This window comes from Petromyzon marinus, chromosome 11, assembly GCF_048934315.1.
Source record: "Petromyzon marinus isolate PM22_M1 ecotype Great Lakes invasive population chromosome 11, UKy_Petmar_22M1.pri1.0, whole genome shotgun sequence".
NCBI lineage: Eukaryota > Metazoa > Chordata > Hyperoartia > Petromyzontiformes > Petromyzontidae > Petromyzon > Petromyzon marinus.
In genome coordinates this window covers 18,899-90,987 of record NC_133677.1, presented here as the reverse complement: position 1 = coordinate 90,987, position 72,089 = coordinate 18,899, and the positions used below count along the sequence as shown (strand labels likewise).

General features: G+C 48.6%; 1 protein-coding gene across 1 annotated transcript; it reads left to right on the top strand.

Annotated features, from left to right (window-relative positions):
* The first annotated feature begins 34,929 nt into the window (after positions 1-34,929).
* LOC103091793 (homeobox protein MSX-2) lies at positions 34,930-67,271 on the top strand. Its single transcript, XM_032952550.2, has 3 exons — positions 34,930-35,723; positions 63,028-63,206; positions 63,876-67,271. The coding sequence occupies exons 1-3, from the start codon at positions 35,465-35,467 to the stop codon at positions 64,140-64,142; spliced, it is 705 nt and encodes a 234-aa protein (XP_032808441.1). The 5' UTR covers positions 34,930-35,464; the 3' UTR covers positions 64,143-67,271.
* The last annotated feature ends 4,818 nt before the right edge of the window (positions 67,272-72,089 follow it).

The window sequence follows — 72,089 nt, the reverse complement described above, 5'->3', positions numbered from 1 at the left end:
CACGCACAGAGGCACACAGACACCTACACGCACAGAGGCACACAGACACCCACACGCACAGAGGCACACAGATACCCACACGCACAGAGGCACACCGACACTCACACGCACAGAGGCACACAGATACCCACACGCACAGAGGCACACAGACACCTACACGCACAGAGGCACACAGACACCCACACGCACAGAGGCACACCGACACCCACACGCACAGAGGCACACAGACACCCACACGCACAGAGGCACACAGACACCCACACGCACAGAGGCACACAGACACCCACACGCACAGAGGCACACAGACACCCACACGCATAGAGACACACAGACACCCACACGCACAAAGACAAAGACACTCACACGCACAGAGGCACATAGACACCCACACGCACAGAGGCACACACACTCACACGCACAGAGGCACACAGACACCCACACGCGCAAAGACACTCACACGCACAGAGGCACATAGACACACGCACAGAGGCACACAGACACCAACACGCACAGAGGCACATAGACACTCACACGCACAAAGACAAAGTCACAAATAGAGGTAGAAACAGATCCAGAGAGAGTGGGAATGGTCGTGGGTAACGCACTGCGCTGCGAACCCGGCGACCAGAGTTCGATCCCTATTCACGGTCAATATCAGTGGTGATTATCTGAATCAGTACAATGCTTCCTCTAGGTCGACTCAGCCTCAAATGAGTGACTGATACGATGTGTGCATATCGCCTCTCGGGAGACAAAGGCAGGCAGGGCACGGTGCTTGCCATTTACTGTGTCGGCATTCATAAGTTACTCTCTAACAGACTTTCTCCACAAGTCGGTTAAGACTATACAGTGGACCTTTGATGGAGTTTTGCCTCTGAATTTGTGTCTATAGAAAGGTGTCTGTCTCCGTAACAGTGTCTGTGTATGTTTGTGCTTAAAAGTGTTGGTGTTTGTCTATGTTGCGTTTCTGTGTGTATGTGTGTGTGGCAAGGCGGATGAGTCAGATGCCTTCTATGACTTATTGTCCCAGATGCTGGCTAAAGTGGCCCCTGAGGATAGAGTCATCTTGTTGAGTGACTTAAATGTCCCAGTCGGTCATGACGCATGCACCTGGGCCAGAGTGATTGGAAGGCATGGGCCAGATCAGCTCAATAACAATGATAGAAAGCTGTGGAGCCCATGGGCTTGTATTCGCCAACATGCTGTTCTGGAATCGGTGCATCCACACAATTTTATGGATGCACACCAGGTCCAAGAAAGAACATCTGCTGGACTATATAGACGAAATCGTGACAGAACAGCGAATGTGAGCCCATGCCCATGACACCAGGATCTACCGCCGAGATGATCTGCCCACTGATCATCAGCTGTAACATGCGCCTGCCATTCCACTGCAGGATTGGGTGTCCACCTCGGACCCAATTCAAACTAATAATTGCCTGGTCTTGGCTGATGAAGCTTACAAGCGAGAATTTCATCATTGCATGCAGCTGGGGTTGCCATCGTCCCCCCTCCTGATGCCGAAGGGAAATTGGTGAGGCGAAGGCTGCATTGGGTACGCACTCCAGACCCCGCCAGATACCGTCGCTGGAGGAGGTGTGCCGTCTAGCTGAGAGAAAGCGGCAGGCCCACACTGTCTACAAGATCTCACGTCGAGAATGAGGAGGCTTATTATAGCCTTCGTTCGGAGGTTCACAGAGCCGTGCACTGAGGTTCGGAGAGCCGTGCAGTGATGCAAATGGTGGTCTCAGGCTGCTGCGGATATAGGAACTGCCTCAGTAGCCCGCGATCACAAGTGACTATATAATTACATCAACAAAGTCATTTGCAGCACCACACCTATTACCGTCCTTAAAGGAAAGAACTATGGTCTGATGTCCTACCCCGAGGAACAGGTCTGCAGGTTTGCTGAGCATTTCTGTGACATTTTTGGGGAGGCGAAACCTCTCAGCTTAGATAACATAATGGAGGAGATGGGGGTTACCCTGCTGGGGCTGCTGTGCCTCATTGGAGGAAGTAGCTACCCCTCGTGAGTGGCTGGCTGATGTGCCATCTTTTGAGGATGTGCGAAGAGCGATCCAGACCCTGAGACCAAGTAAAACGCAGGGCAGAGATGACCTCTCAAGCGAACTGCTGAGGGAGGTGATTGCGTGGAGGCTACCCTTTGTGATAATTATAACATCTGGTCCACAAATGGGTACTGCAGGATTGGAAGGATGCCCTGGTGGTCCCCATTTTAAGAACGGTAAACACACTAATTACAAAAAATTATAGGGGAATCTCCTTCCTCGGTGTTGATAAAGGTCCCAGAAAGGAATATTCAATTTTGCCTTGCCAGGCACGCTGAGGAGAGGCGAGCAGAGCCCCAATATTGTTACAGGGTGCTCCTGCACAGATACGATGCTATGTGGGTTCAGTTTGTTCGATTTTGCGCTGTATATGCAGCTAACCTCTTTCTACCAAAAATTTCCTCTATGCGGTTTGACTTCACCAATATGCGGCTATGTGGTCGGACCTGGGGCAATACTGTGTGTGTACTATGTGTGTACTGTGTGTGTGCTGTGTGTGATGTATGTGTGCTGTGTGTGTGCTGTGTGTGTGCTGTGTGTGCTGTGTGTGTACTGTGTGCACGCTGTGTGCACTACTTGACAGGCAGCTGTCTCGTGAAGTTTCGCTTTGTGCGCCATTTTTGGAACGCATCTACCGCATACAGCGAGGGAAACCTGTACTCTCTCTGTCTGCTGCAACAGAGGTGCATGGAATTTCAACCGGACCTACATCTCTGCCTATTCATCTACTCAAAGTCTATAGGACCATAATTAAGACAGGGTTCTGGGTTAGCTTTTGTGTTTTCAGGGTCCCTAACCCTCTTCTCAAAATCATTAAGGACCTTCATGATGGTGGGCAGGCCCGGGTAAAGCTGTGTTGCCGGGAGTCAGATCCATTTCCTGCTAACCCTGAGGTGCGACAGGGATGTCCTTTGGCCCCTACACTCGTGAAGGTTGCTACTGGGCAGCTGGAGGCAGTCGCCTTTCAACAACAACGGAGGGCAGAGGAGCGACGCTCACAACGAGTGGAGAGCCGGGAGGATAAAACGCAGGGAGTAGGGACAGTGGGGTGCACAGGTGGTCCGTCTTCTCACCATCTCGGTCAGTCAACCCCATGGCACCAGGGTCTGTCCCGTGAGCTTCTGTCAACGAGGCTTCTATACTTCACGTGGCCTCAACGTGCACCTAGCCTGGCACATGCACCGCGGTGACGCCACCGCCACTTAGTGGCGAATGGCGGTTGTTGTCTATGCGGTCGTGTAGCGGTTAGCGCTACGCTGCGCTATGAACCCAGCCACCCGAGTTCGATTCCCGCTCACGGCCAACACCAGTGACGATTATCTGAACCGGTCTGAAGCCTCTCCTAGGTCCACTCAGCCTAAATAAGTACCTGGTAAGGTGTGTAAACATCGCCACTAGGGAGACAAAGGCGGCCGGCGTGGTGTTGGCCACCCACGCCCTCGTGTGCCGTGCCAGCCTTCAGAGGTGCTCGATAACAGCACTTTCCCCAACGGTCTGTTAAGGCTACACAGGGGGGGGTGGGGGTGTATTTGTCTGTGCCTGTGGTTTGTCTGTTTGTGTCTGATGATATCAGGTGTCACCGAAGTTTGGGCTGTGATGTAGCCGGGAGATTGAAGTATATACCTGGATCATTGAATATATCTGTGCAAAGCTTTGCGTGTGACATGGCGTGCACGTGTTATTCGAAAATGAATTGGCCAAACAACCCAATGCAGCACGACCTTTCTGAGAATGAGTCTTGAGAGTAATCAAATAGAATGCATGTCCAACACCGCTACAGTATTTCGTAGGTGTTATTGGTGGCACTCCTGTGCTGGATATTCCACATTCCTATGGCGGGCCACCTATCATTATGAGGGTGATTAGGCTGGCTATTACGCTTATGAGGACGATGATTGCTGTTTGTGTTTTTCTCTTTAGCCCTCAGCTCACTTGCGCGCCGGATTAGGCCGCTGTCTCGCGCGGATAATCTCAGAGCGGCTGAGTGTGCTCCGGGCCACGCAAGGTCCGCTTCGACGAAACTCGATCTCCGCTCCTAAATGAGTGGCGGCGTCGGCTGAGCCGAGGGAAATTGGTTCGAGTGGCGGGGAGGGGGGAGATGGGGGAGGGGGGAGATGGGGGGAGGGGGTGGGGAAGGGGGAGATGGGGGGAGGGGCTGGGGGTTCAACTGGAGGATGGGGGGGGGGCTGAGTAGTTGGGACGTGGAGCTGACCTCCGCTCTCACCGTAGCAGCGCGCGCGCGTGCGCGCGCATCGCCCCACGAACTCGAGCAAACAAACAACTCTCCGTCCCATGATTGTCTTCTCGTATACAATATATAAATGGTATATATATACTCTTTGGTTCTTTCGGTAAAGTCACGTAGGTAGAAAAAATAAAATAGATCACGACGTTTCGATCGCAACACAAGCGACCGTCATCAGGTGGAACAGATACAGCAGGACGACCCTTCTGTCAGCAGTTCTCCTGCTGTATGTGTTGCGATCGAAACGTCGTGATCTATTATTTTTTCTACCTACGTGACTTTACCGAAAGAACCAAAGAGTATGGATTCCTGCAGTCACGAAAGCTTCAAATCAAGATTGGTATATATACACATAGTTTATACATCCCATTATCTCGGAGTGTATTTTTAAAGCAGCGTTGGTTCAACCATAAAAACAATATCTGGACCGGTTTCGACAATGAGTGGCACATCAGCAGAGCCAGACTTGTTGGCACCCTCTAGATGTTGGCTTATGTTGTCTATGGAGGCCCCCGCCGTCCGATGTTTGCTGACGAATCGTCGATGTCCTCATCGCGAAGTCAAAGCGACTTCCTGCTGTGCTGTGCATTGAAGAAGTAACCGTCTCCTATTTACAGCCCTTAACCATTGGTGGGAAATTCCACATTGATATGGTTCGCGCGGGGGCGAGTCCACCCACAGGACCTCCCCACAAGCTGGTGTCCTTTTTATTCATCCCAAAGGGACTGAGTTAAACCCCCCTAACCATCATCACCATCATCTCCATAGCCGATGTCCACGGCAGGATCAGGGTCAACAACGGAGATACAACAAGAACATTGCCTCGTGCCAAAAACAATGCCCTTTGATTAGCAGGAAGCTTCATTGAATTTCAATACTCTTGTTGTCAGGAAGGCCCTACTACACGGGCCAATGCCATGAAGGTCAGTCAAGGTCAGTCAAGTCAGAGCATGCGTCGCGTATGTGGGGGTAACACACAAAGAAGGCTCCGCACAGATAGATTCCGAATTCCACGGCTGTACTGCTGTCTCCTGGCAACCACCTAGCAGCCCAAGCCAACGAACTCGGCATTCCTAGGCAATCTTCCATCCACGTGTTGTCCAGGTGCTACCTGCCTTAGCCTCAATATCTGACGTGCAGAGTTCTATGTCGTCATGGTGTGCATTAGAAACGCGTGAATTATTACCGATTACAATGTTAGCAGTGCTGTGTATTGCTGGCCACTTGCCATTTTGTTTTTAACAGTAATAATTCATAATAAAGGTGTTTGGGTTAGATCGCGTTATTTACAAATGTGTTGCAACCCTCCACCACCCGACATGGCCAAACAGTAAAAAATGTGTCACGTTTACAAAGGACAAATAGTTCACTACTTTAGCCCATCGGTGTGTTGAAGAGTGAATCAACATCATTTAAAATTCAAGTACGACGTTTCGCTGGTAATTACATCCAGCTTCATCGGGCAATTCGCCAGAATGGTAAAGCCCTCACTTGCTCCCGGTCTTAAATAGAGCAGCAGGGTGACGTCATCATTTAACGTATTCAGGTGCAGCGATTTTAGGCGGGGGGTGGGGGATTGTAATTATATAATCGATTGGTAATCAGTAAATGGTTATGATTAGTAATGAGTTGTAGATTAGTAATCAGTTGTAATGTGTGTTATTGTGATTATATGCTATGTTAGTAATCCGCTAATTAGTATGCGTTTCCCCTATAAGGAATTGTAGTATGTATTATTTAATAATATGTTTCCAAGCCGCACTAAGCCTGTAGCTGTCAGAGCGATTAAAGTTATTTCTATTTCTCTCAATTTCAATGGATTCTCTAATTAGTCTTTGCCAGTAATAATTCGTTTTACACAACACTTCAACGTTATCAAAATCAATTGAGTGTCCTTGTTGACAAGCATGTTCTGCCACTGCCGACAGTTGTGTTTGAGATAATGTAATATTTCTTTGGTGTTATTTTAGTCTTATGCTGATGTTACGTCCCGTCTGTCCAATGATGTTGATTCACTCTTCAACACACCGGTGGGCTAAAGTAGTGAACTATTTGTTCTTTGTAAACGTGACACATTTTTTTACTGTTTGGCCATGTCGGGTGGTGGAGGGTTGCGACACATTTGTAAATAACGCGATCTAACCCAAACACCTTTATTATGAATATTGGTCACGAAAGCCTACGTGTTAAACAGTAATAATGGTAATAATAATGATGATGGTAATAATGGTGATGATGGTAACAATGGTGATGATGGTAACAATGGTAATAATAATGATTATGGTAATAATGGTGATTATGGTAACAATGGTGATGATGGTAATAATGGTAATAATGATTATGGTAATAATAGTGATGACAGTAATAATGGTGATGATGGTAATAATGGTGATTATGGTAACAATGGTTATGATGGTAAAATAGTGTTGATGGAAACAATGGTGATGATGGTAATAATAGTAATGATGGTAACAATGGTGATGATGGTAATAATGGTGATGATGGTAATAATGGTGATGATGATAATAATGGTGATTATGGTAAAAATGGTGATTATGGTAACAATGGTGATGATGGTAATAATAGTAATGATGGTAACAATGGTGATGATGGTAATAATGGTGATGATGGTAATAATGGTAATGATGGTAATAATGGTGATTATGGTAACAATGGTGATGATGGTAATAATAGTGATGATGGTAACAATGGTGATGATGGTAATAATGGTGATGATGGTAACAATGGTGATGATGGTAATAATGGTGATGATGGTAACAATGGTGATGATGGTAATAGTGGTGATGATGGTAATAATAGTAATGATGGTAATAATGGTGATGATGGTAACAATGGTGATGATGGTAACAATGGTGATGATGGTAATAATGGTGATGATGGTAATAATGGTGATGATGGTAACAGTTTCAATATGCGCCCGTGAATGACTTCTCGGTGTGAGTCGAACCGGGAGGCTCGACAGCAAAGCGTGGGTGAGGTCGACTCAGCTCATCATCCCTCGCTCGGTGAAGATAAAATAGGTACTACGTTGTGGTCACCAACGGTTGCCCCCGCTAGAGGAACGTAGAATTTCTACCACTGGCCCCGCAAGGCTTTGAACGGGAGATGATTAGATCACTAACTTTTTATTATTATTAACGCTTCGCGCGTTTGCGCCATCAATCTGACGGACAGGAACTCTCCCCACCAACACGAACCTCGCGCTCAAGTGTTGAACGTCAGCGAGTCGGACGCTGCTGACTAAACATTGAACGTCGAAACCGGTCCAGAATTGCGCGTTAGTGTTGAAGCAATACTGCCCTCCTCCCAGCTCGTAAAAAACGACCGAGCAATACAATTAGCGTCCCATCAGCAGGGGATGTTAATTTACATCCAGTCTGGCTTGGACTTAACCCCCTGCTGGGAGCCGACGGGGAGAGATGGAGGGAGGATGGGGGTGCTGGGGGGTGAGAGCGAGGGGGTGAAAGAGCAAAGGTGAAACCACCCCCTCTTGTACAATTAGCGGGAGATTCGATTTGCCGCGTGTTTCCGAGCTGCCTCATGAAGTGATTGGAGAAACGCGACACCTTCACCGTTGGGCTCCTGCGTGTCTGATGCTGACGTCACTGCGTCTAAGATTCGGCTCGAAGGGAGAAGAGGTTCGGAGCTGTGGAGCCCAAACTTCATCAACATCGTCGTCATGGATACGGCTCGCCACTGATGTTCGCCGTGGCCGAGAATCAAAGTTAGGCGACTGGGTTCATATTCACAATGCAGGGCGTTATCCACCGCGTTGATGTTCCACCCTCCGCGAGTCTGAACGAAAGAATGCAGAATCATCACTATTATAAAATATTTTACCTGTCAAGAGGCATGGTGATGCTCGTCTCTTGGTTCGGGCCCTGACCTCGTGGTGGGGATTCACATTTCTGACGGGGCCGCGTCTCTGACATCTTCGCAAGCCATCGTCAGTTCATGATTGTTTTTGAATCTGCGTTTTTAAATGATCATAATAATCTCACAATTAAAACGAATTCTTTAAATTGTTTTATTTGTATTGGAGTGGCTGTGATGTTCATTGTATAAATGCGTATACTACCGCATATGTTATAGATTGAAATGTTTGTATGCGCGTGTGTGTTTTGTGTATGTGCATGTGTGCCTCTCACGTCTCTGTGTCTCTCTGTATCTACGTCCATGTCTATTTCTCTCAGTGTTCACCTCTGGTCGTGTATCTCTGCCCTTCTGTGTGCGTCTCTCCTTGTGTTCGCCTCTCTGCGCGACTCGCACGGCTTCTCGCAACGCGCCTCTGTCTGGATGCCAGTCTGCGTGTTCCTGTCTCCGTGTCCCAGTCTCCGTGTCCCTGTCTCCGTGTCCCTGTCTCGCCGTTTCCAAACCTGATAGAGTTCCCGTCTACCGCAGTCTGAGTGAGCCTCACTGAGTGCCAAGTCTGCACCCTCCCCTCCACACCGCCTCCTGATCCAAACACCTCATCGCGCCTTCGTGGGCCCGCGTGACGCGGAGCTCGCAATCCTCATGGGGACATTTGTCACGGGGACGGTCCTTGCCGATGACATCGGGCAGTTCACCAGCATTGGTTGAAGCCAGCCTCACTGCTGATGAAGCACTGGATATCGAAATCGGTGCGGACTTTTGCTCGCATTGCACCGACTGTGCTGAGACGGTCGCCCAGCCTAGGGGCGAGGTACCACAGCCGCTTGATTGACGGCGTCAAAAAACGAGGCTGCATCTACACCCAACCACGCACTCACCCCCCTCCCTCACGTCCCTCACCCTACTCACCCCCTCCCTCACGTCCCTCACCCCACTCACCCCCTCCCTCACGTCCCTCACCCCACTCACCCCCCTCCCTCACGTCCCTCACCCCACTCACCCCCCTCCCTCACGTCCCTCACCCCACTCACCCCCCTCCCTCACGTCCCTCACCCCACTCACCCCCCTCCCTCACGTCCCTCACCCCACTCACCCCCCTCCCTCACGTCCCTCACCCCACTCACCCCCCTCCCTCACCCCACTCACCCCCTCCCTCACGTCCCTCACCCCACTCACCCCCTCCCTCACGTCCCTCACCCCACTCACCCCCCTCCCTCACGTCCCTCACCCCACTCACCCCCCTCCCTCACCCCACTCACCCCCTCCCTCACGTCCCTCACCCCACTCACCCCCTCCCTCACGTCCCTCACCCCACTCACCCCCCTCCCTCACGTCCCTCACCCCACTCACCCCCCTCCCTCACCCCACTCACCCCCTCCCTCACGTCCCTCACCCCACTCACCCCCTCCCTCACGTCCCTCACCCCACTCACCCCCTCCCTCACGTCCCTCACCCCACTCACCCCCCTCCCTCACGTCCCTCACCCCACTCACCCCCCTCCCTCACGTCCCTCACCCCACTCACCCCCCTCCCTCACCCCGCTCACCCCCTCCCTCACGTCCCTCACCCCACTCACCCCCTCCCTCACCCCACTTACCCCCTCCCTCACGTCCCTCACCCCACTCACCCCCTCCCTCACGTCCCTCACCCCACTCACCCCCTCCCTCACGTCCCTCACCCCACTCACCCCCTCCCTCACGTCCCTCACCCCACTCACCCCCTCCCTCACGTCCCTCACCCCACTCACCCCCCTTTCTTCCACAAGTCAACAATTCGCTTTCTCTGCTGAGGTGGTCGCCGCTTTAAGCGAAGGAGCGCAGCTCGGGAGGTTTATTTTACTGATTGACAACAACTAAAGGTGCAGCCCTGCAATTGCTCGCCCACGCTACTGTTGGGGGAAAGGGCCCCGCTCTCAACCCCTCCCCCACCTTCAGCCAACCCCCCCCCCCCACGAACGTAAAAAAAACGCATTGACGTGTGAACACGTTTTGTGAAATCCGTTGAAGACAGCCACATAAGTCCGATTGTGGCCATGCAACACAAAGTGTGAACCACGCAGAGTCGACCACTATAGTTGCGTTCAACGGAGGAGGAGGAACGGCAAAACTCCACGAACTCTCAATATCTCTCTGCACGTCATCAGTACCACGATATATGGATGTTGAACTTCTTTCGCACCGTACGTAGCCAACCGTGATAATCAGAGGTGCGAGGATATATATTGTGCCAAACTGGAGATATATGTGAATAACAGGCAACGTTTTGGGCAATGATCTTTCTTCATAGTGCTTACCCTTCATGTGTGGGAGTAGAGGGTTCGCGTCTGGGCACGGGAGTCAGAACCGGACACGATCCCCGTTACCGCGCGGACTTCGCGAGTGTCCGAGCATCACGACGCATGTACTGCTCTCTCTTTTCTTATATAATTATATAACTACAACGTTGATAAACGTGCTGTTCGTTGCTGGCCGCTTGGAATTTTGGTCCTGTGGGGCCTGTGCTCAGCAACCGTGATTAAAAGCAGCACACGCCAGTGTCTTGACACAGTGTTGACGAGCCACTGATTCATCCAGCGACAGCGCCGAAGACTCCAACAGCCGCAGCTCACGCGGGAGAACCGAGCCCGCCCGGCCGCCCGCGTGGCTGCCTCGTTTAACCGATGCTAACCCATTGTCGTCGTTCAATAACCTTGTTTTTTGTCTCCTATACTGTGGGATACATCTTGGTTAATAAATGAATGGAATTAATGTTTGATTGTATTAATTGGACGTTGTTTACTTAATGCAATTTATGCAATAATTGCATAACCCTGATTAAATAGTTCGTTTGTTAGTCGTGCAATATTCCTTGAGGACCATGCACCCGTTCTCTGCGATATCGATGCGTTTGTCTTCGTTGTTGCTGTGCTCACAATTGCCTGGCAACTGGCTAAACGGTACCATCCGTGTACCAAATAAAAATAAACGTAAAATCAAACTCAACTTAAAGCCTTGATGATCTAATTAATACAATTATTGTGTTAACTCGGTAACACAAAAACCTCTATTATGGTCGATAACCTTGTTTATTCATTATATCTCCATTGCCACCATTCGTCACTGAGGGGCTGTGATGTCACGACAACACTTGTGCCAGGCTAGGTGCACCGTGAGGGCATTCCGTGAAGGTTCTTTGGCATCTAGTCATGGGCAGATGCACGCGTCACCGGTTGACCGAGGTGACTGGGCGATGCACCACACATCGAAAAACAAAGGCAAAGATACCCCATATAGCCTTCCAAGACTGTAAGGGGCAAGCGCTGTTAGGGAGCACCTATTTAGTACGGGACGGCGCACGAGGAGATAATGTGACCAGCACTACGTCAGACCGCCTTTGTCTCCCCAGTGGCAATGTTTACACACTGCACTCGGTACTCATTTTAGACTCGTGCAGTCGTCCACATTCGCCACTGTTGTTGACCGCAGCTGGAAATCGACCACAGGCGCGCCGGGTTTGGAGCGCGGGCGCTGACCACAACACAACCAATCCAGCCACTTGCACATAGACACACATATATGTACACACAATATACACACTCAGTCATATATACGAAACAAAGATGCCCATGGAGCCAACACGGGCTGTTGGGGCAGGTTCTGTTAGCGATCACCTATCAAGGTGGGAGCAGCGCACGACGGGGTGGCGTGATCAGCACGAGTCTCGGCCGCTTTTGTCTTCCCAGTACTGATGGTTACACACTGCATCAGGTACTCATTTAAGGCTGAGTCGACCAATGTATATACACATTGACACAAAAGCACGCGTACACCTGTACACGTATATAGTGCATACGTGCGTCGCGCTAATTGGTGCTGCGCGCGGGCAGCTTTGATTATAAGCACAGGAAACACAACATCACCGCTATATTGTACAAGTAACAGGCACTTGCATTATTATTACAGGCATTTTAAGTTTATATTTTGGGAAAAGTCATGTAATACAGTAAATATGAATATTTTGGTTAAGTCATCACCCATAACGCACTACAGTATATTGTATACAGACAAATACACGTACATATAGACGGTATATACATACATAGGTACATACCTAAAGACAAACACCCCATCATTAGACCTCCTTTGCCAGTACCAAAATGTAATAATAGGGTTTTTCCCCTTTTTTTTCTGGCAACAAAACTGAAACCTTTTTACTAGGATTCATGTCTGCATTAACCACAATACCTGCAGTCAAAATGCAAACAAAAACATACTATGATAATATATGCATTGTCCTTGAAACTGACTGCAGGTATTGTGGTTAATGCAGACATGAATCCTTGTAAAAAGGTTTCAGTTTTGTTGCCAGAAAAAAAGGGGAAAACCCCTATTATTATGACAAACACCCCCTTACGGTCTACGTTGACTGGTGAGGCGTACGATGTCGTGGGTGGCCAGCGCCACTCCCGGACGCCTTTGTATCTCCAGTACCGATGTTTACACACCTCACCAGGTACTTGTTTATGATTGAGTCGACTTACAGGAGGCCCAGGATGTGTTCAGATATTCGGCACTGAGGTTGGCCGTGAGCAGAAGTTGATCTCGGATTGTCGAGTTCGTAGTGCAGTGCGCGAATCACTGGGCCACTGCTTCCCCACTGACACACAGAGACACCCGGTATAGCCGTACGAACTGTAAATGCAAGGGCTGTTAGCGAGCACCTATTTAGGTCAACACGACGCACGAGGCAGTGTTATGGCCAGCACCACGCCCGGTCGCTTGATACAACAACCGCCGTTCCACTGTGCCAGGCTAGGTGCACCTTGATGCCACGTGGAGTTTTGTAGGGCCGCTCGCAGGTGGTCACGGGGACACATCCAAGTGCTATGGGTTGACTTTTTATTGGACTGGTAGAGGAACCAACTGTGATCCCCACTACAAAATTTCGGAATATTAACCGCCCGGCGCTCTGCTCGTTGTTGTGAGCGTTGCTGGAGGACTACTGGCTCTAACTGCCCAAAAGCGTCTTTCACGACCCTCCTGCATTAATCCATCACTTCTCTTGTTCGTTTAGTCCCCTCTATGCGGCCAAACAGAAGCGGATTGGGCATGCGGTGGCCGGGCATGCGGTGGCCGGGCATGCCGTGGCCGGGCATGCGGTGGCCGGGCATGCGGTGGCCGGGCATGCGGTGGCCGGGCATGCGGTGGCTGGGCATGCGGGCTACATGACCCAGCCACCGCGGTTTCGCATTGCGGAGGAAATCACTGACGGGACTGTGTCCAGATCTTTCAAGGATATGTGAGCTCCTCAGATAATACCGTCTGGTTAAACTCAGCGTGGATTGTAGGCAGGCTAGCCTGACTGTTTAAAACTGGCGCAGATGTCCCTTTCAAGGGCTCCACGTTTCGCAAGCGTAGAGGAGAATGTATAACTGTGGTCGAGAAGACCTGGAGCTTCGTGTGGAGCGACATGCCAGGTAGCTTCCACACAGCTGTACGTAGCTCGTGAAAGATAATGCTGCTCGACTGATTCAGAGTGAGACCTCCGGTGTTAAATCAGAGCTCGTGATTTTCACGCTCCCTGATACAACACATCTCCTCAAAGACAAAAACGTACTAATACACACATATATGTACACATGTACGTATATGCAGCAAATGCATACATGATCATGCACAATATCGCTTGTGTGCGCTATATTTACACACGATATATCAACTTTATAAGTAGTTTGGTGCAGCCAATAGTATTATTATGCACAGTTCACGTTCGGCTTACTCATTTCAGCTGTGAGAAAATGTCTCTAGCCCCAGAGCTGAGCGAGATGAACAAGAGCCATAGCGCTTGGACGCGTGACAAATTAGGGCTAATCAATTAATATTATAAGCATCGGATGGTGGAAGGTCTTACGATATACATTTGACAAGATCATGTGTATAGGCGAGAATCATCTCTGTTAGATCCGAGTCCTAGTTGCACAAAACGATGCACAACAACAATTGCGAGCGGCGTTCTGGAGGGTATTGTAAAACGACCCTCAACACGAACCGTGCAAGGACTGAGACCATCGTGAAGGGGAACCTGGAGATGGTGGAAGGATGTTCAGCGATCTGTACAGCAAGCCCGACTCTGTTGATGGGACACTGAATGGCGAAACTGGTGCATAGTGGTGTGTGTACATACAGACACGCGACTGAGATCCTCCACTCCGTGCAAAAGCGTCGCCCCAATCGATGTGCATATAAAGTACGTTTATGTTTTTATTTGGAGAGACCTCGATGGGAAAGAAGCGTTATATTCGTTCTTTATTTTGTTCCTTATATTCTCCAGAATGACGTTCGTGGTTGTGACGTGCGACTAAAAGTTTCACTGTCGAATGTCGACGATGATGTTTCCTGGCGGAGAGGCAGCGTCGGCGAGAGGGGCCGGAATCCCTCCCCGCGCGGGGACTTTGCATTCAGCAGGCGCCGTGACCACAGAGAGCGGCCCGGGGGGCGCCACGGGCCGGGGGGCCCCACGGGCCACGGAACTGCGGCAACCGCATCACAGAGGCGGCGACATCGAGACACGCGATTCTGTTCCTGTGCGTGTCTACGTGTTTATGTGTATCTGTGTGTACGTGTTTGTGTATCTGTGTGTACGTGTTTATGTGTTTATGTGTATGTGTGTACGTGTTTATGTGTATATGTGTGTACGTGTTCATCTGTATCTGTGTGTACGTGTTTATGTATATATGTGTGTACGTGTTTATGTGTATCGGTGTGTACGTGTTTATGTATATCTGTGTGTACATGTTTATGAGTATCTGTGTGTACGTGTTTCTGTATCTGTGTGTACGTGTTTATGTTTATCTGTGTGTACGTGTTTGTGTATCTGTGTGTACGTGTTTATGTGTATCTATGTGTACGTGTTTGTGTATATCTGTGTGTACGTGTCCATGTGTATATGTGTGTCCGTGTTTATGTGTATCTGTGTGTACGTGTTCATGTGTATCTTTGTGTACGTGTTCATGTGTATCTGTGTGTACGTGTTCATGTGTATCTGTGCGTACGTGTTCATGTGTGTCTGTGTGTTCGTGTTTATGTGTATCTGTGTGTACGTGTTCATGTGTATCTGTGTGTACGTGTTCATGTGTATCTGTGCGTACGTGTTCATGTGTATCTGTGTGTTCGTGTTTATGTGTATCTGTGTGTACGTGTTCATGTGTATCTGTGTGTACGTGTTCATGTGTATCTGTGTGTACGTGTTCATGTGTATCTGTGTGTACGTGTTTACATGTATCTGTGTGTACATGTTCATGTGTATTTGTGTGTACGTGTTTATGTGTATCTGTGTGTACGTGTTTATGTGTATCTGTGTGTCCGTGTTTATGTGTATCTGTGTGTACGTGTTCATGTGTATCTGTGTGTCCGTGTTTATGTATATCTGTGTGTACGTGTTTATGTGTATTTGTGTGTACGTGTTCATGTGTATCTGTGTGTCCGTGTTTATGTGTATCTGTATGTACGTGTTTATGTGTATCTGTGTGTACGTGTTCATGTGTATCTGTGTGTACGTGTTCATGTGTATCTGTGTGTACGTGTTCATGTGTATCTGTGTGTACATGTTCATGTGTATCTGTGCGTACGTGTTCCTGTGTATCTGTGTGTTCGTGTTTATGTGTATCTGTGTGTACGTGTTCATGTGTATCTGTGTGTACGTGTTCATGTGTATCTGTGTGTACGTGTTCATGTGTATCTGTGTGTACGTGTTTACATGTATCTGTGTGTACGTGTTTATGTATATCTGTGTGTACGTGTTTATGTGTATCTGTGTGTACGTGTTCATGTGTATCTGTGTGTCCGTGTTTATGTGTATCTGTATGTACGTGTTTATGTGTATCTGTGTGTACGTGTTCATGTGTATCTGTGTGTACGTGGTCATGTGTATCTGTGTGTACGTGTTCATGTGTATCTGTGTGTACGTGTTTACATGTATCTGTGTGTACGTGTTTATGTATATCTGTGTGTACGTGTTTATGTGTATCTGTGTGTACGTGTTCATGTGTATCTGTGTGTCCGTGTTTATGTGTATCTGTATGTACGTGTTTATGTGTATCTGTGTGTACGTGTTCATGTGTATCTGTGTGTACGTGGTCATGTGTATCTGTGTGTACGTGTTCATGTGTATCTGTGTGTTCGTGTTCATGTGTATCTGTGTGTACGTGTTCATGTGTATCTGTGTGTTCGTGTTTATGTGTATCTGTGTGTACGTGTTCATGTGTATCTGTGTGTGCGTGTTCATGTGTATCTGTGTGTACGTGTTCATGTGTATCTGTGTGTACGTGTTCATGTGTATCTGTGTGTACGTGTTTACATGTATCTGTGTGTACGTGTTCATGTGTATCTGTGTGTCCGTGTTTATGTATATCTGTGTGTATGTGTTTATGTGTATTTGTGTGTACGTGTTCATGTGTATCTGTGTGTCCGTGTTTATGTGTATCTGTATGTACGTGTTTATGTGTATCTGTGTGTACGTGTTCATGTGTATCGGTGTGTACGTGTTCATGTGTATCTGTGTGTACGTGTTCATGTGTATCTGTGTGTACGTGTTCATGTGTATCTGTGCGTACGTGTTCCTGTGTATCTGTGTTCGTGTTTATGTGTATCTGTGTGTACGTGTTCATGTGTATCTGTGTGTACGTGTTCATGTGTATCTGTGTGTACGTGTTCATGTGTATCTGTGTGTACGTGTTTAAATGTATCTGTGTGTACGTGTTTATGTATATCTGTGTGTACGTGTTTATGTGTATCTGTGTGTACGTGTTCATGTGTATCTGTGTGTCCGTGTTTATGTGTATCTGTATGTACGTGTTTATGTGTATCTGTGTGTACGTGTTCATGTGTATCTGTGTGTACGTGGTCATGTGTATCTGTGTGTACGTGTTCATGTGTATCTGTGTGTTCGTGTTCATGTGTATCTGTGTGTACGTGTTCATGTGTATCTGTGTGTTCGTGTTTATGTGTATCTGTGTGTACATGTTCATGTGTATCTGTGTGTGCGTGTTCATGTGTATCTGTGTGTACGTGTTCATGTGTATCTGTGTGTACGTGTTCATGTGTATCTGTGTGTACGTGTTTACATGTATCTGTGTGTACGTGTTCATGTGTATCTGTGTGTTCGTGTTTATTTGTATCTGTGTGTACGTGTTTATGTGTATCTGTGTGTACGTGTTCATGTGATTCTGTGTGTACGTGTTCGTGTGTATCTGTGTGTCCGTGTTTATGTGTATCTGTATGTACGTGTTTATGTGTATCTGTGTGTACGTGTTTATGTATATCTGTGTGTACGTGTTTATATGTATCTGTGTGTACGTGTTCATGTTAATCTGTGTGTACGTGTCCATGTGTATCTGTGTGTACGTGTTCATGTGTATCTGTGTGTTCGTGTTTACGTGTATCTGTGTGTACGTGTTCATGTGTATCTGTGTGTACGTGTTCATGTGTATCTGTGTGTACGTGTTCATGTGTATCTGTGTGTTCGTGTTTATGTGTATCTGTGTGTACGTGTTCGTGTGTATCTGTGTGTACGTGTTCATGTGTATCTGTGTGTACGTGTTCATGTGTATCTGTGTGTACGTGTTCATGTGTATCTGTGTGTACGTGTTTACATGTATCTATGTGTACGTGTTCATGTGTATCTGTGTGTTCGTGTTTATTTGTATCTGTGTGTACGTGTTTATGTGTATCTGTGTGTACGTGTTCATGTGATTCTGTGTGTACGTGTTCGTGTGTATCTGTGTGTCCGTGTTTATGTGTATCTGTATGTACGTGTTTATGTGTATCTGTGTGTACGTGTTTATGTATATCTGTGTGTACGTGTTTATATGTATCTGTGTGTACGTGTTCATGTGAATCTGTGTGTACGTGTCCATGTGTATCTGTGTGTACGTGTTCATGTGTATCTGTGTGTTCGTGTTTATGTGTATCTGTGTGTACGTGTTCATGTGTATCTGTGTGTACGTGTTCATGTGTATCTGTGTGTACGTGCTCATGTGTATCTGTGTGTTCGTGTTTATGTGTATCTGTGTGTACGTGTTCGTGTGTATCTGTGTGTACGTGTTCATGTGTATCTGTGTGTACGTGTTCATGAGTACCTGGTGCGGTGTGTGAATATCGGGGAGACGAACAGGGTGGGGGGCGTGGTGCGAGTGTCCGGCCGTGATCGGTGCTCGCTCACAGCACTGGCACCGACAATTCGAGGCTGCGCGGGACAATCCCAGTCTGTGTCTGTCTGGCGTGGACAGCCGAGACGAGGAACGTTCCATATACAAACTAACAGTACCAATTAATACACAACTTTGAATAATTAGTAAACCGTGCTTATAATTTAGTAATAAAGTACACATTCCCATATCGCTCCCTCCACACACACAAATTAGAGTAATTTGTTGATTTTTTTATTTGTATATAAGGAGGCGAATTTTTTGCGATGCTGCTGCGTTGCCAGCGGCGCACAGGCACAGACAACAACCAACAACAACCACCACCACGAACAACAACCACCACCAACAACCACAACCATCACCACCAACAATCACCACCAGTAATAAGAACAGCAACAACCACCACCAATAACAACCACAACCATCACCAACAACAACCACCACGAACAACAACCACCACCAACAACCACAATAATTACCAATAACAACCACGACCAGTAACAAGAACAACAAGAGCAACCACAATTACCAACAACAAGTAAAACCACCAACTACAATAACCACAACCATAACGGCCACCAACAACAACCACGGCCACCACCAACAACAACCACCATCACTCGTCTATACAAAACAATTTTCCACTTCTCTCATGTCTATACAAAACAATGTTCCACTTCTCATGTATATACAAAACAATGTTCCACTTCTCTCATGTATATACAAAACAATGTTCCACTTCTCATGTATATAGAAAACAATGTTCCACTTCTCATGTATATACAAAACAATTTTCCACTTCTCATGTCTATACAAAACAATTTTCCACTTCTCTCATGTACATACAAAACAATGTTCCACTTCTCATGTATATACAAAACAATGTTCCACTTCTCTCATGTATATACAAAACAATGTTCCACTTCTCTCATGTCTATACAAAACAATCTTCCACTTCTCCCATGTCTGTACAAAACAATGTTCCACTTCTCTCATGTCAATACAAAACAATGTTGCACTTCTCCCATGTACATACAAAACAATGTTCCACTTCTCATGTCTATTCAAAACAATGTTCCACTTCTCCCATGTACATACAAAACAATGTTCCACTTCTCATGTATATACAAAACAATGTTCCACTTCTCTCATGTATATACAAAACAATGTTCCACTTCTCATGTATATACAAAACAATGTTCCACTTCTCATGTATATACAAAACAATGTTCCACTTCTCTCATGTCTATACAAAACAATGTTCCACTTCTCTCATGTATATACAAACAATGTTCCACTTCTCTCATGTATATACAAAACAATGTTCCACTTCTCATGTATACACAAAACAATATTCCACTTCTCCCATGTACATACAAAACAATGTTCCACTTCTCCCATGTACATACAAAACAATGTTCCACTTCTCATGTCTATACAAAACAATGTTCCACTTCTCCCATGTATATACAAAACAATGTTCCACTTCTCTCATGTCTATACAAAACAATGTTCCACTTCTCATGTATACACAAAACAATGTTCCACTTCTCCCATGTACATACAAAACAATGTTCCACTTCTCCCATGTACATACAAAACAATGTTCCACTTCTCATGTCTATACAAAACAATGTTCCACTTCTCCCATGTATATACAAAACAATGTTCCACTTCTCTCATGTCTATACAAAACAATGTTCCACTTCTCATGTATACACAAAACAATGTTCCACTTCTCCCATGTACATACAAAACAATGTTCCACTTCTCATGTCTATACAAAACAATGTTCCACTTCTCCCATGTATATACAAAACAATGTTCCACTTCTCTCATGTCTATACAAAACAATGTTCCACTTCTCATGTATACACAAAACAATGTTCCACTTCTCCCATGTACATACAAAACAATGTTCAACTTCTCCCATGTACATACAAAACAATGTTCCACTTCTCATGTATATACAAAACAATGTTCCACTTCTCCCATGTATACACAAAACAATGTTCCACTTCTCTCATGTATGCACAAAACAATGTTCCACTTCTCATGTATATACAAAACAATGTTCCACTTCTCTCATGTCTATACAAAACAATGTTCCACTTCTCTCATGTATATACAAAACAATGTTCCACTTCTCTCATGTATATACAAAACAATGTTCCACTTCTCTCATGTATATACAAAACAATGTTCCACTTCTCTCATTCCTATACAAAACAATGATCCACCTCTCTCATGTCTATACAATACGAACACATTACGGTGATTTAAGAGTAAGTTTAAGTTGTATTCGTCGCTGAATAATCGTAATCTGCATTAAAGACACAGTGTACCCCATTCCACAGTAATCTTACCGTCTATTGATTATCCGTTGTTTGTTAATGATATCTGAATTTAATAATAGGGTTTTCCACTTTTTTTGGCAACAAAACTGAAACCTTTTTACAAGGATTCATGTCTGCATTAACCACAATACCTGCAGTCAAAATGCAAACAAAAAACATACTTTGATAATATATGCATTGTCCTTGAAACTGATTGGTCCACACCAAGGGACGGCTTTCTTTTGAGCCGTCCCTTGGTGGACCAGATGACGCCCAAAAGGCGCATTTTGGCGTCATCTTTTGCTATTGGCAAAGGAGGTTCCAATGGCGTTCACGGGGAATCCTGTTTTACTCCCGTCCGAGTTACGTAAAGGATCCAAAACAAAGACCCCCCGTGCAAACTTCCAAACTGCCAGGTCAAATGCTGTTAGCCAGTATCAGCACTTATGAAGGAAGGCTGGCACGGCATACGACGTGATCGGTGGCCAGCATCACGCCCGGTCGCCGTTGTCTTCACAGTGCTGATGTTTACGCTCCGTAACAGGTATTTATTTTAAGGCTGATTCGACCTAGGAGAGGCTGAAGACCGGTTCAGATAATCGTCACTGGTGTTGGCTGTGAACGGGCATCGAACTCGGGTTCATAGCACAGCGCGCTAACCGCTGCACTACCGCTCCCCAAACACATTCACAGGCACGCACTGTTACAGTCCCACACTATGATATACACATGCACACACGAAACCGTTTCACGATTTGCCCAATTCTTGGTGATATAACAATGTGAGATGCATAACACGCACAACGTTTTACTTTTTAGACATGTCACAGCCTTCTGAGAGCGCATCTTATCAGCAACATTGTTTCAACAGAAGGAAAGCTCCGGACGGGCCGGTTTCGACATTCAGTGCCTCATCAACAGTCACGCTCTCTTTCCCAAATGCTGGTGATGTTTAATGGCAAGGACCCCCCTCCGTGAAATATGGGTCCCGGGTTCGATGCGAAGCTCTACAAGCCTCCAGTGTCCTGTGTACTCGGTGTGTGTACTCGTGTGTGTACTCGTGTGTGTACTCGGTGTCTACTCGGTGTGTACTCGTGTGTGTACTCGGTGTCTACTCGGTGTGTACTCGTGTGTGTACTCGGTGTGTCTACTTGGTGTGTGTACTCGGTGTGTCTACTCGGTGTGTCTACTCGGTGTGTCTACTCGGTGTGTACTCAGTGTGTGTACGCGGTGTGTGTTCATGTGTACTCGGTGTGTGTGTGTGCTCGGTGAGTCCGGCAAAAACAACCCCCTACCTTTTTTCGATTTAAAGCTTTCGTGACTGCAGGGATTCATCTTCTTGGTTCTTTCGGTAAAGTCACGTAGAAGGGAAATAATAAAACAATAAAATAATAAATTATGTTTTATTTTTATTCTTGTATTATTTCCCTTCTACGTGACTTAACCGAAAGAGCCAAAAAGATGAACCCCCTACCTCCTCGTCGGTGCCGGACGGCAACGCTGTGGTGGGCAGTGCCGTGGGGGGAGGGCCAACTTAGATTGGCCATTCCCCTCATGGCGTTTGTAACCACCACAGCGGCCAAATGGGGGCTCTAGACGGGTGCTAGGAGCTGATAACCCCTCCACCTTCAATTAATTACCACCAATCACGATTTAAAAACATAATTAAGCTTGTGCCAGAGGCCCCTGGGGAACAGGCGTCTGTAACGTCTCCTGGCCAAACCCCATTTGGTGGAGCCAGGAGACTTAATCATTACCCTCGGGGCTCCTCCAGAAACAACAAAAAGCCACTACGGGTAGCCACATGGAATGTTCGAACGCTCATTGCGGAGGAGAGGCTGCCAATCCTCTGTCGGGAGCTGAACCTGTACCGCCTGGATCTCTGTGGTATTCAGGAGGTCTGGTGGACCGGCTTTGGCTCCTGCCACCATGAGGGGAGGACAGTCCTCTACTCGGGGCAGGAGACTGCCAAACAACAGGGAGTAGCTCTTCTTTGGAACAAAAGAATGAAGGGAGTGTGGGAGCGTGGCAGTGAGGTGTGGGAACCTGTAAGGCCCAGGCTACTTTGAGCTTGCCTTCCCATCAACCAGAGGCGAAGAGTGGTGGTCATGGTTACTTATGCCCCCAGAGGCCGATGAGTCAGATGCCTTCTATGACCTCCTGTCACAGGTGCTGGCTAAAGTGGCCCCTTGGGATAGAGTCATCTTGTTGGGTGACTTCAATGCCCGAGTTGGTCATGATGCTGGCACCTGGTCTGGAGTGATTGGAAGGCATGGGCCAGATCAGTTCAATATCAACGGCAGGAGGCTGCTAGATTTTTGTGCAGCCCATGGGTTTGTAATTATCAACACGCTGTTCCGGCATCGGCGCATCCACACAACATCATGGACGCTTGCCAGGTTCAAGCAAGAACATCTGCTGGACTACATAGTGATGGAACAGTGGATACGGGCCCATGTCCTTGACACCAGGACCTACTGTGGAGCTGATTTGCCCACTGACCATCGACTTGTCGTCTGTAAGATGCACCTGTCATTCTTCCACTCCGGTGGTGGGTGTACACCCAGGACCCCATTAAAACCCATAGTGGCATGGTCACAGCTAGCTGATGAAAGTTGCAAGCGAGAATTTCATCATCGTTTGTGGCTGGGGTTGGCATCGTCCCCCACTCCTCCTGATATCGAGAGGAAATGGGCAAGGTTTAGGACTGTGGCTCATGCAGCTGCAATGGCTGCTTTGGGGACACAGTCCAGACCTCCCCAGAGACCCTGGCTGACAGAGGAGGTGTTCAGGCTGGCTGAGAAAAAGCGACGGGCCCACTCTAATCGTTTACAGAATCCAACGTCACAGAATGAGGAGGCTTACCGCAGCCTTCGCTCAGAGGTTCGGAGAGCCATGAGGCACTGCAACGATGGGTGGTAGTCGCGGGTTGCTGAGGAGATGGAGTCTGCCTCGATGGCCCGCGATCACAAATCATTTTTAACTCCATCATAAAGTAACCTGCAGCGCTACAGCTATTACCATTATTAGGGGAAAGAACGGTGATCAAATCTCTGACCCACAGGAACAGGTTTGCGGATTTGCTGAGCATTTCTGTGAGGTCCTGGAGGAGGGGAAATCACTCAGCCTGGAAAACATCGTGGGACAAAGTGGGGATGACCCTGCTGAGGCTGCGGTGCCTCAAATATTGGAAGAAGAAGTCACCCCCTGTGAGTGGCTGGCTGAGGTGCCATCTGTTGAGGAAGTACTGAAGGCGATCCGGAGTCTAAGACCAGGAAAGGCACCGGGCAGAGATGATCTCCCAAGCGAAATGCTGAGGGAGGGTGGCGTTTGTGCACAGACTGCTCTACATGACATCATAACAACAGTCTGCACCACTGGACGGGTTCCGCAGGATTGGAAGGATGCCCTGGTGGTCCCCCTCTTTAAGAAGGGGGACCGCACAGACTGTAACAACTACAGGGGCATTTCACTCCTTAGTGTACAGGGAAAGGTCCTGGCAAGGATTATTCAACATCGCCTTGCCAGGAACGCTGAGGAGAGGCTTGCAGAGCCCCAATGTGATTTAAGGAAAGGGCGGTCCTGCACAGATGCCATATTTTCTGTCCGTCTGCTACAGCAGAGGTGTAGGGAATTCCAACAAGACCTACATCTCTGCTTTATTGACCTGGTCAAGACCTATGATACCATCAGTAGGCCTGGGCTCTGGGTTGTTCTTCGTGCTTTCGGAGTCTCTGACCCTCTGCTCACGATCATTAAGGACCTTCATGATGGTGAGCAGGCCCGTGTAAAACTACGTGGCTGGGAGTCGAAACCATTCCCTGTTCACTTTGAGGTGTGACAGGATGTCCTCTGGCTCCCACATTATTTAACATCTATTTCAACCACGTAGTTCATGAAGCATTCAATAGCTGTACCGGAGGAATTTCCATCTAGTACAGATACAATGGGAGTCAGATCAATGCCCGGGTGTGGTCAAGGGATGGCTCCCTAATTGCTCAACCATGTTATGTGTAGTGGTGTATTCACACGGACACTGTCAGCTTTTCTTCTGTGTCACTTTATTACTTTGCATCCCGCACGGATGCTCCTCACTCTTTACACAACGCACTCTTGCTCCGAACTCTCCCTCTTACTCCGCTAGCCTGTCACTTAATACTCCGCTAGCTGGTCACTTAATACTCCGCTAACCGGTCACTTAATACTCCGCTAGCCTGTTACTGACCACTCCGCTAGCCTGTCACTTAACACTCCGCTAGCCTGTTACTGAACACTCCGCTAGCCTGTAAGCCTTCTCTCACACCTCCAACCTCGCCCGTGACCCCAGCGGGGGATCAGCCAACACCACTGGGGAGGACGAGGTGTAGAGAACGAGGTGTTGAGGGCGAGGTCCCAGGCTTCTTGTCTCCGGCTCTTGTCCTCTTCGTTCCTTCAGCTCCAACCAACTCAACCCCGTGTTCTCTGCACACACCTTTATATCCCCCCTCCTCATTAAGGGTCTTCAGTTGCCTCGGCGGCGCCTCCTGCACGTGCTTTCTCTCCCTTATCGTCTCGGTCTCTCCAGGCGCCTACACCGTGTTTGTACGCTTGCACCGGCCTGTCCTCAAATGCACCCACCTAATTAGAGCTTCTCCCCTTAATTGCTGGCGCCTCTCTGCCGGCTGTTCCATGTCCTAACGCTTGCACCTGCTTGCCCTGAAATGCACCCACTGTTTGCAAACCCCGTGCGTGAATGCATCCGCTGTTTGCAACCCTGCGCGCATTACGCAACTAAATATGTATACTGACGATCTGGTAATTGCTGCTCACACAGAGGAGGAGTTGGAGGCGCTGCTGCTGAACCTGGAGCTTGCCACTAAGAGGTGAGGCCTTACCATCAGCCCCACCAAAACTAAGCACATGCCTGGGGATTTTTGTAGCATCGGACACTCCACCCCCACAACTCCCAATTGGTGATAGGGCAGTTGTGGAGAGAGTGGAGAGTTTCCCATACCTGGGCAGTGTGCTCATGACCGGCTCCGGTTTGATAGCAGAGTTCTTACTCCGAATCAGTCGAGTGGCATTATCTTTTCATCGGTTGCGTAACGCTGTGTGGAAGCTACCAAGTCTGTCGCTCCGCACGAAGCTTCAGGTCTTCTCGGCCACAGTCATTCCCCCCCTTCTCTACGCTTGCGACACGTGGACCCCCCTAATGGAAAATCTTCGCCAGTCAAAAACATTTAGGCTGGCCTGTCTATGATCCATCCTGGGTTTAACCAGGCTGGATTGTGTGAGTAGCTCACAAATCCTTGAAAGATCTGGGCAAAGTCCCATCGGTGAGCTCTTCCGGCAGGCAAGGCTACGTTGGCTGGGTCATGTAGCCCGCATGCCCAGCTACCGCATGCCGAAACAGCTTTTGTTTGGCCGGATCGAAGGGGCGAAACGAGCGCGGAACGGGCTAGAGAAGAGATGGAGTGATGTGGTACAGGAGGATGTGGAGCTGAGTGGACTTGCCGATGACTGGTACCAGCGGTGTCAAGATCGGCCTCTGTGGAGGAGGCTCGTGAAGGATACTACTGGGTAGTTGGAGGCAGTCGCCCTCCAACAACAACGGAGGGCGGAGGAGCGACGCTCACAACAACGAGCGGAGCGCCGGGTGGCTAAATCACAGCAAGTTGTCACAGTAGGGGGCACAGGTGGTGCATCAGCCACTCATCTCAGACCCAGGTGCCACGGGTCAGTTGATCCGTGGCACCTGGGTCTGCCCTGTGACCTCCTGCCAGCGGGCGTTCTACACTTCACGTGGCCTCAGCATGCACATAGCCTGGCACAAGCGTCGTGGTGACGTCACCGCCACTTCGTGGCGAATGGCGGTTGTTGTTGCTCGGTGTGTGCTTGGTGTGTGTGTTGGTGTGTGTTCGGTGTGTGCTTGGTGTGTGTGTACGTGCGCGTGTGTGCTTGGTGTGTGCGCGTGTGTGCTTGGTGTGTGCGCGTGTGTGCTTGGTGTGTGTGTGTGCGCGTGTGTGCTTGGTGTGTGCTCGGTGCATGTGGGGAGCGGTAGTGTAGCGGTTAGTGCGCTGCGCTACTAACCTGGCGACCCGGGTTAAATTCCCGCTCACGGCCAACACCAGTGACGATTATCTGAACCGGTCCTGGGCCTCCCCTAGGTCGACTCAGCCTCAAATGAGTACCTGGTGCGATGTGTAAACATCGCCACTGGGGACACAAAGGCGGCCGGGCGTGAGTTGGCCACCCACCCCCTCGTCTGCCGTGCCGACCTTTATAGGTGATCGCTAACAGCACTTGCCCCTACAGTCTGTTAAGACTATACGGATGATCTTTGTCTTTGTCTGTGTGTGTGCTCGATGTATGTGTGTTCGTGTATGCTCGGCGTGTTATTCTAGATTATGAGCGCAAATAATTATATTCGACACATACTTAAAATACAAAAATAGTAAATACGTAAACCGCTATTGTTGTGTGTCAGTTATTAACATGCGACCATTATTATTATTATTTATATCGCATTGGTGATCGGTACCGAGCTTATACCGACGTTATGCCAAAGCGTTACACCAAGAGCGGTGGCGCAGTGGTTAGCGCACTGCGTTATGAACCCTCACCTGAGATGGATTCAATCTTGATTTAAAGCTTTCGTGACTGCAGGAATCCATACTCTCTGGTTCTTTCGGTAAAGTAACGTAGATAGAAAATAATAATAAAATAACACGACGTTTCGGTCGCAACACAAGCGTCCATCATCAGGTGTTGGTGATGACGGACGCTTGTGTTCTTTTATTAATATTTTTTTTATATCTACGTGACTTCACCGAAAGAACCAGAGCGTCTGAGATGGATTCCCTATCACAGCTAACATCAGTGTGGAATATCAGAACCGGTCCTATGCCTCCCCCTTCATCAACCAGCACCGACCATTGTGGTGAAATATCGTCAACAAAAACAATTTGACCGAATGGCAACGGGAGGCCTTCATTGAGCAAGGCTGTAACTTCAGTAATAAGTAACGGGGTGTTCCGCTTTGTACCCGCTTTAGCGTCACACTCCACGGCAGGCGAGTTACTTGGTTAACCGATGATGCTTGAGCTCGTGAGTGATTGGATGACTGCAAGCCACAGCAGTGTGCATTATGAACTCTTGGCAGAGCCTCCCCTGTGACTGAAGTCAATGAACTTCAGCGCAAATCGAGAAACACAGCTGGATGTTCATCGCTTGGTTCCCTCCCTTCACTCCCCCTCTCCGCTATTAAACCAAAACACACGGCTTATACTTGTACCTGCGCCTTACTCTTCTGGCGTCTCTTGCGTTCATTATATTTGCAGTTTTTTTTTTATTCCCGTGTGTTTCGTTTAGTACCGTCAATACCTCGTTCATTAGTTGTGCAATAATCCTTAAGGACCTCGTCCTCCTCGTCTTCGATGTTGATCTTTTGTCTTTGTTTTGTTGCTGCTGTGCACACCACGGATTTCCCGGGTAAAACAAACGGGAAACTGGCTAAACGGGATCACCCGTGTAACAAATCACATAAACGTAAACTAATAAGCAGACTCGACTGTGTTTGAGAGAGAAATCAAGTCCTAAGCCCTGTAGAACGTGAGTTGAGTTCACCCCCTTTATCAACCCGCACCGACCATTGAGTTGAGTTCACCGCAGGCAGGGAGGGAATGCCCGACCTGTCGACTGCCACAGCCGAAAGGCGTTTTACCATCGTGATATATTCATATAAGTGCTCGACTGGCTGCGATATTAATTGTTTAAATATATGCATGATACACGTGTAGAGGGAAAACTATTTTCTTTAGAACTGCTTTTTGTGTTTAGTTTGTTGTCCTTCCCCCGCACCTCCGATTAGCACGGTTAGCTACGTACGGTGCAAAAGAAGTTTAACAATACACGTGCATACATATACTTATGTATAAGATATATCATACTGCATAAGACAATGGTTAAAAATGTGTGTATACGTGTCATTACGTGTTTGTTATGTGTCGGTGTGGAGGGTGGTAATGTAACGGGTAGCGCGTTGCGCTTAGAACCTGGCGACCCGCATTCGATTCCCGCTCACGTCCAACACCAGTGACGATTGTCCGAACCGGTCCTGGGCCTCTCCCAGGTCGACTCAACCTTAAATTAGTACCTGGCGCGATATGTAAACATCGCCACTGGGGAGACAAAGGCGGCCGGGCGTGGTGCTAGCCACCCACCCCCTTGTGTGCCGTGCCGGTCTTCATAGGAGCTCGCTAACAGCACTTGCCCCAACAGTCTGTTAAGGTTTCAATTTAAAGCTTTCGCGACTGCAGGGATTCATATTCTTGGTTCTTTCGGTAAAGTAATTTCCCTTCTACATGACTTTACCGAAAGAACCAATAAAGAGTATTTTAAGGCTATACGGGGGGCGCGCCTCTGTCTTAATGTGGAGGTGAGATTTTTCGTGCCCATGGGTATGGGTGTTGTTTTCAAGACAAGTCAAACGAGGACTCCATAGAGTTATGAGGGTCCTTGCCTGCAAGATCGACAGTTCGACAGTCTTGATTTGAGCAAGCCTGACGCATCTGCTGACGGATGTCCCTGTCTTGCAACAATGCAAAAGGGTGTGCGGCTGAATGGCTGTGTGTGTTTCATGTGGACATGTGAAGGGGGCATCGCTTACTTATATTGTTGATCGGTTGCATGTATACGAGAAGATAAGAATACTATTATCGATTTCGTAATTAGATTTTATATTTTTAATAACGATTTAATAATTATCTATATCTATAAAAGTAAAAAATTGTCTATCGGTTTGTGGCTTTGTGTGTGTTCGCGCGCTTGCACAGGATTTGGCTCTCCAACGGTGGGGTATATGTTAAATAAAAATAGCCAGGTACCACGCCGTAAGCCCCGCCGTGAGCAAGCGCTATTTCCCTTTTCACATCAGTCAAATTGTAACAAGTTTATTAGCGATTTAGTGCGATTTTTGTGCGCTATCTCTTTATTTATTTATTCCGCGTGCACGACCATACCAAATCACGCGCCTTTGGTGGGGGGGACGGCCCATGCCAAGTTGCACGCCATCGGTGGGAGTGACGGGGACATTTTCTTTCGCGTTAAAAATTATTTAAAAATACACTAAACGCGGAGCTTAAATCTTCACTCTGTGATGTCCCCCCACCCCGATGTGCGCAGTTATTACTACTATACAGTCGGTAGATGCTACCACTATAGGCCATAGATATTACTGCAGAGCGGCCGGGGAGATCGTGGATGGGGGGGGGGGTCAGGGGTAGCAGCCCAGCCCCAGCCTGCCAAGGTGCCACCTCGGCCAGCTGGACAATCTAGGCCAGAGGCTCTACATGGGACTAGGCCTCACCACGCCACTCTGTCAGGTGAGTACTTTGTGCTATAGAGTCCATAAATACTGCTATAGAGTCAGCATGTACTACTGTAGTGATAGCAGGTACCACCACAGTCGGTATGTACTGATGTAATCATAGCAGGTACCACCACAGTCAGTACGCACTGCTGTTAGATTTTTAAGAGTAGTTTTGAAATATTTTTGTTGGCCCGGGCAACGCCGGGTATATAGGCTAGTGATTTGTAAAAACAAACAAGGAAATCACATCATCACAGTTGATCAGCCAAATGAACAGAAATATATATTTTAAAAAACACGACGTTAATCGTTACCACTGCCTTGGAATACAAACGTATATAATCGACCAACGATTTGAACAATGACCCCTCTTGGAGCACATCTAGAAATCAGAATAATAAAATATAAATTACCCTTCCAATTTCACTATGTACTGTTGCGAGGTAATGTGTTTGTGATAATTATTCTTAATTTTGTATCATTTTACAGAATTGCCGAATCGCCCCCGTAATGCTTTATATTGGAAATTAAATACAATACACATGTATGTATGTTAAATTTCTTTCGCACTATACGTAGCCAATCGAGCTAATTGGAGGTGCGAAGTTACATAAAGTTAGCAGATGTATTGTTCGCGTTTAAGCAACACATGCGAGGTCCCGTACATTGTACTCTTGTGGGATCCCATACATTGTACTCGCATATCCCGTACATTGTAAACGTACATTGTGCACACGTGTCCCGTAAATTGTACACATGCATTGTACACACATATCCCGTACATTGTAAACGTACATTGTGCACACGTGTGCCGTAAATTGTAAACATACATTGTACTCACATATCCCGTACATTGTAAACGTACATTGTGCACACGTGTCCCGTAAATTGTACACATGCATTGTACACACATATCCCGTACATTGTAAACGTACATTGTGCACACGTGTCCCGTAAATTGTACACATGCATTGTACACACATATCCCGTATATTGTAAACGTACATTGTGCACACGTGTCTCGCACATTGTACACATACATTGTACACACGTGTCCCTTAGATTATACACGTACATTGTACACACGTGTCCCGTACATTGTAAACATACATTGTACACACGTGTCCCTTAGATTGTACACGTACATTGTACACACGTGTCCCGTACATTGTACACATACATGTACATACATATCCCGTACATTGTACACGTGCATTGTACACACGTGTCCCGTACATTGTTCACGTGCATCCTATGTGTCCGTTCCGCAGAGATATTTTGAAACGCGGTGGCTGAGCACAGGCCCAATGGCCCAAGACATAAAACAGCCAGCAGCAAACATCACTGTTATCAAAGCTGTAATTGTAAAGCGTCAACGCGTTTGTTGAATAGAGCGAGGTTATTGTTGCGAGAGGTTTGGGGAGAGAGACGATCGGAGACAATTCCAGAATGGGGCAGTGCGAGGGAAGAAGTCGAAAGAGAAGTGAGGTGACCTGTGGAGTGGTGAGTGGGTGGGTGAATTGGGGAGTGGGTGAGTGGTCAGCGTGTTGTGACCTTTAGTGTGGTGGTTGATCACTATGTGGATGAGATGACACAGTGTGTGGTGGTGGACCGAGTACTTTGACCATCGGGCAATCTATTTGCATCAGCCGCGTCTCGTCGTGTGGGTGACAACCGATGATTTCCGATACGTTCTGCTCATATGCCAAATAATACGCGAATGTAGCGTGCACGCCAATGAACCAAAGACGAGAGTGTGAACGAGACGGACGACACGACAGTCGTAACTAGACGATAACTCATTAGCGAACGTGCCGGTGATCAGTGGCGTCACTGCGGCGACGTCACGACACAGCCACGCGAGTGACAGAGCCGTCTATGCGCCGGGACGGGCCTGACCGTGATTTCAAAGAATTATATAAATATATAAATGCATACGTTACATCGTTTATAAAATCATATATATAAAATCATTAACCAAGTATACACACTCGCGGATGACAGCCCGGCACACAATCTGGGGTGTAGCTGCATTGAGTATATATACTGTAACATAGATGATGTTGAGAGCAACGACCGATCTTGTTCTCCAGAACAGAGAGAGAGAGATTGTCTGAGCGACTTGGTCAAACCCCGCATTTTAAGGAAACCGAGGTGAATTGAAATGTTTTGCTTGATTTGAATACATAAACCGCTTTGAGTTGATCCAAGAACAATTTCCCATTGGCAGCGACCGAGTAGCAATTAGTAACAACTTAACGCCTACAACTGAGAAAATAATACTATTCTTGCAAATGTAACACTTCACGGACGTAAGTGACCGTGACCGAGGCGCGGAGCCAAGCGCAGTGTCGCTCGAAGCCAGGGGACGGAGGTGCGGACGCTGAGCGTCTCTCGAGGCCGTGCGTCGTGAGCGCTGCCGCTGTGAGTGGGCAACGGCAGCATCGGGGACGATGGCCGCGTTCCACACGGCGGGGCCTGCCGCTGAGAAGCGGCTGCGACTGTGGTCCTGCTCCTTGTTGCAGGGAGTTCTACAGTGAGCGCAGAGAGAGAGAGGGAGACGACGGGGTGGACCGAGGCTCAGACAGCAGGGGCTCTGGCAGCCGGCTCTGTTGCTGGCGATGGGGAGTCCAGCTGGGGGAGGTGGAGGAGCTGAGGACAAGAGGCGCGAGCGAGACGTTTTTCTCGGCCGTTGGAGTTTCTTGAGATTACTCGGTGGAGATGGACCAAGGAAGGAGTTGCAGTCGTCGGGGCGAGACGACGCTGCAGGCAAGGGTGTTGGCGATTCGGGTGGTGACGAGTGGACGTCAGTGACATAGGGCCCTGAGGTGGAAGATGTAAGATCTGATGATGCGGTTGGAGTGGCTGAAATTCTAGTTTACTGAGTGCTCACCTGGTTGAAGAACATAAACCTGAAACTTCAACTCACGAGCAGATTGGATCGACACTCACTCACCAGGCCTGCTGTCTCCTACAACAGCGCTCCCGCATGCTGTGTGTCGCCTTCGTCGGCGGGACGGGAGGCGAGCTCCTGCCAGGCGAGAGAAGACCATGCAGCCAAAGAACAGGGTTGTAATTAGTGAGAGTCGTTCTGGAGATTATCAAAAACAAAATTAATAAGCAGACAATGCGTCTCCCTCACATATCTGTCTTTCCACATAATAGTACTATGTTTTAACACGTTCCATCAGCCGCCCGGTCTTCTTTCTGGGAGTGAATACTTTCAGCACCATTGGTTCTATGAGGGCAAACTCTGGATCGGTTTCAGAATTCAGTGTCTCATCAGCAGTCAGGCTTGCTTGAATGTCTGAACCGGTCCAGATGTTTGTTTGTGTTGCACCAAAGCATATTTAAATTATGTGTTCGCAGACGGGTCTATGTGGCTGATGGGATGTGTAAAATACGAGTAAAAATACTTCTGTACTTACCATCCCCACGGTCAGTGCATCTGAGATGTTTGTCAAAATCACGCGGCGGGGGCGGCGGTTCCACTGTCGTCACAACGAACGTCTTAAGAATAAAAGCCAAGGGAGTGGAGGCACGAGGCGACGTGAGGGAGACGATGCCTCCAGCACGAGGCGACGTGAGAGAGACGATGCCTCCAGCACGAGGTAGCGTGTCACGATCTTCCAGGCACGAGCGACTTTAGCGACAAAAGAGAAATATGATACAAGGGTCACACTATTTTAATACTCCCATAATACTCCAGCACGTTTTTGTCTTTCCGCACACTATTCATGACCAAGGCGAAATAGGTACATGTCAAGATAATACTCATTGCTCACAAACACTAATATAACGCAGACACCCCCAATACATACCACATGCTTTGGGGCAAGTGCTGTTCGCGAGAACGTTTGAAGACACTAACGGCGCACGAAAAAGTTATGTGGCCAGAACCACCCCCGGCCACATTTGTCTCCCTGGTTGAGATGTATAGACACACATCTGATGTTAGCCGTGGCTGGGAATTGAACCCTGGTGGCAAGGTTCGTAGAGCAGCGCGCTAACCGGTGCACCACTGCACTCCGGACCCACACACGCACACACACGAACACTCTCTCACATATATATGTAACGGACTGACATTGTCACAAACACATACAAAGATCCCTCGTGTAGCCTACGCAGGCTGTTGGGGCACGTACTGTTAGCGATCACCTATGAAGACCAGCAGGGCTCACGATGGAGTGGTGTGTGCTCGGTGCAGATATCACTCGTCAATGATGTTAGCCGTGGCCGGGAATCGAACTCGGGTTGTGGAGTTTGTAGCGCAGCGTGCTAACCGCCGCAGCTCTCCACACACGCACACAGCGACACACACACCGATACACATGCATGTGCACAGCGACACACAAACGCACTTACACACGCACTTAGACATACACGCACGAAGACACACACGCACACGCACTTACACACACACATGCTCGCACACGTGGCGGTGCTCAGCCCGCCGGGTACGCGCACATACGTACAGTGTCTACATTATGCAAGTGTTACGCAGGAATGGCAGCTATGCGCTTTTCGTTAAAATCCGCACACAAATGAAAGTTGGTCACAAGGAGCGCGAGACGCTGGCACGGGCAGCGTTCAGTCACACCGAGGGGAGGGGCTGTGGGGGCGAGCGGGAGGAGGGATGGAGAGGGAAGGGGGAGGCGACGGGACTCCCCTCGCACGCGTGAGAACACGGGCGCCCTGCGGGGAGGGAGGGAGACGCGGGGTAGAAAGGGGGTTGAACGGCGCCCTTTGCGTGACAGGGAGTGGCCTTGGCGAGGGCGGAGACACTCTCCTGCACCGGCCTTGTGGAGAGGGGGGGGGGCGATGGGTGGGGGGCGATGGGTGGGGTGCGAGCGCGGAGGGAGATGATGGAGGGGGAGGCACACGGACATCGCCACACGCGCGTGTCGCCACCATTAGCGAGCAACTCCGGCAAACGCGCTCCGTGGGCACCGCGCTCGCCTTCATCCCCCATCGCTGCCGCTGCGCCGCAGCTGTAGTTCTTGTGAGGGTCGTGAAGACCTCGAAAGGCTGAAAGAGGAAGAGAGCTTTTCCATCGCATCTCTCTGAGCAATTAGCGTATCGTCTCTTCTGTCGTCTCGCCGTAATTATTTATTCATATCGGGACGCGGCCGCTCTTAAAGGGCCGGTCACGGGCACGCATGCGTTTAAAAAGTGAGCGATTATCGCAGCGACGTAAATCTACGATTTCCCCGGTCCCATCGCTGGGCGCGAGGGGAGAGGCGGCGGAGCGCGGTCGGACCCCTGAGCGCGGAGAAGGGACGCCACCCGCAACCCCTTGAGCCGCTGCGCTCGGAGGAGCTGGGAGCTTCGGGCGAGCCGGGGTCTCCCACTGTCCAAGGCGTGCGAGGCGGCGCGACGCTCGGCATGGAGAGAATGAAGGAGGGGACTCCACAGCAGCAGCAGGGGATGGTGGCGCCGCGTTTGGCCTTCAGCGTGGACGCGTTAATGTCGGACCTTCGAGAGCGTGAGAGAGAGCGTGAGACGGATCGTGAGACGGAGCAAGACATCTCCACCATCAAAGGCGGTGGCGCTGACGCTGGAGACACTGAGAGTCCGACAGCTGCAGAGACTCAGAGAGACAACGGCCCCTGGGGTCCGCCATCGAAGTTCTCGTCTCCATCAAGTGAGTGCAGAGGTAGAGCGAATAAGCAGATAATCTGCCTCGTCCGTGTAGAATTTCAGCGGCATTGGATACGAGTACACCTCTGGACCGGTTTCGGCATTGAGTTCATCAGCAGGGTTAGGTTTGCTTTAAAGCAATGCTGATGAGCTGCCAGATTTTTTTATACAAAAGATATGACAGAACAGCATCACACAGGGGCGGTGGGGAATGGTTAAACGTTACAAAAACAAAACCACCTTGAGTTAATACGAGACAAATAGCAAGGGTAGTGTGCGTTTAGAATTTAACTGAATTTATCTAGATTAATCTAAGGATGAGGAGTAAATTTTAATTACAGCGCAAATTCATTGTGCGAGCATCAAGTCTGGAGCTGCTCAGTGACTTCCCTTTGAGCTGACGCCGAATAGCGAACCTGGTCCAGGATTTGCTTGGGCAAGATGTGTCTGATGGGATGTGTAAATTATACCTCTGTGTTTTTTTACGTGGAGGCAGATTTGTTCAGAACGCGTCTTGTCTGTTTATTTTGTTACTTATATTCTCCACAGCGACGATAACGATAATTCTGTGTTGTGCGTCTAACTAGGACCGGTATCTAAGAGAGAGAGGGGTCCTCGCCGATAAACATTGCGCAGTTCTCCAGCATTAGTTCCAGCAAGTCTGAGTTTCTCATGTGTGGAATACTTGCTGCTGGAATTAATGGCGAGAGTGCATGTGTACGCATGGCATCGTTTGAGAAATGTCTCCTCGTCTGTGGGTATCGTGCTGATTAACTCGTGATCAATCAGTATATTTAATAAACTTGCTGTGGCGTTTTTATGTTAAACAGCGACTATATGAGATGTATAATCCGTTGTTTGGTTTCACTCGCGAGGGGCAAGGTCATCTCAAATGTCCACATTGCTTAAATTCGCGTCCTCAGCAAAAACATCTGCATCGCGAGTAAACCAAGTGATTCGCCCTCCCCCCCATCGAGTGTGAGGCTAAAGCCGATTCAAGGTGCGCACAGACGAGATAATCAAAGTGAGTCCACGTTGACGTTCGTCAAAGTCAAAAGTCAGAGTGATTTGTTGCTCAACTGAGCATTGAGGCATCGGTGTTCATCTCCCTTTTATGGATCTCAGCCAGCGGTGGAAATTCCACATTACGATAACGGGGCGAGTATATCCACGAGGACATCCACTGTTGACTTACCCACAAAGTGGTACTATATATTTTTGTTAATCGAACCCGGAGGGATGATATTCTGAGTAAACCACCACCACGACCAGGAGTTAAACTCGCCACCTTCCGAAGTATAACATCTAGTAGGTCACCACCATTGGTTCAAGCAAGCTTGACGATGCTGATGTGACCATTAATGGCTAAACCGGTCCAGAGTTTTGCTCGTGTTGAACCATTGCTGCTGAATTAATTTACTTGGAAAGAATGCCATGTGGCTGATGGGATGTGTAAAACTAATATTTTTGTGTGTGGAGGGACAGATATAGGAATGGGATGAATTGTCCATGTATTTATTTTATAGGCTGTAAGCGCGTTTATACTTTGGACTCACTGCTCTCGGTCAAATGGCTGGAATTCCCACCGCTGTTTCGGGGCTGTATTCGACATACCACAAGATACCACAACGCCTTGTCGCCACACCAGGCAATGTTAGCTACAGATGCAGCAGTTTCGCGAGCAAGAAATTGCAGGGCTGCGCCTTTACCGTTTCACGTGATATGGGACCAAGGGTTGAGGATTCGATAGTGTATATATACACTATACTATATAAAATATAAAACAGACGCAGGTTACGGCTCAGTGGTAGAGTGAGTAGCTCGCAATGGGAAGGCTGCGAGTTCACATCCCCGTTGAGGCTGATTCAGCTCCTAAATTCCTTACTCCGGGGTCGATAAAATAAGACTTTGCAAAATGTGCAGGAATCTAGCAGACGGCAGGAAGCGGTGGCATCGACGGCATTGCTTGGGATGACCTCTTGATGATGACCTTGAACTCTGTTCGCGAGGTGTTTGGGAGATCCGACGGGAACGCGAACGCCTCAGTCGCGTCGCTCTCAAGAGGGTGAGGAAGAACAAACACTGCGCAGGCAATTCGCCTCCTTCTCATTGATCTGCTACATACAAAATAAAGATTTACTTTAAACACATCCCATCAGCCACACGGCCTTCCTGGAGTGCACAATTTCAGTAGCATTGTTTCATCACAAGCACTACTCTGGACTGGTTTCGACATTCGGTGTTTTGTTAGCAGTCAGGCTTGGTTGTAGCAATGCCGGTGAACTTCTCGACGTCCATAGGCAAAGATCCGCTGTGTTTGATGTGGATCTCCTAATCCGGGTTACAACTTTACACACAATACACAAAGCGCATCACTGCGTCGCACCGGGAATATCATGCAGGCAAATACTACTCGCGCCATGTCACGTCCTCGACCGGCAGACGACAGTCCACGTGCACACCGCTACTAAGTCACTTTGTGCCTCACAGGGATAGCTGCCCCTTGGGGTTTCCTTCGGATGGTTGAGATGAGATGCGAGACGATGTGAGATACCTTTAAGTAAGCGCCACTGTACATGCGGTACAGTATCATAATTATTGTGAAAATGTGCATTCAAGGCGGAGTGCGGTCCTGATGCTCAAATGAGCATTGAGGCATTGGTGCTCATCTCCCGTTTACAGCACTGCAGAGCCCGTGGTGTAAATTCCACATTGCTTTGGCAACTTCCACACAAAGCAGCTCGCGTGCGATCCGGGGAAAGCCCGCACGCAAGTTGCGATTACTGCGCGACCCGGGGTTTCAGCAACTTAGGATAATCCCACTTTGGAACCATGTTTATTTTGTGTACTGACAAAAATAATAGCATCAGCGATAATAACATAACGAATACAATAATATTTATATGTATATAATAACGGCAAGCCGAGCTGTGTGTATGTGTAGGTATATATGTGTATCCTATGTCGACGAGTATCTGCGTCAATGTGTGTATGACTGTGTATACGTATCAGTGTATATATATAGTTATGAGCGGTGGCGTGTTTTTGGTTTGCGCACTGGACTACGAAGCCGACGAGCTGAATTCAATCCCGGCTCACGGTCAATATCAGTGATGAATATCTAAATTGGCCCTGGACTTCCCCTAGGTCTACTCATCTTTGAGTAAACATACCCGCTGGGGAAACAAAGGCGGAGGGGTGTGGTGTTGGCCTCAAAACAATTAAATCAAGATCAAAACAATTACTCGGATAACTGATTACGAGAGTGAAGCGGCGTGCTGCTGTATGGCTTCGTCCATGGTCAATCCATTGCTGGATGAAGGCCTCCCTAAGCCTTCACCACCTCTCATGCAGCTTGATGCAAAAATTCCTCCAGCACTTGCATATAAACTGATCCCATCGCTCCATCTCTTCGGTGGCCTTGCTCTCTGATGCGTTCCGTTCCTTGGCTGCCACTCCATTGTGGTTCTTGACCATCGGCCACCACCGTCCCTTGTGGGCCGCGACGCGTCCTGCTGCCCCCCCCCCCTCCTCGTGGAGTGGAGGATGTCGTTCACCTGCGCGTGCTCTCTAATCCACGTGTTCCTCCTGCCTTGCTCTAGTCTTGTATATTATACCACATCGACTATATCTTTGTTACATCAAAGAGCGCTGTAGTTAATAGACGTATGAATGTGGTATATACATATCGAGTGTTGAGCGGAATAGACATCGGCCTGAGTCGGGGTTGAATGCGATATGGATCTGCACACCGCAATATTTATCAATACCAGACAACGTCCTCTCCACACTATCGATGATATTGTAGTGTTACACGATACAATATTGCGCGCGCACTACACACTTGCCCGCGCATTCTACGCATTATTCCGCATAATAAGAAGGCAAATATTAATTTATGGTGTTTCATAGCGAATGTTATAATTAATCATTTATTTTGGTTTAGGCCACGTGGTCAAATTCATGTGGTGAGACCTTCACCACCCGACACAGGCGAACAAAGGGAATGGTCACGTGAGCGAGCGTGTCGCGCATGTGCGCAACTAAAAGTATGGCCGGAAATGAACTTTGAGCTCGCCGGGTTCGTAGCGCAATGCGCTCAGCACGGCCACCGCTCCACACGTCAATCAACAATATCCACGTTGCATTGTTCACTATCATCGCATCATACTACACATGATCCCGTACTATATATGACGCATCCATGTCGTGACGCGCAACACGTTGTACCAATGCTCGTACCTCCACGTTGTCCTGTGCTCTGTAAGGCACACGACGTACACTCTCCACACTCCACACGACCACATACACAGCACGTGTTACTACTACTACTGTATGGGTAGAATACTACCCTTGCGATCTAGAGCTCACCGTTCGATCCCATCTCCCGGCGCGGCAGCTGAAACAATGGAGCAAGTTTCTCAAACCCCCCATTGCCTCTGTCCGCCCAGCGGGATGGATTCCTGCAGTCAAGAAAGCTTCAAATCAAGATAATTCCGTTACTTATATTTCCACAACTAGACGAATGAGTGGTTTTCGTGGTGTTGTACAGTTTTGAGTCGAGCGAGCACCTACATCTCAGAGAGAGATCTCGCCGAGAAACATCCGGGAGTTCACGAGCATCCGTCAGGAAGCCTGACTGCTGATGGGACACTGAATATAGAATCGGTTCTGAGTTATTCTTGAGTTGAGATTATGCACCCCAGAAGTTCGTGTGGCTGATGGGACGTGTAAAACAATAATTGTATTGTATGTATGTAGTTGAACTTATTTCGCACCGTACGTAGCCAACCGTGCTAATCGGAGGTGGGAAGGAGGCGCAATGTCTGCTTGTTTGTTGGTTATTGTTATCCGCCTGATCGTGTGGCTTGGACTATGGGGGTAGGGTTACGACTCTGGCCATAGCTGTCAATGGTGACATCAGTGAGATGGTTATGGAAGTGCAGGGGAGGTCCGTGTGGTTAGCCCTTTCAAGCTGGCTATGAGTCTGGGACTGTGGTTAGGAATGTTGCTACAATAGAGGTCACGTCCAAATAATCGCCTTCGTATCACACTTCTATCGCAACTACCATGGTTACCATGGTTACCATTCCCGTGCACTCCTTAATTCCTTCACCTTCGATTAGCACGATAGGCTACGTACGGTGCAAAAGATGTTCAATGTACATACACACAAGTAGACACTGACTGTGTAGTCTGTGTTCAATCAGAACACTGCAGGTCACAACAACTCACACACTGGCCCACTCACCACACACTGCAGGCAGAGTCGTCAGAGTGAATTGGGGCAACCGCTTTGGAGGGCCCTGCACTTCGACGTCACGAAGTTAGATGCAGTGCTTCGGGGGGGGGGGGGCACAGAGTGTGAATTGCCTTAGCCCCGCACCCCCCTATGGAAGGCCCTGACTGCAGGTTACAACGCTTCTGTGTCTGCTGATCCCCTCGCAATGCTACTCTTTGACGATGGAATTCCATTCTATCCTCTCTTTCCCCCAGTGTCTCATAATAACCTTTGTCAATTCAAGAGATGTGTTAACTCTAATCTATTATAACTCTGACAGTGCTGTTCGTTGCTGGCCGCCTGACGTGTTAAGTAAAACATCATGCATGTGAACGCACCGCACGTGCGCGCAGTCTCAACTCGTCCTCGTGCACAATGCACGCGGCGGTCAACTATTGTCTCATCCCAGCCTTTTCATTGGCTGGAGGCTAATCAGAAGGTTGATTGCGTGTGGAGCGTGACATTGGGGAGGGGCCCAGCGCGTGGGTGGGGGGCCTGGGGGTTGTGATGCGCGAGGGGGGCACCCTGGGGAGGGGGTGGAGCGGGGTCGTCGCTCAGCAATGAGTGCTTCCATGAGTCTCAGTACAAATACAAAGATCGCCCGTATAACCAACACAGATTATTGGGACAAGTTATGTTAGCGAGCACATATTAAGATCTGCACGGCGCACGAAGGGATGGTGGGGCCAACACTACGCTCGGCCGCATTTATCCCACGCATTTTTTTGTTTACACACCGCACCAGGTACTCATTTAAATATAAGTCAACGTACGGGATGCCCAGTACCGTGTCAAATACTCGCCACTGTCATTGGACGTCGACAAAAATCTAACTCGGCTCGCCGGATTCGTAGCACAGTGCGCTAACCACTTCGCCAACGCTCCCCGTACACACACGTGTACACCTCCACCCCTCGACACTGCACACGCACACGGGGCCTCTCGTTCTCGGTGTCCCGGAGTCGCGTTGAGGGGGCGGCTCGGGTTGGAGGCCCCGCGCTGCCGTCGCTCGGGTTTCACGGCGTCTCTCATCGCCCCCCCCCCCGCTCCCTCCCGCGCTTGACACTCGGCTCTCCATCAGGCCAGACTCCACGCAGCTCCCCCCCTCCAGCTCCTCCTACGACGTCCCCTTGATCCTCTCTCCTCGCGTCTCATTATACAATGTTCAACCACAGTGTGATATGGTGAGTGATTTGGTGAGTGAAATGAGTGAGTTAGCGAGTGTGTGGTTGAGTGAGTTTGGACGAGACGACAGTGTCTGGTAGACCGAGTCCTCTACACGGGAGAAGGATTCCAAGTTCACGGGAACACGGGAATAGTCAATTATGGTAGTAGCAACAAAAGAGCGATATGAACGACACGAAGAGTGACCCTAAACTCATATTGAGATTAATGTTGAGGCCCATTATTGAAAACCTGCGTTGCGAATGTCCGCGTATCCATGTGGCGCTGCGGGGAGCGGTGGTGCAGTGTTTAGTGCCCTGCCCTACGAACTCCCTGACGTGCGCTCGATTCGCAGCTCGGGCCAACATTAGTAGCAAGTGGTAGAATAAATTGTGGGCCTTAACCAGGTCGACTACCCCTTAAATGAGTACTTGGTGTGATATGTAAGCATTATCACTGTGGCGATAAAGGCGGCCTGGCGTGGGGGTGGCTACCGCTACTTCAAGTTGTATCCCGTGTCGGCCCAAACGCATCACCCTAATAACAACACCCGCAATTCGTCATTAAGTTGCGGTGACGTTACCACGACGCTTGTGCCAGGCCAGGTGCATATTGAGGGCACGTGAAGTGTCAAAAGCTCGCTGACAGGAGGTCACGAGACAGACCCAGGTGCCATGGCTTGGTTGAGATGACTGCCCCCGACTGCGCCAACTTGCTGCATATTAGCCGCCCGGGGCTCTCTGCTCGTTGATATGAGCGTTGCTCCTCTGCTCTCTGTTGGAGGGCGACTGCTTCTAACTGCCCAGTAGCGTCCTTCACGAGCCTCTTCTATAGAGGCCGATCTTTACTCGGCTTGTATCAGCCATCGCTAAGTCCAATCAGCTCGACATTCTTTTTGTATTCCATCAGCCCATCTCTAGCCCGTGCCGCGTCCGTTTAGCCCGCTCTATTCTGCCAAACAGAAACTGCTTGGGCATGCAGTGGCTGGGCATGCGTGCTACACACAATCAAGTCTGGTTAAACCTGGATGGACCGTAGGCAGCCTGAATGTTTCAAAGTGGTGCAGATGTTCCTTCAGAGGGATCCTCGTTTCACAACCATGGATACGTGAGATGTTCGCTGCTGAACTGGAGCTGCTCATAAGCACACTGCCCAGGTAAAGGAAGTTAGCCATTGTCTCCACAACTGCTCTGTCACTCATGGGGAGTTGCACGGGTGGAATGTTTGATGACATAAACTCACGCAGGTGCTTTGTTTTGGTAGAGCTGATGGTATAAGATACCTCTTAGTAGCAAGCTCCAGGTTCAGCAGAAGAGTCTCTATCTCCTTCTCAGAGTGAGCAGCAATGATCTGATCAGCAGAATATATAACATAGTTGGCCATCCTGTCGCACTCCCAGGTGAACAGAGAGAGAACGGCTCTGACTGGGGCACGTAGCTTTACCCGAGCCTGCCCACCATCATGACGGTCCTTAACGATTGTAACCAGAGGGCAAGGGACCCCAAAAGCATGAAGCGTAACACAGATCACTGGCCTGTTGATGGTATCATAGGCCTTGACAAGGTCAGTAGAGAAGAGATGTAGGTCTTGTCGAAATGTCTTAGACCTCTGCTCTCGCAGACGGCCAGAGAATATGGCGTCTGCGCAGAACTGCCCTGGTCTGAAACCACATCGAGGCTCCACACGCCTCTCTCCTCAGTGTGCCTGGGAAGGTGATGTTGAGTACTCTCTTTCCCTGGATCATTTCCAACCTCACACTGACGAGGGAGATGCCCCGGTAAGGGAGAGAGACCCTGCGCAGTGCTGGAGAGAAGAGAGTGCCGAGTTGGTGGTTTCAGTGGCCGGGTTGGGTTGATTTTTGTTTATTTTTGTTTCATCAAACACCCCACCCCCTTAACTCTCCACGAGCAACGGAACAGTTGTGGAGAGAGTGGAGGAGTTCCCATACTTGGGCAGTGCACTCCGGATTGGAAGCGGAGGTATCATTTGGAATGGGTAGAGCGGCGTTTTATTTTCATCAGTTGCGTAACGCCATGTGCTAGCGACCTAGCCTATCGCTCAATACCAAGGTAATGTCTTCTCGGCCACAGTGATGCTCTCCCTTCTCTATGCTTGCTAAACGGGGAGCTCATTGAAGGAACATCTGTAATGGCATGACATATTCATGTTAACCTGCCAACGATCCATTCTGAGTTTCACCAGAGTCGCATCATCATCAATGAACCGATTGATTCGCCTCCGTGGAGTGAGACGCGACATCCGTCAAAACGAGCGAAGTCTGCTAGCGGTGAATAGTTTGTTACAAGACCTGTTCGTGGAGACTCTTAGTCTCCATCTTCCACGTGTCAACTTCATTCAAATCCTCGTGTTCACGACTCCACAGTATAAATGCGACCTCCAACGTTCAGTCATTCACTATCTTTGCATTCTCGCCCTGATCTGTGTGCGTGTCTAAATGTCACCTCTGTTTCGCAAGCTATTGCTGCGTCCTCAATGTCTGCTGCGAGAGAACGCGTTTCATCGAGTTGTGGGGTTGATTTTAGACACTTGCGTTAGTGCAGGGCCCAAAGGCCCAACACGTCATACGATCAGCAACAAAAGCATCGTTAAAGTTGTAAGAGATAACAGTGTGATACATTTCTGGAATTAAACTTGAATTATAAGAGTTGGGGGGGGGGGGCGATAGGAAAGGGGATTCCAGAGTAGAGCGGTGCGAGAGAAGAAGCAGATAAGTGAGATGACCTGCGGGTGGGGGGTAGCAGTGCGTGTGAGTGGGTGAGTCGTGAGTGCGGGTGGGTGTGAGTGGGTGAGTCTGTGAGTGCGGGTGGGTGTGAGTGGGTGAGTCGTGAGTGCGGGTGGGTGTGAGTGGGTGAGTCGTGAGTGCGGGTGGGTGTGAGTGGGTGAGTCGTGAGTGCGGGTGGGTGTGAGTGGGTGAGTCGTGAGTGCGGGTGGGTGTGAGTAGCTGAGTCTGTGAGTGAGTGGGTGAGGGTGGAGTTGAGACGTGTGGTGGTTGGACATTGTGAGGATGAGACGAACCACAGCCTTGGAGAGTTTAAATACTCCCAGAGGAACAGCTAAATTGTATTTTATTTTATTTAGGACGCAGAGAACGAATGGAACATGTTTTTATTGCAAGAGGAAATACATGTCTCAGTCTAATCTCATTGTCAACACTGTTTCAACTAAATAACTCTTTCACAGAAATAAACAACCAAAATGTGTTTTACATGTATGGACAAATGGTAACGGGATCTTACTTTACCCGTAACATTCTGTCCGCGGTAAGGCGTCCGATTTTATCTTCCCACTGCATCTGTGTGTCTCATTGAACTCTCACAGCGCAAATAACAGCGAGAGAGCGCACGTGTGAAATGAGAACTATGTTAACATTGAAGAAAGTTGCACAAATGCTGAAAAATATAAATGTAGAATATTGTACAGTCACAAACGTACATATATGTAGCCATGTGTATATACACATATATACAGTATAAAGATCAATCCCTTGTATTGCCTCCATGTTGGGGCAAGTGCCGATCGCGAACACCACTGAAGGCCGTCACTGGACCACGCTCTTGTCACCTGCAAAGTACTCATTTAAGGTTGAGTCCACCTAGGGGACGCCCAATACCGGTTAAAATATCGGTCGTGAGTGCGAATCGAATTCGGCACAGTGTGCTAACCACTACATTACCGTTCCTCATATATAAACATAAACACACCACATGTACAGTTACATGTATACTGTTTCCAGTATATGCGCGTACTTTTGACACTGAAGTTGTAAATTCCCCCCGAGACTCTCCACTTCACGAAGTCGTCACGAGCGGTGAATCACCCCGGCGCCTGCAATGAGCATGGTTACGTATGGTGCGAGAGAAGTTCAACAACACAGAGACATGCGGGGCGTGAAGAAGCTTGTTTTGTTAAAGCTGACATCCATCAATAGTGGTAAGGAGTCTCGATAAATCATCAAGCACGTGGCGCGTATTCAGAGTCGGAATCGTAACGTTTGTTCAAACATGAGGTACGAGCGTAACGGATTACTATATTGCATGGTTTATTATTTGCAAGTACGAATATGTTGACAGTCTGCTGCCTATAAAACTAAGTCGCTTAACAAATGAACGAAAAACATACGCGCACACACCAACAATTACAAACTCTCGCACACGCAAACTCGCATGCAACGCACATCAGTACGTATACCCGCAAACACAACACCGTGACACAATGGCCAGGATCCCCTGTGCGGGTCAATCGCCTCGGCAGACGACTGGGCAGCCAGTCCCGCACTGTGAACGAGCAACTGTGAAGAACAACGCCGGGTCACCTTCCTCTCCCGAGTTGTGATGCTATTTTACGTATGCATGTTAAACTTCGATTTAAAGCTTTCGTGACTGCAGGGATTCATCTTCTGGGTTCTTTCGGTAAAGTCACGTAGAATGGAGATAAAATAATAAAAATAATAACAGAATAAAATTATCACGACGTTTCGTCGCTACTTGTGTTGTGGCCGAAACGTCGTGAGAATTTTATTGTGATTATTATTTTTATTATTTTATCTCCATTCTACGTGATTTTACCGAAAGAACCCAGAACATGTTAAACTTCTTTCGCACCGTACGTAGCTACCCGTACTATACACTCATGAAAGGCTAAGTCGACCTATGAGATGTCATGACCGGTTTAGGTATGTGAGTCGTGAGCGCGAATTGAACCCGAGTTGCGAGCGAAGTGCGCGAACCATTGTCCGAAACAAAGACTCCCCGTGTAGCCTTACACGGGATCGTGTGGCAAGTGCGGTTATCGAGCACCTTTCCATGCTTAGAGTTCACACGAGAGGGTAGTGTGGCCAAAACCACGCCCGATCACCTGGTGCGATGTTTACGCACCGCAGCAGGTATTAATTTGGGTCTGAGTCAACCTAGGGGAGGCCCAGTACCGGTTCAGATAATAGTCACTGGCGTTGGCCGGGAGCGGGATCGAACTCGGGTTTGTAGCGCAGCGCGCTAACCACTGCATAATCGCTCCTCACAAAAACACACTTAAATACACAAACGCACAGATTAGATAACCCCTTGCATAAGAGATACGCCGCGTAGCCGTGTCGGCTACCGAGGTAAGTGCTCCCTGCATCGATTACAATGCACACGACCGGCACACCTGATTCGGGTCGAAGTCGCGTTGGTTATTAAATGGCCAATCCTGCCTGCTGGATGACCCCTGCGTGAGCATGAGCATATGAGTGCATCTTTGTAAGGCGGTTGCTGATCACAGGCTTAAATGCCTAAAACGTCAGACGGAGAGCAACAAACAGCTCTATCAAGCGATTCTTGAATTGAGCATAGACGAATTCGAAAGTGGAGTCGGTGTGACCTGCATTGTGGTGGTTGAACGCATTGCGTTTGAAATGATACGGTCTGCTAATCCGAGTTCAACAACGAAGTCATCCGAGGGGGAATGGGCGGGAGCTGTGTGGGGAGAGTCGGGGATGAGAAGTAGTGCCTCGGTCGAGTCGTAAAGCCGGGGAAACACTCTTGGGGCGCGCGATGTTCGCGAGTCCAAGTGCACTTGTGTAAGCAGGCGGTGAGAACTGTAGAAACCAGGAGAGAGTGGCCTGGGCCTTGAAGATGACAGCAAAAACAAATAAAATAAAGTCGAGCGATGACGTGAATAGAAATCACAGAGCAAAAAGCGACTGCGTCGCATGAGAAATATAAAATATCGTACGAACATACATCGATGTAAGTACTACGTTCCTTTTTGGAAAAGTAGGCTGAGGAAGATACGTTTTCGACCGATCGTACTACAACTACCATTCAGTGAAATAAACATTAAACATAATTATGGCGACTTGTGCGAATGTACAAACAAATGAGGATATATGGTGTCAAGCTCAATTTTAAGCGTAGTGATCACAAATAATCGACAGCCTTGCATCAAGTTGTGATTGTGATGGGAGAGGAACCGAGGACTTTGTGAAGCGATGTAATTCCGGGTGTTTGGGACACTCATACAGATTGAGTCAAGACAATGCACTTGAGTGCAGTGGGGCGTCTAAGAGTTTGAGGGTTTTGGTCCTGATTAATCACATCTATAAGATAAGGGATGGAGTTAGGTGTGTGCTTTATAGATGATCTTGTCCCAATAGATCTCCCTCCGAGTCGATATAGGATGATCAGCAGGCCCCTGTGAGATCGGTAGTGTGGCCAGCACCACGCACAGCCGCCTTTGTCTCCCCAGTGCTCATGTTTACATACTGTATGAGATTGAGTCGACCTCGGGGAGGCCCAGGACTTGTTCAGATATTCGTCACTGATGGTGGTCATGAGTGGGAATCAAACTCGTGGCACGGGGTTCGTAGCGCAGTGCGCTAACCACTACACCAACAGCTGCCACTTGCCACAACGTGGTGGTGACGTCACCACAGCGCTTGTGCCAAGCTAGGTGCACCGTGAGGCCACGTGAAGTGGTGAAGGCTCACCGACAGACCCAGGTGCCATGGGTTGACTGAGATGACTGGCAGATGCACCACCTATGCTCCCTACTCTGACAGCTTTCTGGATTTTAGCCGCCCGGTGCTCCACTCATTGTTGTAAGCGTTGCTCCTCGGCCCTCCGTTATTGCTTGAGGGCCACTTTTGCAATCATAGAGAAGGGAGGGCATAACTGTGACTGAGAAGAACTGTAGATTCGTGTGGAGCAAAAGGCCAGGTAGGTTCCATGTGGCTGATTAAAAGATAATGCCGCTCGATTGATTCAGAGTGAGGCCTCTCTTGCCAAACCGGAACTAGCCATAAGCACACTGCCCAGGTACGGGAACTCCTCCACTCTATCCATAACTGCCTCATACCTCATGGTGGTGTTGATGAAGCAGTTGTGAATTTGAGGTAGTGGAGTGTTTGATGGCACAGCATACCCAGACAGACACTTTGTATGTGAGGCTGATGGTAAGTCCCCACTTCTTACTGGCATACTCCACGTTCAGCAGCAGTCTCCAACTCTTTCCCAGGTGAGCAGTAATTACCAGATTATCGGAATACGTAACATGGTTGACCAATAAGGAGCAATCCCTTGACTGCACCTGGGCACCGATCAGCATCCCATTGTATCTATACTAGATGGAAAGTCTCGGTGATAAAAAAATATGTTAAAGAGTGTAGGGACCAGAATATATCCTTTCGCCACCCCAAGTTGAGCAGGGAATGGCTCTGACTCCCGGCCATGCAGCTTTACCCAGGCCTGCCCACCATCTTGAAGGTCATTAATGATTTTGAAAAGAGGGTCAAGGACCCCAAAAGCGTTAACAACCCAGAGTCCTGGCATATTGATGGTATCATAGGCCTTGACCAGGTCAATAGAGCAGAAATGCACATCCCGTTGAAATGTCTTACACCTCTGTGCTGGACAACTACACTAAGCCACCGCTCTCTGCACATACAAAGACAAAGATCCCCCATATAGCCTCAAAGATCCCCCATATAGCCTGAACAGACTATTGGGCCAAATGCTGTTAGCAAGTACCTCTGAAGGCCAGCAACGGCACACGAGGGTATTGGTGGCCATCACCACGCCCGGCCGCCTTTGTATCCCCAATGGCGATGTTTACACACCACAGCAGGTCCTCATTGGAGGCTGAGTCTACCTGGGAGAGGCCCAGGACCGGCTCATATAATTGTCACGGTTTTGGCCGTGAGCAGGAATCCAGCTAGGGTCGCCGGGTTTGTGGCCCAGCGCACTAACTACGACTACATACCGCTGCACATACACAACAACCGCCATTCGCCACTAAGTGGCGGTGACGTCACCACGACGCTTGTGCCAGGCTATGTGCACGTTGAGACCATGTCAAGTGTCAAACGCCCGCTGGCAGGAGGTCACGGGGCAGACCCAGGTGCCATGGGCCAACTGACTGAGATGACTGGCTGATGCACCACCTGTGCCCCCTACTGTGCCAACTTGCTGTGATTTAGCCACCCAGCACTCCGCTCGTTGTTGTAAGCATCGCTACTCCACCCTCCGTTGTTGTTGGTGGGCGACTGCCTCCAACTGCCCAGTAGCGTCTTTCACGAGCCTCCTCCACAGAGGCCGATCTTGACACCACTGGTACCAGTCATCGGCAAGTCCACTCAGCTCCACATCCTCCTGTACCACATCACTCCATCTCTTCTCTAGCCCGTGCCGCGCTCGTTTCGCCTCCTCGATCCAGTCAAACAAAAGCTGTTTAGGCATGCGGTGGCTGGGCATGCGGGCTACATGACCCAGCCAACGCAGCCTTGCCTGCCGGAGGAGCTCACGGATGGGACTTTGTCCAGATCTTTCAAGGATTTGTGAGCTCCTCACACAATCCAGCCTGGTTAAACCTAGGATGGATTGTAGGCAGGCCAGGCTAAATGTTTCTAACCGGCGAAGATGTTCCATTTGGGGGGTACACGTTTATCAAGCGTAGAGAAGGGAAGGAATGACCGTGGCCGAGTAGACCTGAAGCTTCGTATGGAGCGACAAACCAGGTAGCTTCCACACAGCGTTATGCAACCGATAAAAATATAATGCCGCTCGACTGATTTGGAGTGAGACCTCTGCTGTTAAACCGGAGCAGGTCATGAGCACACTGCCCAGGTATGGGAAACTCTCCACTCTCTCCACAACTGCCCTATCACCAATTGGGAGTTGTGGGGTTGGAGTGTACGATGGTACAAAATACCCAGGCTAGTGCTTAGTTTTGGTGGGGCTGATTGTAAGGCCCCACCTCTTAGTGGCAAGCTCCAGGTTCAGTAGCAGTGCCTCCAAATCCTTCTCCGAGTGAGCAGCAATTACCAGTTCATCGGCATACATAACATGGTTGAGCAATAGGGAGCCATCCCTTGACCACACCCCGGCATCGATCAGCCTCCCATTGAATCTGTACCAGATGGAAACTCCTCCGGTCGACCTATTGAAGGTTTTATGAGCTATGTGGTCGAAATAGATGTTAAATAATGTGGGAGCCAGAGGACATCCCTGTCGCTCCCCAAGGTGAACAGGGAATGGCTCCGACTCCCGGCCACATAGGTTTACCCGGGCCTGCTCACTATCATGAAGGGCCTTAATGATCGTGAGCAGATGGTCAGGGACTCCAAAAGCACGAAGAACAGCCCAGGCCTACTGATGGTATCATAGGCCTTGACCAGGTCTATAAAGCAGAGATGTAGGTCTTGTTGGAATTCCCTACACCTTTCCTGTTGCAGACGGACAGAAAATATGGCATCTGTGCAAGACCGCCCTTTTCTGAAACCGAATTGGGGCTCCGCAAGCCTCTCCTCAGCGTACCTAGCAAGGCGATGTTGAATAATCCTTGCCAGGACCTTTTCTGGCACACTGAGGAGTGAGATTCCCCTGTAGTTGTTACAGTCTGTGCGGTCCCCCTTCTTAAAGAGGGGGACCACCAGGGCATCCTTCCCCAATCCTGTGGAATCCATCCAGTGGTCCAGACTTGTTATGATGTTATGTAGAGCAGTCTGTGCACAAACGCCACCCTCACTCAGCATTTCGCTTGGGAGATCATCTCTGCCCGGTGCTTTTCCTGGTATCAGACTCCAGATCGCCTTCAGTACTTCCTCAATAGATGGCACCTCAGCCAGCCACTCACAGGGGGTGACTTCTTCTTCCAATAGTTGAGGCACCGCAGCCTCAGCAGGGTCATCCCCACTTTGTCCCACGATGTTTTCCAGGTTGAGTGATTTCCCCTCCCCCAAAACCTCACAGAAATGCTCAGCAAATCTGCAAACCTGTTCCAGAGGGTCTGAGATTGGATCACCGTTCTTTCCCCTAATGATGGTAATAGGTGTGGCATTGCAGGTTACTTTATTGATGGAGTTAAAGAGCGATTTGTGATCGCGGGCCATTGAGGCAGACTCCATCTCCTCAGCAACCCGCGACCACCACCCACCATTGCAGCGCCTCACAGCTCTCCGAACCTCCAAGCCAAGGTTGTGGTAAGCCTCCTCATTCTCTGACGTGGGATGCTGTAGCCGATGAGAGTGGGCCTGTCGCTTTTTCTCAGCCAGCCTGAACACCTCTGTCAGCCAGGGTCTCTGGGGAGGTCTGCACCGTGTACCCAAAGCAGCCATTGCAGCTGCATGAGCCAGAGTCCTAAACCTCCCCCATTTCCTCTCGTCATCAGGATTAGTGAGGAACGATGTCAACCCCAGCCGCAAGCGATGATGAAATTCTCGCCTGCAACTTTCATCAGCTTACTGAGACCATGCTACTATAGGTTTTAATGGGGTCCTGGGTGTACATCCACCATCGGAGTTGTAGAATGGCAGGCATATTTTACAGATGACAAGTCGATGGTCAGTTGACAGATCAGCTCCATCGTAGGCCCACATCCGCTGTTCTGTCACTATGTATTCCAGCAGATGTTCTTGCTTGGACCCAGCATGCATCCATGATGTTGTTTGGATGCGCCGATGCTGGAACAGCGTGTTGGTAATTACAAGCCAATGGGCTGCACAAAAATCTAGCAGCCTCCTGCTGTTATTATTGAGCTGATCTGGCCCATGCCTTCCAATCACTCCAGACCAGGTGCCAGCATCATGACCAACTTGGGCATTGAAGTCACCCAACAAGATGACTCTATTCCGAGGGGCCACTTTAGCTAGCACCTGTGACAGGTCATAGAAGGCATCTGACTCATCGGCCTTGCCTGCATCCCTCCACGGGTGTTCGTCTTCGGTGGGGGCATAAGTAACCACGACCACCACTCCTCGCCTCTGGTTAATGGGAAGGCGAGCCCAAAGTAGCCTGGGGCTTCCAGCTTCCCACACCTCACTGCCACGCTCCCACGCCCCCTTCATTCGTTTGTTCAGAAGAAGAGCCACTTCCTGTTGTTTGGCAGTCTCCTTCCCCGATTAGAGGATTCTCCAAACCCTCATGGTGGCAGGAGCCAGAGCCGGTCCACCGGACCTCCTGAATACCACAGAGATCCAGGCGTTACCGGTTCAGCTCCCGACAGCGGAGTGGGCAGCCTCTCCTCCGCAGTGAGCGTTCGAACATTCAATGTAGCCATCCATAGTGTTTTTTTGTTGTTTCTGGAGGAGCCCCGAGGGTAAGGATTCAGTCTCCTGGCTCTGCCAAATGGGGTTTAGCCAGGAGACGTCATAGACGCCTGTCCCCCCGGGGCTTCCGGCACAAGCTTTTTAATAACAAATTTTTTTATCGTGGTTTGGTGGTAATGCATTGAAGGTGGAGGGCTTACCAGCCACTCGCACCCGTCCAGAGCCTCCATTTGCCCTATGTGGTGGTTCGAAACGCCATGAGGGGAATGGCCAATCGAAATTGTCCCTCCTCCCACGGCACTTCCCACCACAGTATTACCGTCCGGTACCAATGAGGTAGGGGGTTGTTTTTGCCAGACTACACACACCAACATGCAAGGACATTTCTTTGACGTTTGACTCTTTAGATATCGTGGTTCGTGGTAAAGTGTGAGCGTGAAGCAGTTTAGAGTGTATATGCCTCTATAATGTATGGGTGTATAAAGTGACATTTTAACTGTGACATGGTTTCAAACAATAGTCGACACGCGCAAAGATCCAACCCGGCATGCAGCCCGCTCCTCGCCTGCCTCTGACGTAAAAACTACGTTACTTTACCGTCACAGTAAACCTGAGATTCCTGCTAAAATGACCATTTAGGCATTTGTGCTCATCTGTGTACAGACCTGTAGAGCCATTCGTGTAAATTCTAAATTCCTATAATGAGTTTAGTCACAGGACAACCTCTGTTAGCTTCATCTCAGATTTGAGCTTACAACTGTGAGCCTCTCGCCTTCACGTTGAGCCACTGTCCAGACAACCGTGGACTGCATACGTGGTGCAATTAGTATCTCTCACACAAACTCACGTCTCATCAATTCACATTCTAATGATGTTCTAGAAGGGCTCTGAAGATAAAACTTGGCACAAATGTAGCCGACTGGATACGCATAATTTGGAAAATCTGAAAATCAACATTTCCGATTTTGGATCCCAAATATGAGCGCGCGGAGGCTGATTGGTTTTACTCACAGAACAGGCTTAGTCCAGCGTTCCACATTGCTCCGAGTCACTCTAAATACGCACAGGAGCCTCATCGGTTATCCGAGTAATTCGCCTCGCATGGAGTGTGACGCTAAAGCGATAGAAATGGGGCAGTGACTGCTACCCTTTATGAGTGTATCGACACGCACGCATTCACGGATACCGAGACATAAGTAAATAACAACCGCCATTCCTCACTAAGTGGCGGCGACGTCATCGAGGTGCTTGTTGTGCTGGGCTAGGTGCACTTGAGGTTGTCACGTGAAGCGTTGCATGCTTGTTAAGAGGTCAATAGTTTTCACAAACGACACAGATCTGGACATTGGTATTGACGAACTGTGCCGTAAGATTCGCGGAGATTGGCTCAGGAGAGTCGTCGTTTCCATGGATTGACTCATTCCATAGGCAGCATAATGAGTGGCCTCACAGCTCTCGTAGGAGGCGAAGGGTCACCGTCGGAAGCTACGCGGGTCGGCTCGTGTAATGTCTCCAACTGCTCTGAGAATCATAACATCAACCAGGGGAAAATACGCCTCCCATCTTCATATGTCTGTCTCTCCACATAGAAAATAATATTTTTACACATCCCATTTGCGGCATTGACTTCTGGGAGCCCATCTTGTCAGCAGCATTGATTATTCCTCTCATCTATTTCATTCACCTCATCGCCACCATTACATCCATATGTACAATTCTTAATGTTCTGTAATGTAACCTTGGTCAAGGCGCTATATAAATTACCTTAAGATAAGATGAGATTCAACACGCTGCAGCAAGCTGCAGCATGTACATCATAATGCAAGATCTGACCAGTTCCATCCAGTGCTCGCTGAGCGGCATTGGCTTCCTGTTGCCGAACGAATACATTGTAAGGTCGCACTCATTACACACAAAGTGCTTGCCACAAATGAACCACATACCTTGATGATCTCATCAAAGAGCACAAACCATCACGCGAACTCAGGTCATTCTCGAAGGGGCTTTTGGCGAGCCATCGAACAAAGATGGTCACTGCATCCCGCGCGTTCAGTTGTGCTTCTGCAGCCCTCGGGAACTCTCTTCCTTCCGACATTAGGAGGCCACTGGAGCTCTGCTCATTTCTTTAGAATTGCTTTTGTGTTCAGTTTGTTGTCCTTCCCCGCAAATCCGCTTAGCACGGTTGGCTAAGTACGGTGCGAAAAAAGTTCAACATATATGCACGAAAAAACTCTGGGTTTCGAGATTTAATGCTTCATCAGCATTCAGGCTTGCTTGAACGAGCAACCTATGGATATCAGTAAATTGGTCTTCACGACCAATGTATTTCGGACGAGTTGTATATTCATGTGTATTATTTTATATTTCATCAGCAATATATTTAGGAATATGATGCCAATTTCGAGGTCTGCTGGCCACGACGAGAGGGCTTCAGGAGAGAGAGAGAGTTTAGTTAGTTCTGTTACTCCTCCTCCGTTGAAGGAGCGCATACCACAGTGGTTCACTGTATGATCAGTTGTGTGGGTTGCATGGCCAAAGTCGCACTACTGTGGCTTGTGTCTTTAAGTTTCCATTGACGAAAGAGATGTGCGTAGCGGCCTGCTGGTGTTCTGATGCGGTTGATGGTTACACCACCAGTGTCTTCGAGGAGGAAGTCAAAGGCAGGAGGTGCGATGTTTGGGTCTTGGGTGAGTGAGGTGTTTATTTATACTGGACGTCAGCGCTGCTCCACTCTGTTATTCATTAACCGAGGGAAATGCTTACCAAGTTTAGCCGTCGCTAAGTGGCTGAAATGTAATGACGTCAACCACTTTTGCAATCAGTCAGATTCAGCCGTGCTAGTTAATTTTTACACGTGCCTTGAATCGTGCGTGTAAGCATCCAATAGTTAGTGTCAAGTTGACTTTGTGTAACCAGGCAATAACTCAAAGGGCTAGGATGAGTGACGTTTGCAAGAGTGAGGTTGGATCACGAAATTACACAACATGTATAAATCAAATTACGCCATAGATGTTAAGCTGATAGAGCGAACTTGACAGAACATGAGACAACTGACGATACAAACGAGGCAGAACGCACGGGACAAGGATTGTGAAAACGCAACGAGACGACAGAACCGATTCTTGAATCAAATCTTTACCCTGATGGTGACAATCTGTGGGGCGTGTGTCAGAATGGAAGGGTGGGGGTGGGGTGATGAATGAGTACACGCCGCAGATTGTGAATGGTGTTATTAGTTCGAGTGTGTAACAAAAGTAACGTTCGAGGTTTTATTCAGCAGTTCCATGAGAGATCCACGGGGCTCCCTGACTCGGGCCACCTCTCGTCAGCTGGCTCAGGGCTTCTAATTGCGCAATAAAGCGTTTACAACCTGAAGCCAGTGGTGGAAATTCCACATTCCTACGCCAAAGGCGAATCTATTCATATCTAACCGCTGCTGCCTTCCCTCGAACGTGGAACTCGTTCTATAAACATCTTGCAGTTCAACAGCATTGCTTCAATATAGTCTCACCCTTATGGTGAGACACTGAATGTTGAAACCGGTCCAGGGATTGCTTGTGTTAAACCAATGCTGCTAGAAGTATGCACTCCCAGATGGCTGCGCCGCTGAGGCGATGTGTAACTAATTTTTTGTTTCATGTGGCGGGACAGATACGAGAAGGAGACGGATTGTTTGCATATTGATTGTTATAATCTCCACTACGTCGCCCGTGATTGTTTTGTGTTTTGATTGATTGCACTGTGTAACACTTTTTTTGTTCCTAGGTAGTAAGTGTTATTTCCTAATTGCTTCTGCTTCAAAAGTACAGAAAATGGCTATTATTCCCCACAAACTTTTCTTTTGTGACCAGGACAGTGATATTTAGAAATTTACCTATTTTCCAGAACATTCGAGATAGATTCAGTGCTGAGTAAACTTGGAGTAACTTCTAGAACATTCAAGAACTTACTAGTAATATAAATAGTCGTATAAATACAGGGGCCTTAAGCCCACCAGTTAAATTCTTGACTTAAAGCTTTCGTGACTGCAGGATTATTCTTTGGGCCTTTCGGTAAAGTCATGTAGATAGGTTACATTTCGATCACAATACAAGCGATCGTCATCAGGAGGAGTTAAGTGGAAACCCTCCCCGTAGAGGCAGTTAAATCTTGACTTAAAGCTTTCGTTACTGCAGGATTATTATTTGTAATAAAGTCACGAAAACTTAAAGGCAAGATTTAATCGCTTCTACGGGGAGGGTTTCCTTAACTCCTCCTGATGACGATCGCTTGTGTTGTGATCGAAACGTAACCAATCTACTTGACTTTACTGAAAGACCCAAAGAACCCACCAGTTCAGTTTAATTCCAGCTGCCTAAGTGGATACAGTGAGGGAAAAAAAGCATTTGATCCCCTGTGATTTCGTACGTTTGCCCACTGACAAAGTAATGATCAGTCTATAATTTTAATTCTAGATTTGAAGCTTTCGTGACTGCAAGGATTCATACTCTTTGGTTTTTTCGGTAAAGTCACGTAGGTAAAATAAAATAAAATCACGACGGTTCGGAGGCAACACAAGCTTCCGTCTTCAGGTTTGAACAGTCACAGCAGAATAGCTGTACCAAGTGGGGAGCTCTTGAGACGACCGGGATTATATACAAGTTAAGAGGGGGGAGGAGCCAGAAAGGGACATGGGTGGGGGGGGGGCTGAGTTAAGCCGCCTTTTGTTATGCTGCAGGGGGTGTTTGGGGGGAGCGATGGCGCGCTGCACAAAAGCAATTACAACCCCATTTTTGTTAGAAAGCAATGGAAATAGCTGTACAATTATAAGGCAGCTAAAGTTTGACATACAACCCATTGAGAGTAATGGAAATGGCTGTACAATTATAAGGCAGCTAACGTTTGACTTGGTTTATAACATGTTTCCAATGGTTGCTCAATTTGAAACCATCCTCTCGGTTGAAGTTGTGTCTATGTTTGTATATTTGGATGGCTTCATGGACAAATCTTTGGTAATAACCGGTAGACTTCCTGTAAACAGTGGTGGGAATCAATCTTCAAGTAGGCTCTTTGGGACATTCTGTTTACAGGAAGTCCACCCACACAGATTCCTACTTGAAGGCTGATTCCCACCACCACCCGACTCAAAATAATTCTCTCATCAAAACATTATACCATAAGGCTCATTGTATTTCTGACCAACACCACCTGGCCATTGAATTAAAACATGTACATCTGGCCCTCAAGATGAACGGATATTCTGACCGTACTATCCGCCAAGCTGTTTTTCCCACCATACAGAAACAGCCACCTGGTACTCCGATCAAAATCATCACGTTACCTTACATAGCAGGCGTTACCAAAAATATTTCAAAAATTCTAAACAAACACAAGATCCAGGTCCGGTTCAATACAGTACACAAATCCGTGATCTGATCTCATCCGTAAAGGATGTCATTCCTGACTTACAGTACCCCGGTGTTTACAAATTGAGTTATACCTGTGGTGACTGCTATATCGGGGAGACGAAACGACATATTTCTGACCGAATCCGCGAGCACAAATCAGATTTTAAACACGGCAGAACGAATTCTTCGGCCGTGGCTGACCATTGTTTGAACACAGCGGGTTCTCATGACATTGTTTTCTCCGATACCAAAGTACTATGCAAACCTCCCGGTTATTACCAAAGATTTGTCCATGAAGCCATCCAGATATACAAACATAGACACAACTTCAACCGAGAGGATGGTTTCAAATTGAGCAACCATTGGAAAGATGTTATAAACCAAGTCAAACGTTAGCTGCCTTATAATTGTACAGCCATTTCCATTACTCTCAATGGGTTGTATGTCAAACTTTAGCTGCCTTATAATTGTACAGCCATTTCCATTGCTTTCTAACAAAAATGGGGTTGTAATTGCTTTCGTGCAGCGCGCCATCGCTCCCCCCAAACACCCCCTGCAGCATAACAAAAGGCGGCATAACTCAGCCCTCCCCCCCACCCACGTCCCTTTCTGGCTCCTCCCCCCTCTTAACCTGTATATAATCCCGGTCGTCTCAAGAGCTCCCCACTTGGTACAGCTATTCTGCTGACTGTTCCACCTGAAGATGGAAGCTTGTGTTGCCTCCGAAACGTCGTGATTTACTTTAGTTGTTTTATTTTATTTTACCTATGTGACTTTACCGAAAAAAAAGAGTATAATTTTAATGGTAGGTTTATTTGAACAGTGAGAGACAGAATAACAACAACAAAATCCAGAAAAACGCATGTCAAAAATGTTATAAATTGATTTGCATTTTAATGAGGGAAATAAGTATTTGACTCCTCTGCAAAACATGACTCAGTACTTGGTGGCAAAACCCTTGTTGGCAATCACAGAGGTCAGACGTTTCTTGTAGTTGGCCACCAGGTTTGCACACATCTCAGGAGGGATTTTGTCCCACTCCTCTTTGCAGATCTTCTCCAAGTCATTAAGGTTTCGAGGCTGACGTTTGGCAACTCGAACCTTCAGCTCCTTCCACAGATTTTCTATGGGATTAAGGTCTGGAGACTGGCTAGGCCACTCCAAGACCTTAATGTGCTTCTTCTTGAGCCACTTCTTTGTTGCCTTGGCCGTGTGTTTTGGGTCATTGTCATGCTGGAATACCCATCCACAATCCATTTTCAATGCCCTGGCTGAGGGAAGGAGGTTTTCACCCAAGATTTGACGGTACATGGCCCCGTCCATCGTCCCTTTGATGCGGTGAAGTTGTCCTGTCCCCTTAGCAGAAAAAAACACCCCCAAAACATAATGTTTCCACCTCCATGTTTGACGGTGGATTCTTGGGGTCATAGGCAGCATTCCTCCTCCTCCAAACACGGCGAGTTGAGTTGATTCCAAAGAGCTCCATTTTGGTCTCATCTGGCCACAACACTTTCACCCAGTTGTCCTCTGAATCATTCAGATGCTCATTGGCAAACTTCAGACGGTCATGTATATGTGCTTTCTTGAGCAGGGGGACCTTGTGGGCGCTGCAGGATTTCAGTCCTTCACGGCGTAGTGTTACTAATTGTTTTCTTGGTGACTATGGTCCCAGCTGCCTTGAGATCATTGAAAAGATCCTCCCGTGTAGTTCTTGGATGATTCCTCACCGTTCTCATGATCATTGCAACTCCACGAGGTGAGATTTTGCATGGAGCCCAAGGCCGAGGGAGATTGACAGTTCTTTGTGTTTCTTCCATGTGCGAATAATCGCACCAACTGTTGTCACCTTCTCACCAAGCTGCTTGGCAATGGTCTTGTAGCCCATTCCAGCCTTGTGTAGGTCTACAATCTTGTCCCTGACATCCTTGGAGAGCTCTTTGGTCTTGGCCATGGTGGAGAGTTTGGAATCTGATTGATTGCTTCTGTGGACAGGTGTCTTTTATACAGGTAACAAGCTGAGTGTGCTCCTAATCTCAGCTCGTTACCTGTAAAAAAGACACCTGGGAGCCAGAAATCTTTCTGATTGAGATGGGGTCAAATACTTATTTCCCTCATTAAAATGCAAATCAATTTATAACATTTTTGACATGCGTTTTTCTGGATCTTTTTGTTGTTATTCTGTCTCTCACTGTTCAAATAAACCTACCATTAAAATTATAGACTGATCATTTCTTTGTCAGTGGTCAAACGCACAAAATCAGCAGGGGATCAAATACTTTTTTCCTCACTGTATATATCTGCATTTTTCTGTGATGGCATCAAGAGGCTGCAAGCATCCAGCAGATGCATTTTGCTATATCTGGCCAATTTATCAAGACAAGAGTGAATAAGAACTCTGTGGAAGCATCTGCTAAGATGTGTGAGGCCTACAAGGCATATTTCGGCATACCTGTCGGGGATCAAGACAAACCCTGGGCACCTCATTTCAGCTGCGAGCAATGCAAAAAAACTCTGGAAGGTAAGATGGACAATTGTTGCTTAGAATTTAATGTTATAAAATGTTTAAAAAAAAATTATTGGAAAAGTTTATAAATTTAAAATGTTTAACAATTTTAAATGTTATTGAAAAAATATATTTCAGAAATGTTGGGAGAATCTCTTACACATTAGTCATGGGTGAAATAAATGTTTTTTTAAGGATGGTACAGAGGGCAAAAGATAGCCATGAAGTTCACTATCCCAAGAATTTGGCGGGAACTCACTGACCATTTAGGCAACTGTTACTCCTGCATGATGGACCCTTCAAAACTTCGGACTGGCAAGAATGAACCTGCTATCACGTATCCGGACCTCCCTCTATCCATTGTCCTGGTGCCACACTGCCATGAGCTTCTCGTAACCACTCCTCCCGAGAGAGAGCAGCCGTCTTTAGAAGAGAGCAGCAAGTCAGAGAGCGAGAAAGACGTTGTGGATCCTGGTGACAATTTCAGAAGTGGAGCTGAGGAGAGAAACCCATACTACCCCAACTAAAAAGACCTCAACGACTTTATCAGATATCTTGGTCTCACCAAGTCCAATGCCGAGCTTTTGACGTCGAGGCTCAAGCAGTGGAACTTGTTGCAGATCAGAGGAAGCGTCACCAACCTTTTTGCAGCTTTTTCACCCATTAAGATGGGCTCTGCTTCTGCCACAGTGACCAGTCTGTTCAAGGCAATCGGAATCGCCTGTAATCAGAATGAGTGGTGCCTCTTCATTGACAGCTCATCCAGGAGCCTCAGAGCCGTGCTCCTCCATAATGGTAACAAGTACCCGTCTCTTCCCCTGGCTCACGGTGCACCTCAAAGAGGATTACAACAGCATCAAGACCTTGCTGGACGTCTTGAAGTATGATGAGTACGGCTTGGAGGTCATCAGAGACTTCAAAATGGTGGCATTCCTGATGGGTCTCCAAGGCGTGTTTACCAAGTTTCCCTGCTATCTTTTCCTTTGGGACAGCAGGGGCAGCAAGGTGCACTACCATGGGCGGGACTGGTCACAGTGGACCGAGTTCTCTGAGGGGATGAACAACGTCAAGTGGGAGCCACTGGTGGACCCCCGGAAGGTGCTAATGCCACCACTGCACATCAAATCGGGCCTTATGAAACAATTTGTCAGAGCTGTAGATAAGGAGTCGGCAGCCTTCAAGTACCTTCAAGACTTCTTCCCTAAGCTGTCCGAGGCAAAGGTCAAAGCCAGTGTCTTCGTCGGACCACAGATAAAGAAGATCCTGGAGTGCAATGAATTCCCCAAAAAGCTCACTAATAAGGAGAAAGCGGCTTGGGCAGCTTTTTCGCAGTGGTTCGTGGCTTACTGGGCAATGACAAGGTAGAAAACTCTGTGGAGCTGATTGAGACTCTGGTGAAGAACTACAGCACAATGGGCTGTAGGATGTCCCTCAAAGTCCATATCCTTGATGCTCATCTTGATAAATTCAAGAAGAACATGGGAGCGCACTCATTGGAGCAAGGCGAGCGCTTCTACCAGGATATACTGGACTTTGAACGCCGCTACCAAGGACAGTATAATGAGAACATGATGGGAGACTACATTTGGGGGATGATTCGTGAAAGTGATTTACAGTATAATCGTAAATATCGAAAAACTACTCACTTCTTAATCTGTTGTAGTAATTTTGTATTACTTTAGTATAAATACATGTTTATTTTTATTCATGTTTTTTTTCTGACTTTATGTGAACGAAAAGACACAAATTCGTCCGTTTTCTCATTGAAAATAGGTACATTTCAAAATATCACTGTCCTGGTCACAAAAGCAAAGTTTGTGGGGAATAAAAGCCATTTTCTATACTTTTTAAGCATAAGCAATTACGAAATAACACTTACTACCCAGGAACAAAAATTGTGTTACATAGTGTTGTTCATTTCACACGTTGCAGGACAGGAGCCAAGCCCCCCGGCGTGCCCCCTGCGCAAGCACAAGGCGACACGAAAACCGCGGACACCGTTCACCACCTCCCAGCTGCTCGCCTTGGAACACAAGTTCAGACAGAAGCAGTACCTGTCCATCGCGGAGCGTGCAGAGTTCTCGACCTCGCTCAGCCTCACGGAGACACAGGTGAGAACCTCTCCGGCCACGCCATCAATCGCGGTCCTCGCATTTACATTGCCCACCTTGTTGCGCATCGCTAAGAGTGGCGAAGTAGGAAGGAGGAATCGGCACTCCCTGCGTGGCGGCGCTGGAGCCGAGGTGAAGGCACGTGAGGCTGTTCTCCCGACGGCATGCGTGGAAAGCCCCGGCCGTTCTCGCAACGGAGCCTCTCCAAGTCCCTGTGGGTCTTTCCTGCAGGCTAAACAACACAACTCGGATTTGGCACCGCTCTGAACCCCTGGTGATGATCGTGGTCATTTTACATCATTGAGCGATTAGCCCGTGGGAGGCAACAGGAGAAAACCCCACGCATATTGAGAGGGAAATGTATCCCATCATCTCCTCCTTCCCCTCCCCGGAATGGAAAATGCCCAAGATAAGGATGTCCTCCGAGGAGATGGAGTGATAGAATCAGTTTGTGTCCAGGTGCTGGATGGATTGTTGAATCACAGGATTATGAGAGGTTCCAGCGGCTTGGGGAGGCCTTCATCCAGCATTAAGCATTTGATTATATGGCTTATAATAATATTTTTTTTGATGCAGCTAATATCTTTGCTCGGAGCAAACCTGTAACTTATTGGCGCACGGTGCAAAGCCTTCATCAAACTGTTGTGCGCGACCCCGTGTCGCCCGCAGGTCAAGATCTGGTTCCAGAATCGCCGAGCCAAGGCCAAGCGACTCCAGGAGGCAGAACTCGAGAGATTAAAAATGGCAGCCAAGCCACCTGCGCTGTCGTCGCACTTTGGCCTCCCCACGGCCTTCGGGCCCCTCGGGGCGCCCCTGCCTGCTCACGGCCTCTACCTCACGGCGTCCGGGCTGTTCGCGCGACCCGCGGGCCTCCCCATGGGCCCTATGGGGCTGTACCCGACACCGGTGGCGTACAGCCTCTACCACCACTCGTAGTGCGAATGGTGCAGAGAACGGCGTCATGGTAGCGCCGCTCCGTCGAGGAGCGTGGAGTTAACTTGGCGCCTGGGTGGAGGGTGCCGATACTTTCTGAGCATTGGTTATGAACAATGCTTATGCAAGTCGATCAGTTAATTATGAACGTCGACGTGTGATGAACATTATGGACGTCGATACAATAAGAATGTCAATGCATTGTGAACGTAGAAGGTAGCGGAATAATAACTTTAATCGACAAAAGGTGGAACCTTGAATCATGTTGTCGGATGAATTGCAATCATCACTGAAGTACTGTACTAACGCCGATTAATGACAAGGTCGATTAATTGCGTACCTCAAATTACGACAGTAATTAGTTACGGTTTTCAAAATAAACTATGCCTGAACCGACGACACCCATTAGCCCTGCCCTGACCGTGACCTCTCAGCGGCCCCAGAGACGGCTCAGGGCTGAGCGGCAGGGCCGGGCACACGCGGCCATCGGGAGATGAGAACCCAAACCGCGGAAGTCTAAATGACAGACAATTCCGTCTCCTTCCAATATCCACCTCTTCACATAAACTAGAAACTATTTTGTTTAAGCACGTCTCATCAGCCACACGGTTATAGTTCCGGGAGTGATTGGAGCGGAGAGACTGATGAAGATGCTGATGAGCAGATTGTCGTTCAGTCAGATCGCGACCTCCGAGTCGAGAAGAGTCCAATCGTGGGAAGTCGGATCGTTACCTGACTATCCTTTACCTATGTGCGTTCATCGACCCGGAAAGGTGAAAGACACTCAAAGCAGCACCTGTACTTGCATGGGACACTCCGCCTGTACATAGCATCATTGCTCTCCTGCTGATGAGTCAACTGGAGTCAATGTCAGCTGCAGCTCACGCAGCATGGAGCAGAGGCCGGCATCGCAGTACACGCGGAAGGTTGGCTCAGCTTTCTGCTTTCAATGCGATCTCCATGTGTGTGACTTGAACGATATCGTGAGGGGACATGTCAAGAGTTTTGGTGACGTCACTGAAAGTCCCACTCTCACGTGGGCGAGTGCCGCCGAATGACGCTACTTGGCCAAAAAAGTTAATAAATACAAAAGTACATTCTTGTATAAATTGTACACAAATAGCTATTGTATTGTTAATATGACGTTGTACATATATTGTACGTATGGAATGTGTCGGATGTAATGACGTGCGTGCATTGTACGTCGCCCTCACGTCGCGCTGACCCTGCAGTCACCAAGAGCGTCTGTTCAGCACGTGGTCCGAGAGTTCATTGTTCCGTTGCGCTACGAACCTCTCCGGGACTTTGTAAAGCATTACGACTGCCAACGTTACATTTACAAACATCACTGATAATGGGTAACACATTAAATGTGACCAGGTTTATTCTCAACAGTTATTCGATCGGAAGGTCGCGTATGGTGTGGTAAAGTGTGGGTACACCGAGCTCCTCCAGCATGACTGGTCAATGTCAAAGAGTAGACCAGGTATCTCTCTCGAGAGTTCGCTCGAGTGGAGGTCCTTCGTTCAGCAGTGGTGTGAGCAGCAGCTCCAGGGTCGCATCTCTACCCGCAGCTGTCTCCCCAAAATTGGAAGGAACACAACTCCGCTGTACACGACACGTGGGCCCACTTTCTGAACAAATGAGCGCAGCTCGTCACGAGACACAAAGTCGCCTCTCGCGTGCGGACGACTCGGGAAGAGACTCCAGTCAGTGAAACCTCCTCCTGTGGTGAATGCATCTGCCGCTACTGGGTACACGATTTCAACTTCAAGTTACGACGCTACGTTACAATCAGCGGGACGATATTATTTGTAAAATAAGACCGAGGTTCTTAATTAATTAAAGAATCACCAGGAATGTTAAGCCGAAATTCAGCGACACAAAACTGGAGTTTGGCGTCGTAACTCAAGTGCAGCGCATTTTTCTGCTACCAGGTCGGCTACTTAACCTTACTTCCGCGCATATATAATTATATACACTGACGTGTTTTGAATGCGGAGAAGCATTTACAGATTTACAGAATAAAAGTGTACATCGAAAGAGACTCTGGGTACTGGGGTGTGAAGGTGTTTGATGACGATAATTGACGCCATAATGGAATATATTTACCAAGGAAAGAATGAGTCTTAATACTATTTTTTTAGGATGACCCTGTACGCGTTGGGATGTTTGGTCAATTCAATTAATGAGTGTTTGTCACTCCCGTGAGTATTTGGAACTGCCAAACACTCACGAGAAGTGACCATGGAACATATAGCGACTCAATGCCCGATTCAAAAAATACGAAGGAGGCATCACAACGAGTTACTCCGCTACTCCCGATGCAATCATCTGGCTCAACCACCTCAACGTAAAATGTTGGTTGTTGCTCCATATCAACATCAGCCGCACGATGACTCCGCGATCATTCTTGACCATCGGCCACCGTCCCTTTAAGCCACAGCCCATGTTTAGTAGCGGATTGCGTTGTCTTAAACGTGAGTCTGTTCTCTCATTCGTGTACTGTGACACTCGATGTTGAAACCGGTTTAGGGCTTTGCTTGTGTTCAACCCATGCTGATGGGATGCGTAAACAATGATGGATATGTGTTGTACGCCTTCTTCCCATATTTACCCCCAGATGTGGGGCGGTGAATCGTCTGCTTATTCATGTTTCTCTTTATAGAGATTCGGAATGTAGGCAGTAGATAGGAGGGCGGGTGGGGGAGCAATTCATATAAATAATTTTCCACTTCTCTGTGCTCGTGAGCGGTACAGTGGTGGCTGGTAGGCCAACAGCGTTTCATTTCGCGTTTCTTTCACAGCCGCGTTCTTTCCCCTCTCCGACTCGCATCTCCAGAACCTTACAGAGCTCCCCACTCATGCATCACCCCCTCCTCTTGCTCCCCCACCCTACCCACTTCTCCGCCCCTCTGCCTTGTGTTTTCTGAAGGAAAGTCCATGCAGTTTCAGTTACGGTTCTTATATTGCGCGGCCTCCACCCCCACCGAATAAGTGTCTTAATAAGAGCGCCCCAGCCTCCTCTGTCTCCGCTTATAATATTTCCGTCTGCCGACACCAGTGAGTGCGGGCGATTGTTTCACTGGCACCGGGGCGGGTGAGACGCCAGTGGGAGGGGGAGACGCGAGGGGAGGCGGCGGCGGCGAGGGCTCGAGAGAGAGGGAGGGAGACAGAGGGAGGGAGAGATGGTTGGAGCGAGAGTGTTACGCTGGGTATTGCAGACGCGGTGTCAACGCGATTGTGCTATTGCAAGGATGGTCGAACTAGCAGACAAATATAGCTTGACAGATAGACACACGTCGATATACACACGTATTGCCATGGATAGACACGTACAAATATACATGTATTCAGACAAAAAAAGTGAGCTAGCATGGTGTAGCGGTAGCAATTGCAGAGGTCGCAGGTTCGATTCCATTTCCCAGCTCGGCATTTGAAACAATGGAGCAATTTCCCCAAATTCCCCGTGCACTACGATTACTCGGTCGACAGGTCGCGTGCGGTGGGGTAAAGTGTGGCTACTACCACCACTTCCAAGAGGTCTGGTGAAACTGGAAGAGTAGACTAAATACGCTTAAGTTTGATCGAGTGGAGACCCTTCCACCAGCAGTGACGTGAGAAAGTATTTTCAGGGCCGCACCTCTCTCTCTACCTTTTGTTGAAGACAAAACCAACAGACACGAAGAGACCAGCAGACAGAATACGCTCTTTATGATCACACGAGTGTCCTTTGAGATCAAGAGTCGTCTCTGCAAAGGAGACCTGGTTTAATAATGATGATAATGTGTTAATAACGTAGTGCCCTTCATACAGGCAGGCCTCAATGAGTCTCAACAACTCTTTCACGAGGGTCATGCCGAGTACTCTGCATGGACTTTGAGAAGTGGTTTGCTCCGCGTGGGAGGGAACCAGAGGAATAGCACGCTGTTAGCACGGTTGGCTACGTACGGTGCGAAAGAAGTTCAACACAGATATATACGAAATTCCGCGACACAGACGGCTAACCAACTTGCTTTACTGTCATACCCTCATTACCTCGGAGCACAGCGAGTTTTGGGGTGTCTTCACAAATCTTTGCGCAATCCACCAACCCTGGCATTTGGGACTGCGGTTGCTGTGTGTTGAGTGCCTACAATGGATGGCCGTCCTAACATCGAGACGTCTTCGTGGCCCAAGCAGTTCATGCCACGAGCGCACCTCGCCACCGACGCGGTGTCGACCTTCCGCCAGAACCTGCAGCTGCTGCTCAAGAGATACGCAGCGACCTCCAAGAGCTTCCCCGACCGTCTCCTACCGTCTGCTCTTAGACTCACACAGAAACCCATCGACTCTCGACTCACACAGACACCCATCGACTCTCACAGAAACCCATCGACTCACACAGACACCCATCGACTCTCGACTCACACAGACACCAATCGACTCTCACAGACACCCATCGACTCTCACAGACACCCATCGACTCTCGACTCACACAGACACCCATCGATTCTCGACTCACACAGACACCCATCGACTCTCACAGACGCCCATCGACTCACACAAGACACCCATTGACTCACACAGACACCCATCGACTCACACAGAAAACCATCGACTCTCACAGACACCCATCGACTCTCACAGACACCCATCGACTCTCACAGACACCCATCGACTCTCACAGACACCCATCGACTCTCACAGACACCCATCAACTCTCACAGACACCCATCGACTCACACAGACACCCATCGACCCTCACAGACACCCATCGACTCACACAGACACCCATCGACTCTCACAGACACCCATCGACTCTCACAGACACCCATCGACTCGCACAGACACCCATCGACTCTCACAGACACCCATCGACTCTCGACTCACACAGACACCCATCGACTCTCGACTCACACAGACACCCATCGACTCTCACAGACGCCCATCGACTCACACAGACACCCATCGACTCACACAGACACCCATCGACTCACACAGAAAACCATCGACTCTCACAGACACCCATCGACTCTCACAGACACCCATCGACTCTCACAGACACCCATCGACTCTCACAGACACCCATCAACTCTCACAGACACCCATCGACTCTCACAGACACCCATCGATTCTCACAGACACCCATCGACTCTCACAGACACCCATCGACTCACACAGACACCCATCGACTCTCACAGACACCCATCGACTCACACAGATACCCATCGACTCACACAGACACCCATCGACTTTCGACTCACACAGACACCCATCGACTCACACAGACACCCATCGACTCACACAGACACCCATCGACTCTCACAGACACCCATCGACACTCACAGACACCCATCGACTCACACAGACATCCATCGATTCACAAAGACACCCATCGACTCTCACAGACACCCATCAACTCTCACAGACACCCATCGACTCTCACAGACACCCATCGACTCTCACAGACACCCATCGACTCTCACAGACACCCATCGACTCACACAAAGGCCCATAGATGCGCCCTCAAAGCCTCCCACCATCGGGCATCAAGTCCTCCCACCACAGGAGTTACTCATTTAAGTCTGAGTCGAGCTAGGGAAGGCCTTGAACCAGTTCAGAAAATCGCCACTGATGTATGCCGTGAGTGGAAATGGAACTCGAGCTGCCCACCACTCACTGTAAGCACAATGGGCTTCGTATAAAAATAGAAAACGCACTAAAATAATAAAATGCGTTCCTTGAAGTGGGTGCTGCACGGAATAAACCGCAAATAAGTCGCATGTGTGCAGCTCGATTGCGCCCCGGGAGTCGGGCGTGTCCACACGCGGCCCTCCCCAAGAGGGCCACGTGGAGGAGGGGACGGGACCGTGTGGTGGTGGGGGGGTCGTGGCGCTGCTCATAAAGAAGAAGGGTAATTACGGGTCGGGTTATCTTCAAACGCGGCTCAGCTCCACCCCGGCTCCGGCGAGACTCGACGCCGCGAGCTATGGAGGGTTCTTTGAAAGGAGGCGCCGCTCGCTCGCTCGCTCGCCCGCCTGCCCACATCCCCGGCGGCTCCCACCTCCCTCCCTTCTCTCCTCGCTCGCTCGCTCTCACTCCGCCTGCACCCTGCTGCACGCTCCGTACTCCTACTCCCCAAGTCTTGCGTCTGCCCCCACATCCTCCCTCTTCTTTCGTGCATCCACCTCGTCTCTCTCGTCTGCTCCCTCCTACTCTCGGGACCAGCCGATTTGTTCATAACTGAGACGTGTCGGTTATAGTACGTCAGTCTTAAAAATAAAATATAAATATGTAAGTGCCGTTTCGGGTAATGACCCTTCTTCATAGCATATATATTCTTTTTAAGACAGGGTCATTGACGAATGTGTTGAGCATTTTGCTATTTGTACAAACTACCAACCCAGCAATATGACATCACGTGTTTGGTTCTGAAAACATCTCAATCGCGACGAGATTAAAAACCTCCTCTCTCCTGCACACTCCGCCATTCTGCTCAACATGACCCCACTCCACCTCCTTCCTACAACCTCCTCCACCAACTGCATTCTCGTGCCTCCAACATCCTCCACCCTCCTCCTCCCTTCAACGGCACTCTCATCACATCGCTTATTCCCCTTTTCTCTCGTTATAATACATCAACAAAGACCCATATCGCCCTATAGTCCTGAAGCAGACTGTCGGGGCAAGTGCTTTTTGCGAACACCTATGAAGCCCAGCACGGCACACCCGGGGTTGGGGTGGCCATCACCACACCCGACTGCCTTTGTCTCTACAGTGGCGATGTTTATACCTGGGTATGTGGCTGTATGCACACTGTTTACACATCGCACGAGGTACTCATGAGACTGAGTCGACCTAGCGGAGACCCAGGACCGGTTTATATATTCGTCACTGATATTGGCAATGGGCTGATCGAACTCGTGTCACCGGGTTCATAGCGCAGTGCGCTAACTTTTCATGTTCACATATGTGCACTGCGCTCTCCCTCACCCCCATATCTCCCCCTATCTCGCTGTACCTCCCCTACCTCCCCCTCTTGGTGTTCCATTCAAACACAAAAATGGCCCCTTCTCCAAAACACAGCGAGCAGCATTTGATATCGCGTTCCATCCCTCTTCCCCATGCTCCCTCCCACCCTTCCCCGACCCCCTCTGTATAATTGTGAGCGTTTAAAAGGCATTAAATAAAGGGGGTTTATTCGGGGGCAACTGAGCGCTCAGTGCGGCTCCTAATCTGACGCGGCCCGCTGCTCTGGAGGGGCTCGGGGTTTGAGTCGAGATTTAGTTCCAATATGAACATTTAGATACACACACAAAGACAAAGATACGGTGTGTAGCATACACAGGCTGCTGGGGCAGGTCCTGTTCACAAACACTGAATCAGGCCGATACAGCGCACAAGAGCGTGGCGTGGCTAGCACCACGCTCGATCGCCAGTGCTGGATGTGTACTCACAGCACCAGCATCTCGGGCGATGGCGAGCATTTAAAATGGTAAAAATGAACCGGTGTAGCTGTGCAATCGCTCACTCACGCTACTACTGGCGGAAGGGCCTCCACTAGAGCGAACTCTGGAAGGTATTGGTCTCCTCTTCCACGCTCACCACACGTTACCCAGCTACACGCAACCTGCCGATCGTCTGTCGGGAGCCCATGCACTCTGAGGGTTGGACAGGGGCGGGGGGATTTCAGAAACTTGCTCCAATCGAACCGGCGACCTCTGGGTCGCAGGTCCGGTGTTAAAACCATTACACCGCGGCAGCTTCCTTGAACATGAACACCAGGGTGTTCATGTTCAAGGGTGTTCATGTTTTATGTTAAGACGAAAGCACAGATTTATGACGAGAGATGTTCAGATACCACTTGCTATTGACGTCCGTGGCCAGGAGTTAACCCCAGGTCGCCGATTTCGTAGAGCAGAATACTGCACAAAGTGCACTCATCCATCCAAAACATAAATACAGAAA

Bases quoted from the DNA above. Each gene is read 5' to 3' on its own strand.
- LOC103091793 (XM_032952550.2), top strand. From the start codon at position 35,465: ATGGAGAGAATGAAGGAGGGGACTCCACAGCAGCAGCAGGGGATGGTG. The intron at 35,724-63,027 runs GTGAGTGCAGAG...CACACGTTGCAG, and splicing joins GAAGTTCTCGTCTCCATCAA to GACAGGAGCCAAGCCCCCCG. The intron at 63,207-63,875 runs GTGAGAACCTCT...TGTCGCCCGCAG, and splicing joins TCAGCCTCACGGAGACACAG to GTCAAGATCTGGTTCCAGAA.